The sequence below is a fragment of the Vipera berus genome (assembly GCF_964194415.1).
Source record: "Vipera berus genome assembly, chromosome: 9".
Classification (NCBI taxonomy): Eukaryota; Metazoa; Chordata; class Lepidosauria; order Squamata; family Viperidae; genus Vipera; species Vipera berus.
In genome coordinates this window covers 23318774-23390441 of record NC_138212.1, presented here as the reverse complement: position 1 = coordinate 23390441, position 71668 = coordinate 23318774, and the positions used below count along the sequence as shown (strand labels likewise).

Sequence of the window (71668 nt, the reverse complement as noted above, 5' to 3'; positions counted from 1 at the left end):
TGAACAACAAACAACGTCAGCAGCGTCTTACCTGGGCTAAAGAAAAACAGACCTGGTTTGTTGTTCAGTGGTCCAAAGTCCTCTTTTCTGATGAGAGCAACTTTTGCATCTCATTTGGAAACCAAGGACTCAGAGTCTGGAGGAAGAATGGAGAGGCACACACTGCAAGATGCTTGAAGTCCAGTGTGAAGTTTCCACAGTCTGTGTTGATTGGGGAGCCATGTCATCTGTTGGTGTTGGTCCACTGTGATTCATTAAGTCCAGGGTCAACGCAGCTGTCTACCAGGAGATTTTGGAGCACTTCATGCTTCCTTCTGCAGACGAGCTTTATGGGGATGCTGACTTCATTTTCCAGCAGGACTTTGCACCTGCCTACACTGCCAAAAGCACCAAAACCTGGTTCAATGACCATGGGATTACTGTGCTTGATTGGCCAGCAAACTCTCCTGACCTGAACCCCGTAGAGGTTTGCCAAGAGAAAGATGAGAGACATGAGACTGAACAATGCAGATCAGCTGAAGGCTGCTATTGAAGCATCCTGGTCTTCTATAACACCTCAGCAGTGCCACAGGCTGATAGCTTCCATGCCACGCCGCATTGAGGCAATAATTGCTGCAAAAGGGGCCCATACCAAGTACTGTGTACATATGCATGCTTATGCTTTTCAGAGGTCTGATATTGTTCTATGTACACTCCTTTGCATGTAATATTCTAATTTTCTGAGATTGTGGATTTGGGGTTTTCATGAACTATACGCCATAATCATCACAATTATGACAAATCACGGCTTGAACTATCTTGCTTTGCATGCAATGAGTCTATCTCATATATTAGTTTCCCACTTTTAAGTTGCATTACTGAAATAAATGAACTTTTGCACAATATTCTAATTTTTCGAGTTTCACCTGTATGTATTCTATATCATTAATTACCTTTTCCTTGCTTTCCCCCAATGCTTCTGCTAGTATTCCCGCCATTACATCTGCTAGGTTCTCTCCCTTTTCTTCTTCAGCATTTTGAAATCTTAAATAATAATCAGCTCTATCCATCTCTAAAGCGATGATCATTTTTTCTTGATTCCTGTCTGTTAATGTAAGTCGGTTATCAATCTCCTCTAGTCTCTTATCTGTTAATTCAATTCTTTCTTCAGCTTGTTGCAGTCTTTGTTCATTTTTCTCCATCGGTTCTTTGACCTCTTTTAGGTCCTCTTCTAGTTTGCCAATCCCTTCTTTGAAGTCTGTGTGTAGAGCCAGTATCATATTTTTCAATTCCATGTAAGATCTATCTTGCTGTGTTGTATTGTCCAGTGATTTCTGTGCCACCGGTCTCTGTGATATTACGGCAGCTGTTGCTGGGTGTGTGTCTTCTTCATTTTCTCCAGTAGTTTGTAATCCAAATGTCAATGGGGTATTATAATCCAAAAAAAAAAGAGTATGAAAATTTTCAGTGACAAGAAGAGGTGAGAACAAAGGGAAAAGGAAAGAAAAAGAGAAGGAAAAAGCCAAATATCCTGATATCTAAAAAAAAGGGGGGGGAGAAATTAATCCATACAGGTTATGCTCTTTGTTCGTTTCAGAATCTCCATGCCTTAGTCCAAAAGACGAGAAAATTTAAAATATGGTCTCCAAAGTGAAAAACAATCCACCATTCCCCAAACTAAAAAACACACTATAAACTTCTTATCAGTGAGTCCAGCAGCTGTCATTCAAGGTCACTTACTCTCCCTTATTTTTTTCCTAAGCTTCAAGAGTATTCTCAGCGGAGAAACTTGATTCATTGCCTTCTTTTGCCTTCCATTGTTGTCCGCCGCTACAGTTCTGGAAGAGGAGCAGTTTAAAAGTCCGCTCCCCCCCACTTCTCCACGGCTTCAAATTCTTCTTATTTTCCCCCTCACAATTCCCAGCATTTAAGTTTTCTCAATCGTCTCACCCAAACTTTCAAGATCTTCCAAGTGGCCACCCCAGCTTGTGATGGCTCGCTGTGCTGCCACCACGTGGCTGTTTTGGATAAATTACAATGTGGGCAGTCAGACCCTCCTACCCTATGATGTATTTCCTCTTCCCTCCCCTTTCTGGGATGGTCTTCCTCCTCCTTTCTCTCTGGAGAGAATCCCATTCTCCATTATTCAGCTAACATGTGACAACAGCAGACTTACACAGACGCTGGGAATATTACCATTTTCTGACCTTGGGAGATACCTTGGAAATATCTTGGAAATGCTGTACAAACATCATCTACATGCAATAAAGGTATTTCTATATGATAAAGGGTGTTTCCACGAGTTCAAACTATCTGAAGAGAGCTGTTAATGTTAAGGAAATCTGCTTATCTAGACCATAGACGTCTTATCAAGAGATTAATTAATGCACAATGGCTTGGATTCAGAATAGTCAGAAAATGATAATATTTCCAGCGACTGCACATCTGCTGTTGTCACATGTTAGCTGAATAATGGAGGATGGGATGTCTGCAATTCATATATGTGGATGTTTCTTAGGCAGGAAATGTAAAGCTTAGGCAGGAAATGTAATTGGAAGAAAAAAAATTCCTTGTATCTGCAATCTAAAGCATGCTTGTTTTTCTACAATCAAGTTTAAAACAGTTAGAAAATGTAATTTGAATACTTTCTGTCTGCTTCTAAAGTGTGCATGATTCTCTGCAACTAAAGCTCAATCAAAAAGTGCTTCTATAAACTGCATGCCTACAGTAAAAAAGAAAATGAGTAATTTGTTGTTCTCCAGCTGATTCTGCAAAGAGCAGAGCCTGTTGTCAGGATTGAGTTTGTGTGGATTGATTTTTCTTCCTGTTTTCCTGAGGAGACCACTCAAAAGGCTTGTTAAAATTTTACTGCCTCCTTGCTTGAAATGCGATGAATCTCTCCTCAGATCTGCCTCGAACGTTTCTAATTACAAAGAGAGACTGTGTTTGTAAGCTTGAGTTTTGTGAAATCAAGATGCAACATTAGAATTTCCTGTCTGTCTTCTCCAAAAAATTGCCTCCCACCTAAATTGTCTGAGAAAGTTCAGAGATTTACTGTTGCAAACAATTTGTTTCAGAGCTAAATCTTTACTCAAAGAGGAGAAAAGTTTTTTAGCTTGCTAACTCTTTGTTCTAAAGACTGATGAGAGAAGCCACAAGGAGCAATAAAACTATTAGTTGCCGGCTCATGACTAGTGGTCATAAGAAGGAACAATTTGTGACTTCCGGTGGCTACACCGTGCTGAATGGCAGCTTTTCCCTGGCCGCCCGCCCTGAGGCTTCGTTGGAGCCACGGAGACAGTGACAATCAGCTGTTCCGTGGCTTGTAAACTTCCCCTTCGGGAGAAGAGGGGGAGGTGAGTTTTCTCGGATAGTGGTAGAGCTCCCCAAGACCTCCCAGAATTATCTGGGGGTTGGAGGGTGAGAGCCCCCACGGAGTCCGAGGCTTTCTCCGAGTCCAGGATGCCTTTGCTCCGCGCAGGAGCAAAGCTAGACGCTGCATCCACATCTGTGGATTATAGTGATTTATGTGTGCCTTTAAAGCACACAGAGCTGACCAGGAGGAGTAAAGTTGCAAGTATTCAGAACTTTAACTCGAGGTGCTTTAATCTTCTCCATTTATAAATTAGACTTTGAAAAAAGAAAAAAAATGGCACCGAAATGTTTTTTCTTTTTAAAAGAATAAATTACGAGGATTTTGTTAAAATTTAAATAATATATTGGAATTTTTTCTCTTTTTTATTATTATTGCTATTAAGAGTTCATCTCCCTTTCTTTTTTGGATTTTTCCCCCCTTCCGGAGTGCAGAGGGAAAGTGAAAGTGATAAGAGAAAGTGATTTATAGCAAGTGAAAATGGCTTCAAGACGGCAGGCATTTCTTGTTGTTTCTAAAACCTCAATCTCTTCTCCTGTCATTCAGCCTACTGCAAAACCCAGATCCCCTCCACCAGCAGCACTTACACTTAAAGACCTGCAGGATGCTTTGAAATTGCAGGCACAAGAAATGACTTTACAAATAAAGGAAGAGGTAGCTGATCTTCTTGAACTTAAAAATAGAGAGATGAGAGAAGACATTTTGTTTGCATTTCAAGGGCTGGCTGCACATATTGAACGTTTAGATGACCGCGTGGATGAGGTTGTGGAAAATAGTGATAGACTTGAAAATAGAATTGCTAAAGCAGAAAATAAAATTGACAAAACTGAGGATGAGCTGATGATTTCACAATTTAAAGAAATGGAATTTGCTCTGAGAATCAGAGGGTTGAGAGAAAACCCCCGTGAGGACTTACTGGAAGAGGTGATTAAGGTCATTGCTCCCATCTTGGGATGGGATCCTAAGGAGTTATCAAGGGAGGTAGAAAAAATTTTCAGGGTCAATTCCTGGATTGCGAGGCAGAAGAATTTACCTAGAGATGTGGTGATTTATTTCTCTAAGAGGTCACTTCGAAATGAGATTATCCAGATTATCAACAGAAATTTCAAATTGCAGGTCAAGATATTATAATTTTGAAAGAAATACCTCCTAAGATGTTGAGAAAAAGGAAGGATTTTGGTTTTTTGTCTGATAAACTTAAAAAGTGACAAATTCAGTTCAGATGGGAGATCCCTATTGGAATAGTGGTGAATCATGCAGGGACACGATATAGGCTTAATACAATTGCTAAGGCAAAAGAATGTTATACTTATGTCCTGAAAGCAGGTTCACCACCATCTCCATTGCCTAAGAGAGTGGAAGAAGATAAACAACAAGTTTATCTTCATCAGCACAGTTTGTTGGAGAGGCACAATTGGTTGAACCTACTGAACAGAGTTTGATGTTAAAGGCTGATCCAAAAGACCAGAGAATGACACGTGTGGCGCATAAGCGGAGAGAAAAGGAACAACTGAAACAGAAGATGGATTCTGATACAAGGCCCTGTTATTACATAAAATGATATTGTTTGCCTACAAGAAACTCATATTTGTGCAAAAGATCAAAAATACTTGATGAATTCTCAGTTGGGACTTCATTTTATAGCATCTGCTCCAGATAAAAAGAGTGGAGTGGTTATCTACTTTAGAAGAGACTTATCTGCTACGTTAATTGAATCTGATCCACAGGGAAGATATGTTATTATTGAACTATTGTTACAAGGCAAGAAGATTCTCATTATTGGATTATATGCTCCTAATCAACAGCAAGGAAAGTTTTACAAGTTTTTACATGATAAACTAATTCAATTGGATTATAAATCTGTTATTTTGATGGGTGATTGGAATGGTGTTTTGGACTCAAATAAGGACAAGAAGAGGTCTTCTAAAAACTCTCCTATCTATTCTAGATTGCCTAAATGTTTTTTTGATTTGAAAGAAGACTTGGAACTACGAGATATCTGGTGGGAGGATAGAGATTTTACTTTCTTTTCGGACAGGCATCAATCGTTTTCTAGAATTGACTTTTTTTTAGTTACTGGTGATCTTACTTCCAGGGTCAAGAATGTCAAGATTTTTCCTAGAACATTATCGGATCATAGTCCTGTATGGATGGAATCAGGGCTTTTTTTGTCATAGAACGCTCAGAACGGAGTTCCGGCACCTTTTTTGGATGGAACCTTGTAGGGTAGGCAAGGCAGGTTGTATGACATGTGTGAGTTCCGGTACCTTTTTCTTTTACAAAAAAAGCACTGGATGGAATTATTTAGGGAAGATGGAATAAGAAGATCTTGGAGATTGAATGAACATTTATTTAGATATGATGTACTTTCAGAAAAATGTAAAGATTATTTAAAAGAGTTTTTTGTTCTGAATATGCATAAAGGAACACCGATTGAAATGGTTTGGGATGCCAGTATCCCAAATCCCAATCCATAATGGATTCAAAATAAAAGCTTTCTCCTTCAATTTAATCTCTTCTTCCAATTCTTTACGTTTTTGCATCTGCTTACGCCTATAACCATTGTTCATATGAATCAAAATCCCCCTCATATAAGCTTTACTGGCATCCCAAACCATTTCAATCGGTGTTCCTTTATGCATATTCAGAACAAAAAACTCTTTCAAATAATCTTTACATTTAGGATTTCAATAAATTTGTTGAAAGAGCAATTTAATATGTTAATGGGAGATCAGGTTGCAACTAATTTGAGATATGCGAAGCATAATACTTTTTGTAATGCAAATAAGCCTGGTAGGTGGTTAGCTTATCAATTAAGGAAAAAACAGAGGTTATGTACAATAGAGAAAATAGAATATAAGGGCAAAGAAACATATCAACAAAATTTGATCAAAAGGGGTTTTTTGGATTTTTATCAAAAGTTATATGCTAGTGAGAATGTACAAACTTTAGATATAGATAAATATTTACAGGAAGCTCTCAAAGGGAAGGGATGAATTGTTTAATTACTTCTGGAGAAATTATTTCAGTAATTAAACAGTTAAAAGAGTACAGTGTAACAGCAATTTATTATAAAACTTTACTTACAGAGTTGGTAGAATCTTTAAAGGAACTATTTAATAATATCCAGGCTGGAGGGGAGGTGCCTCCATCTTGGAGAAGGGCTTTTATATCGTTGATCCCAAAGGAGGATCAAGATCTTACTCAGCCTAAGAATTATAGACCTATATCACTTTTAAATACAGATTATAAGATTTTTGCAAAAATATTGGCAAATAGATTGTCAGTTTTGAAACAGATGGTTCATACAGATCAGTCTGGATTTATAACTGGAAGGTATATGAAATATAATGTAAGACAATTAGTTAACTTAATTGAGTATTTGGATAAGAATAACCAAGTCCCTGCGGCATTGATATTTTTGGATGCTGAAAAAGCTTTTGATCAATTGAATTGGCAATTTTTATTGAAAGTTGTGGAAAAGATGAACTTTGGGGATGAATTTCTGCAATCTATTAAGGCCATACAATCAGCGCAAATTATAATTAATGGGGGATTAACAGATGCATTTAAAATTGAAAAAGGTACAAGACAAGGGTGTCCTCTGTCACCATTATTGTTTGTTTTAACATTGGAGATTTTATTGATTAAAATTCGGGAATCAACTAAAAATCAGGGAATAAAAATAAAACAGAATGATTATAGATTAAGAGCGTTTGCAGATGACTTGGTTGTTACACTATCTCAACCGATTCAATCGGTTATAGATTTGATGGAAATTATAAAACAATATGGGAAAGTTTCGGGCTTTAAGGTGAATAATAATAAGACTAAAATATTATCTAAAAATATGACTATGGATGAGAAGGATACGTTAGTAAAATTGACAGGTTATGTGAAAAAGGTTAAATATTTGGGGGTATATTACAGCTTCTAATGTGAAATTATATAAGAATAATTATGAGACGTTATGGTTAAAAGTACAAAAGGATTTAAATAATAGGAAAAAATTACAATTATCTTTGTTGGGAAAAATTGCAGCTGTTAAAATGAATGTTTTACCAAAGTTTCTTTTTCTGTTTCAAATGATACCTATTTTGAAAAAAGATGCTAATTTGGATGAGTGGCAGAAGGGTATTAATAAATTTATCTGGGCGAGGAAAAAACCGAGAGTTAACAAGACTTAAGGAGGAGGACTTAAGGTGCCTAATTTGAAATTATATTATGATGCAGTGGTTTTAACATTGGTTAGTGATTGGCTTAATTTAACTAATAAAAGTATACTTTATCTTGAGGGATGGGATTTATTATATGGGTAGCATGCATATTTGATTTATGACAAAAAAATTTATAAGACTTTTAAATCTCACATTTTAAGAAGTGCTTTATTGCGTGTTTGGAAAAAGTATTATTATTAGTTAAATTATAAAATACCAATTTGGGGGATTCCTGGACACACAATAGAGGGGGGATCTATGGGTGTGAATTTGGATATGATTTCTTATAAGCAATTACTTAGATTGGAAGGGAGTGACTGGCAATTAAGGTCGCTAGTCGAGTTAAAACAAGAAAATATTGTACAGTCTTGGTTTCAGTATACTCAACTGCAAGCCAGGTGGAAGTTAGACCAGAAGGTTGGTTTGACGCTGATGGATGAAAATTAGGTAAAACAGATCAAAGATCAAACTCGAGTGCACATAAAGAGAATTTATAATGCTTTAATAGAATTGGACTCAGAAATGGAATTGGTGAAAGATTGCATGGTAAAGTGGGCTCAAAATATTCAAGAACCGATTCCATTGGATGTGTGGGAAGTAATTTTGGTTAGAAATGTAAAATTTAGTCAAGCCCAAAACTTAAGAGAAAATTTTTATAAAATGTTTTATAGATGGCATTTGGATCCTAAAAAGCTGTCTTGTATGTATTCTAATTTACAGCCTAAATGTTGGAGATGTGGTAGTTTGGATGCTACCTATTTTCATATTTGGTGGACTTGTAGAAATATAAAAGCTTTTTAGATTAAAATTTGGTGGAACATTCAAAAGATTTTTAAGACAAAGATAAAGTTTACTCCACAATTATTTTTATTGGGTGTTATTATAAATTGTGACACTAAAGAAATTAATTTGATGTTGAATTTGATAACAGCTGCGAGGTTATTGGTAGGGCAATATTGGAAGAAGGATTGTCTGCCTACTATAGGGGAGTGGACGCTTAAAGTGTCAAATCTAGTAGAAATGGCTAAGATTTCTGCTTACTTGAAAGATCATTCACAAGAGAGATACATTTCGGTTTGGAGAAGATGGATAGATTATATTCAGAAAAAATATGGGACTAAAAAGTTCCATTTAGCTTATGAGTAAATTTTAGATTGTTATTGTTATAATTTTAATTTTTTTTTAGAAGTTGGGTATCTTAGAGTGTTGGTAATTATGTTAAAGGCGGGTTAAAATGTATTATGTATTTGGTTTTTTTATATAGTTGATTAACGTTAGTTAGATTATGCTTACTATATATTTGTAACCCTGTAATCAGGTTTGGGAAGTGGGGGAGGGGGGTTAACGGGGGGGTTAGGAAGGGGATAATATTGTAACTTTTTATAAAACTTTTCAATAAAAAAAAAAAGGAACAATTTGCCTCACTTTGCAACCAAATTCAAGCTAGGGACAATAACAGGCTTGCATCCAAACAGCGACCTCTAGTGGTCAAGGGGTGAACTTCGTTGAAGTACTCACCTACAAAAGCAGCACCCCAGTGGCTGCTCAGCAAGTAAAAGGCTTGTCCTCAGGCACGTGTAGAGTGCCCCCTAGTGGTCAAAAGGTGAACTTTCCTGAAGTCCCTAACCACGCAGAAGTGCCACCCTAGTGGCCAAAAGGCAAACTTCCCTGGAGTCTCTGACCACACAGAAGGTCAAAGAGCGAAGGTGGTCAAAGAGCGAAGGTGGTCAAAGAGCGAAGTTCACCGAATTTAGTCAAAATACCTAGGAGGTTTTCTGTATCTGTCCTAGCCATGGCAGAGTGTCCCATTGATTCAGAAGAGCTGGTTCAACCAGACAATCCTGATTTGCACCAAGAAGTCGTAAGACCCAAGCGTACAATAAAACCAACCCAGAGAAAATTATGAGGCAACTAAAGATGAATTTTCCAGTGATCTGTCAGAGCTATGGGACAGAACTGCACACACCATGACAATTTTGCTCAGTCTTGATGGTAATCCTGCTGCATTAAGTGACTCTATAGATCGCCTATCTGCAGCTTATGAACATTACCAACAGCAGTATGCAAAATACATAGGTTTTTTTTTATTGAAAAGTTTTAAAATACATTTTATCTTTAACAATCCCCCCCTCCCCCTCCCCTACCTATCCCTCCCTACCCCTCCCCCCCTTTCCCCCCTCCCCCCCCGACTTCCCAGAGCTAAGTACAGGGTATAAAAACAAAAAAAAAACAATCATAAGCATCCATTTGCTACCAATAATAAATTCTTAAATCTATCACTCTCTAGCTCATATAAGATAACTACAAGCAATACTAATATTTCATATAGAAAAAGAAGAAAATAGAAAGGAAGACTTATTCAAATGCTAAATGAAACTTTTTAGTCCCATATTTGTTCTGGATATATTCAATCCATTTTTTCCACTCCATAATATAACGTTCTTGCGAATGATCTTTCAAATAAGCCGAGATCTTTGCCATTTCTGCCAGGTCAGAAACCTTTAAAGTCCATTCTTCTATAGTCGGCAGTTCCTCCTTCTTCCAATATTGACCTATTAAAAGTCTTGCTGCTGTAATTAAATTCAACATCAACTTAGTGTCCACAACAGTAGCGTCTGCAATTATACCCAACAAAAAGAATTGCGGACAAAACTTTATCCTTTGCTTGAAGATCTTCTGCATATTCCACCAAATTTTTATCCAAAAAGCCTTGACCTTTTTGCAGGTCCACCATATGTGAAAATATGTTGCATCTTCGCCACCACACCTCCAGCATTTTGGCTGATAATTCGGATACATACTTGCAAGCTTTTTAGGATCTAAATGCCATCTATAAAACATTTTATAAAAGTTCTCTCTTAGATTTTGAGCTTGTGTGAATTTTACATTCCTCACCCAGATCTTTTCCCACGTGTCCATTGTAATAACTTCTTGGATATTCTGGGCCCATTTTATCATACAATCTTTAACAAGTTCTGTTTCTGAGTCAATTTCTATCAATGCAAGATATATCCGTTTGATATGTGCTGGACCCTGATTTCTAATTTGCTTTATCAAATTTTCATCAGTCATTGCAAAACCAATTTTCTGATCTTCTTTCCACCTGGCCCGTAACTGAGTATATTGAAACCAGGTTTGAACAATCTTCTCATCTCGCAAGAGGTTGTATGGCTTCAAACACCAGACATTTCTTTCCAAGCTTAAAATCTCCTTATACGTAGTCACATCATGTTTGAAGCCAACATTTATGTTTTCTATTGCGTGCTTTGGGATTGCCCACAACGGCATCTTGTAATCTAACTTATGTTTATACTTCTTCCAAACTCTCAACAATGCCTGTCTTAAAATATGCACTTTAAACACATTATCTACCTTCTTATCATACAACAAATATGCATGCCAGCAAAAACTCTAACACATCAACTATATGCCTCACATTATTTTTCATTTGCCTACCACTAATAAACCCGGTTTGATCCCCATGAATCACCTGTTGCAGAACCCTCATCAATCTGTTAGCCAACACCTTAGCAAATATCTTATAATCTGTATTTAAAAGTGATATCGGTCTATAGTTTTTTACTTGAGTAGCATCTTGATCTTCCTTCGGAATCAAAGAGATAAAAGCAGTTCTCCAAGATGGAGGCACCTTTCCCCCTCTCTGAATTGTCTGAAACAATTCCTTTAACGGCTTTATCAACTCCATTTGTAAATTTTTGTAGTAAACCACAGTCAAACCATCCGTACCTGGCGCCTTATCCATCTTCAATTCCTTAATTGCTATAAAAATTTCTTCTTCTGTTATCAATTGATTAATCTCCTCTTTTTGTGCTTGCGTAAGAACCGGGATGCTAGCATTCTCCAAATATACATCAATATCTTTTTCATTAATCTTCTCCTTAGCATATAATTTAGAATAAAAATCCACAAAGGCTTCCTTAATAAGATCCTGTTGAAACACAACCTTTCCCTTATGTTCAATTTTATCTATATTAGAAGCCCTTTGCTTTTTCCTTAGTCTGTAAGCTAGCCATCTGCCTGGCTTGTTAGCATTGCAAAAAGTATTATGCCTGGCAAACCGCAAGTTGGTTGCCACTTGATCAGCCATCAATTTATCAAATTGTCCTTTTAATAGCTTAATAACCTCCTTAGTCTTCACATCCAATGGGTTCAAAATTAAGGCCTTTTCTTTTTCCCTAATTTCATTCTCCAATTCTTTCCTTCTGGCTTCCAAAGTACATCTGTATTTATTATTCATATATATCAACACCCCTCTCATGTAGGCCTTGCTAGCATCCCAAACCATGTCCATAGAGGTATCCTTATTCATATTAATTTCAAAAAAATCCTTCATCCGCTGTTTACATTCTTCCACATTTCTCTGATTTCTAAACAAATTCTCATTTACGCGCCACGAGCGCCTATCCCTATTGTCCTTATTAATCTCTAACCAAACTGGACTATGGTCCGAAATAGTTCTTGCACAGATCTTTACCTTCTTAATCCTAGAAAAAAAATCATTAGTCAGCAAAATAAAATCAATCCTGGGAAAAGATTGATGTCTGTCAGAAAAAAAAGTATAATCCTTTTCATATAAGTGTGTGTCACGCCAGATATCTCGCAGTTCCAAATCGTCCTTCATTTCAAAAAAAGATTTAGGCAATCTGGCATGACTCGGAACACGCTTAAAAGAACCAGCCTTATCCATCTGTGCATCCAAAACACCATTCCAGTCCCCCATAAAAATAAACGATTTGTAATCCAATTGAGTAAGCTTTGTATGAAGTGAACTAAAAAAATCAGCTTGTTGTTGATTAGGAGCATACAGTCCAACTAGAAGCGTTTTTTTACCTTCTAACAACAAATCTATCATAACATATCTTCCTTGCTTATCTGCTTCAATTAATTCCGCTGTTAGAGTACTTTTAACGTAGACAACCACTCCATTTTTCTTATTCATCGCAGAAGCAACAAATTGCGTGCCCAACCTTGAGTTCGATAAATACTTTTGGTCCATAACCCTAATATGCGTTTCTTGCAAACATATAACATCAATCTTAAATTGTTTTAAATATTGAAAAACTTTCTTTCTCTTCTGTGGTGAGTTTAATCCATTAACATTCCAAGTTAGAAATTTAGTCACCATGCGTGGCGCCCCGAAGCTTTTGGAGCACATCTTCAATAGCCCCTGTATTTTCTTTGGGCCGCGCTCCTCCCACAGCTTCACTATAAGTACGCTTTGAAAGTTCCATAAACTTCTGCTGGTCTTGCTCTTGTACTTGTCTTGCTCGTTTTAAAGCGGCCCGCGTCAACCTCTGCTCTCCAGCAGCAGCCGATGAAGCTATAATTTGATCCCCTCCAGCACCATTCTCCTCTGTCTGTCCACCTTCAGCCTCTTGAGGTTTTCCCTCTCCAGATCCCTTTGCAGCTTCCAGGAGTGATAGAGGGGTTGCTTTTAAAACATTGCTGTAGAAATCACGCGCCTGAGTCACAGTAACCAGACGATATCTTTTACCTTCATGCATCACCACCAATCCGACTGGAATCTCCCATCTGAACTTAATATCACGTTGCTTAAGTTCCTGTACGAGAAATGCAAAGTCTTTCCTTCTCCTTAAAATCTTTGGAGGAATCTCTTTTAGAACCAGAACTTCTTGCTCAGCAACCACAACTTTAGTATCATAAGCAGCTTGAATAACTTCATCTCTAGTTGCTCTCTTTGTAAAATAGACCACCACATCTCTAGGTAGCTTCCTCTGCCTTGCAATCCATGAATTTACACGAAAAACTTTATCCATACATCCCTCTATCTCAGATGCTGGCTGGCCCAATACTGCTTCCAGAGCCTCAGAAATCAGCTGCTTTAAGTCTTCTTTAGGATTCTCTTTTAAGCCCCTGATTCTAATAGCATACTGCATCTGATGGAACTGGACAAGACTCAATTCTCCGTCCATTTTATCCCTTAAATTTTCATTCTCCAGTACCTTTACTTCTAGTATAGAGTTCTTTTGACTAAGATCCTCCACTTTTTCGTCCAAACGTTGCACACATTCAGCCACGCTTTCCACTGTAGACAAAATGTCTACCCTCATTGCACTAAACTTCTCTTCCATCCTCTCCTCCATTACGTTAAACTTCTCTTCCATCCTCTCCTCCAATTTCTCCAATTTCTCCTCCAACTTTGCCATCTTATCACCCAGCATTTCTGACATTACCTGGGATTGCTTTGCAAAGGCATCTTGTAAGTCCTTAAGCGTCAATGCCACAGGAGGTACAGGAGGAAGCAAAGCTTGCAACGATGTCTGTTGCACCGGGGAAGTTCCCGCACTCCGAAGAACTTTAGAGGAAGATTTAGCCGCCATCTTTCCTCACTTTCACTTGTTGTGCACTTTCACTTTAAGTTTATAAAGTCCATTGAACTAGGGAGTAAGAATAAAAGTCCTCTTCACCTTAACCTCCTGTATTGCTCTGCCTGCTCCTTTTTACTCCAAAGTCTTTCCTTCTGGCAGGGGTGGTCGCAAACGCCTGGTTCTGCTCCAAAAATCCCGGAACATAGACGCTAAGCAGCTCGGAGCAACCCAGGCTACGGGGGAGCTCAATCCTTCAGCCGCCCAAGCTTTCAGCTCAGGCGGCCCCGGAGAACTCAACCCCTACCTGGGGCCTCACCCCCTCCTCTTCTCCCGAGGAGGGGGCTTCAATTCCACCTAAACAGCTGATCGGCGCTGTTTTAGGTGGAAAAACTCAGCTGCGAAGCGGACAGCCCGAAACGGCTATCTTCGGCGCCGCCCCGCCACCGGAAGTCTCTAAATACATAGGTTTTTTATATGACTCTAACGTAGATGATTCCTCAGCAGAACTAACCAAAATTGAGGACCTGAACCAGCAAAGAGATCTCCTAGTGCAAGATGCAAAGAATAAGGCAAAAATCCGTATTGCAGACCTGCAAGAGACCAGATCTCATAGGTCTACATCAAGTAGACGTACAGTATGCTCCGCTAGATCTTCTCGCTCCAGGGCTTCAACGATACATAACAAACTACTAGAGGCTCGTGCGCTTGTAGAAGAAAAGGACGCGCTTGCATCTTTCGCCAAGAAGGAAGCTGAAATAGAAGCTCAGAACAAAGCCCGTCGAGCAGAGGAGGAAGCCCAGAGAAAGACCCGCCGAGCAGAGGAGGAAGCCCGTCAAGCAGAGGAGGAAGCCCAGAGAAAGACCTGCCAAGCAGAGGAAAAAGCCCGTCAAGCAGAAGAGGAAGCCCAAATGAAAATTCTGCAAATAGACAAGGAGCGAGCAGCTGCCCGGGCAAAGGTCTATGAACAGGCAGCGAAGAAAGCATCGAGGTAGATTGTTCCATCCCAATAGAAGTGGAGGATCCGATGGAACGCACCAGTCAATACGTCTTAAAGCATAATGTTTGCAACGATGCAAACATCCACGATGCACACTGCCTACAAACATCACAGAGACCCCAGAACTGCAAAGGCCTGTACTCCTTCAGCACCACAACACAAGTGCATTCTCTGCACTTCCCACTCACCACTCAGAGACCACTGAACTGCAAGGGCCTATACTTCTTCAACAACACAGCACAGGTGCGTCAGCTGTGCTTCCTACTAACAGCATAGAAGTCCCGCGCCTGCCAAGGCCAGCACCTCTTCAATGCCCAGAAGCAGATACGTCAGCTGTGCTTCCTACAGACAGGTCAGCACCTCTTCAACGCCCAGAAGCAGGTGCGTTAACACTTCAAACTGCACCACCTCTTGCCAACGACGACATAACATCAAGGAGTGAGAGACCAGACCTTCCTGACTACACCAGACACACATCGAGGAGAGAGAGATCAAACCATTCTGACTACTCCAGACATACAACTCATCGAGAGCTCTTCACCAATAGCCTCTCAAGATTTGACGACACTCCAGAAAACTACAGATCCTGGAAAGCAACCTTCAAAGCTGTTGTTGATGATCTCAACCTTACCGCCAGAGAGGAACTCAATTTACTCGTAAAGTGGCTGGGGCCAGGATCTGTAGATCGTGTTAAAAGACTGAGATCAGTGCATGTTGACTCCCCAGACACAGGTCTCGCTGCTGCATGGGCACGGCTTGAACAAGCCTTCGGAAGCCCAGAAGCATTAGAGAAAGCTCTATTCAAAAAACTACAAAACTTTCCGAAGTTAGGCGACAACGACAATCACAAGCTCCAAGAACTAAGTGATCTCCTTATGGAGATAGAATCGGCAAAAGCAGACCCGCGTCTATCTGGTCTAGGCTTCTTGGACACCGCCCATGGTGTCAATCCAGTGGTGGCAAAACTGCCACACGACTTGCAACAGGAATGGAAACAGCAAGGTGCAGACTACAATACTACAGTGTTTCTTTCCCTCCATTCTCATATTCTGCTGGTTCATCAGCCACCAAACCTGGAGAAGAAACGATCCCAGCTTTGACATCAACGAATCCAGTGTGCCTGCTCCATCATCATCATCAAGATTCATCGGCAGACACACCTGGACAAGAAACAACCACAGTTTCAACCATCCTCAATCCAGTGTGCCTACTGCACCATCAACATCAAGGTATGACACCACACAGAAACTTACGTGGAGCTGTGTTTATAAACAAGACGGACATCTCACCTCCTGTACCCTACTCAACGAAGTGGGTCAGCTGGTGGAGATGAACATCCTAATCGTCAGTGTCCTATTCATAAAAAACCTCACCCTCTCAAGAAATGTCGTGAGCTTAGAGCCAAGACTATACAAGAGTGGAAAGAGGTTCTCCAAAAACTTGGAATATGCTACAGGTGCTGTGCTTCATATGACCATTTTGCTAAAAATTGTAAAGCCTTCATCAAGTGGTGGACCTAAATGGCTTGGGTCCGGGATATCTGAGGGAACACCTGCTGCCGGCATCAAGCTCCCTTCGTCCTGTGTGCTCCCACAGGGAGGGTCTTCTCAGGGTACCGCCGGTAAAAGATTGCCGGCGGACAATACCCAGGGCGAGGGCCTTCTCTGTGGGTGCGCCGGCCCTTTGGAACCAGCTACCTGTAGAGTTTAGGACTGCCCCTGACCTTCACTCATTCCGCCGGGACCTGAAGACCTGGCTCTTCGAGCTTTCTGGCCTGGATATTAACTGGGGTTTTAATTGTATTTTAATTGTTATTGGGGGTTTTAGTTTCAAGGTTTAATCATTTTAATTGTTTTTAATCTATGTAATTTGTTGTACTGTTTTAAAAAACCTTGTGAACCGCCCTGAGTCCTACGGGAGAAGGGTGGTATATAAGTTTAATAAAATAAAAATAAAATAAATAAGTGCACAGAATGTGGTAGCGACAAACACGATACAGCTATGCATCCTGCTCCACTTCTGGACAATCCACAGCAACCACCTGTATCCAACCCTGCTTCAAATTATGGCGGGGAGCATCAAAGTCACGCTCCAGTCACTAAGGTCTCATCTTAACTTCTATCCCCAAGTTACAGACCTTGTTCTGTTTAAGGACCAAGGACCTCAAGAATCGAAGGGCACCAAAATCTTTCATCAGACCATCGCAGAACTTGTCCTGCTTTTGCCCTTGAAGACTGAACTTGTTGCTTTCCTTGTTGAATCCTGACTTCAAGAAGAAAAGTGCCTTCAACTTGATCCAGACTATTGAGGCCTGAAAAGGCAATTGTTGTTATTGCAATATATATGCATGTTTTTTTTATCTTTCAGGTCTTGAACACAACAAGCAAAACCTCAGCCTGAAATGGCAGTTTTTATTATTGCACTATGTATGCATGTTTATTTCATTATCTCAGTTTTTATGTCCTATATGTATGCATGTTATTTCTTATATCTCTCAGGGTTCATGTCTTATATATCTTATGTTGAATTTTATGTCTTTCAGGTTTTATGCCTCATATGTATGCATATGAGGCATAAAACCTCAGGTTTTTATGTCTATCTCAGGTTAATTACTTATATCTCTCAGGTATTTATGACAACAAGCAAACCACACACGTGTATTTGCATTTGTATAACTACCGTTATATGGTTTATATGGTGGTATTATGTAATACCAGATGGGGAGTGTGCTGCCACCACGTGGCTGTTTTGGAGAAATTACAATGTGGGCAGTCAGACCCTCCTACCCTATGGTGTATTTCCTCTTCCCTCCCCTTTCCTCTTCCTCCTTTGTCTCTGGAGAGAATCCCATCCTCCATTATTCAGCTAACATGTGACAACAGCAGACTTACACAGACGCTGGGAATATTACCATTTTCTGACCTTGGAAGATACCTTGAAAATATCTTGGAAATGCTGTACAAACGTCATCTTAATCTACATGCAATAAAGGTATTTCTATATGATAAAGGGTGTTTCCACGAGTTCAAACTATCTGAAGAGAGCTGTTAATGTTAAGGAAATCTGCTTATCTAGACCATAGAGGTCTTATCAAGAGATTAATTAATGCACAATGGCTTGGATTCAGAATACTCGCAATGGCCCCCTGACAGCTGCTGGTCTGGGAAGCTTCCTTCGGCTCTCCAGGTTGCGATCCCTCCTGTGCTGCCAAACTGTGCCTCCCTTCTTCACCGTCCCTACAGGACGGCTCTGATCTGTCTGAGACAGACCCCCCAAACAGTTGAAAAGCGACAATCCTTCAGTAGCTCCCAAAGGATGTGTTGTCCCGCCGCGGCACTGGCCCCGCCCCCCATTATTGTGTGGTCTTCAAGGACAGGCCCATGTAGCATGCACTGCAGTAATCTAAACAGGAAGTGACCAAGGCACGAGTGACTATGAGCATGCTGGTCCAGGAAAGGGTATAATTGGTGCACCAGATGAATCTGTGCAAAGCCTCCCCCTGCCCCCAGCCATGACAAGCCATGAGTCTAGACCACTAAATTATTCACCATTCAAACTGGGGGAAGACCACCCCCTCCAGAGTTAATCATCTGATCCAGGGAGGCAGAAAACCCTAAAGCCTCTCCATTTGCCAGGATTTCTCCTTTACAGCCTCCAGGCATCATACAGCAACAACTATCTGACTAGAAGATATGTAATTGGGTATCGTTAACATACAGACAATAACAGACATCATACTGATGGATGACCCAATCCTACAACGGTCCTTTAATGAGAATTTCTCTGGTGTTTTTACTACCATTCAATGCTAATCTCTAATCTTCTTAACTGGAGTACATTTCTGTGCACAAATATTCCAGAAGGATTTGCTTGTATTTAGGTGGTTACATGACAGGGCAAGGTGACGGTACTGCCCCCCCTCCCTCCCCATAGCTTTCGAGATAGGTGTTTCCACATATACTCCCCAGAGATACAAGCCAAAAACAGTTATTAAGAGAGAGGAGTGAAAAGCTCTTACAAAAGAACTTTTCCATATCCCACCCTGGAAACTGGTGGGGGAAACTGTTGGAATAATAACCAGACTTCTCAATGCATGAATTCTACATTATGAAACTTTATTGCTGGCATGCTGGACTAGCTGGGTGTAATACAAAAATAGTCTCTATACAAATGTTCTTCGCTATTTTTTTACAATAGGAATTTTGTCTGTGGTGTCTCACCCAACATGACAACTCCCCAAACCAAACCAGCAGTTCACAACATCCCTTTCCTGGCCCTTACCACAACCCAGGGTCCTTTTCCATCTCTTTCCAATCAGCTTTTTATTGCAATAGATGGTGGAACACCCAACTTACATCAATGGAGTATTGCTATTTTTGTCAAGAGTGGGAGAAGGACCAGAACTTTCAGACATATTGTTAACTATCTTGGGGAAGAGGAAAAGAAAATAAAGGTAGGAAGGGGCAGAGCTGTGGAGGGATAAGTTAGCATTCCTAAGATTTGGGAGATGACTCCCCTGGCACAGCTTCCTGCTCCTCTCCTGGGAAGATTACCCCTCCTGGAGGGCAGAAAGCTGCTCCTTCCCCTGGCAACTTTGCTTACAACATTTCTATGGGAACATTAAACCTAGGGTGCAACGTAAAGCAGGCTAGGAGGTTGCGCTGCAGGTGAGGCCTCCAAGTGCTCCTTCCTGCAGAGGGAGCTTTCCCACAGGTCTATGTCTGTCTGTCCCCCATATCCATATTAGAAATGCTTCTCTCACACTTGAGAATCGTGTTTGGGACTCCCTTGCATAGGTCTCACCAGGAGAAGGGAAGGCTGTTTCCTGGAAGGGCTATGGAAAAGCAACTCAAAGGCTAAGCACACAACTTTTCATTTCAGTAAATGAAGGCTGCTGCTGCCCCTGACCTCTGCTCTCATCCCTGGGCAAAGCTGCTGGGAAAGGACCCTCCTTGATCCAAAAGGTGCTTTTTTTTCCTAGGAGGCAACTGGACTTTCTTGTTTTTTCTCTGAAGATGTTTCGCTTCTCATCCAAGAAGCTTCTTCAGCTGAGTGGATGGTGGGGAATAGAAGGATTTATATTCCTTGCAGACAGATGGTCATTTGCATCCTTTTAAAGAGTCGTTGGGACCATCTGGAGGTTTACCTGTGTCCTCAGGTACAGTGCAAATGGGTGTGGAGCCTTCTTGGCGGCAGGACGTTTTCTGCCCTGGGTCCCTTCACTGTTGAAGACAGGCACAGGGTGTTGGGGATGAATCTGTGTCTCTGAACCTCAAACTGAAGCACAAGAGCCTGTGTCTCAAAGAAAAAACAAGAAAGTCCAGTTGCCTCTTGGGGAAAAAACCACCTTTGGGACAACTGTGCCTAGATGACTGAGAATCTCCATAGACCCTGCTTGAAGGCCTAGATTCTACAGCTGCAGAGAGAAAAGATGGGTGTGTGTGTGTTGGGGTTGGGACGCTACCTAGTTCTTGAGGCAGGCTCCTATGCCATTTTCCAGAGACTGACCATGATAACTGCACCTGTGTCCTGTGTAGCAATTCCAAATGATAGGCTAAGCCTCATTTGGATTTCACCAAATCTCCAAACATTGTTGGACTGTATTTTTTTTCCTGTGCAAGTGTCAGAAATCTGCTTGTACTACTTCAATCAAGCAAACACACTCACACTTCTTTCTGCTGCTTGGTGAATGCGCCAAACAGTTTTTTTGTTCACCCCCAGGGAAGATGTCATGCCAAGACGTGATGGGCTTGCTCCAGTCTTCCAAAGGACAGCACATTGGAGAGCCAATGCTGCTGGAAAATGAATTGATGATGGATGAGAAAAGGAAACTGGAGACTCTGCAACGGAATCATCTCCACAGGACATGACGTATCTGGCAAGAAAGGCATCCAGTCCAAAAACCTCCCGTGGCTCAGGCATCACACAGCTGGATCCTAGCAAAGGACAACACCCTCCCCCCAACCTGTGCATGCAGGCAAGTGCTGTGACCAGAGACAAAGGTGAGAGTGTGCCAAGAGCATACGTGGAGGGGACTGAAGTGAGGTCTGTAGTGGGGGGAAGAGGTGGGGGATGGAGTAGAAAGAAGAGGGATGGGACAACTACCCTCTTTCACATTATCAAAATTTTATCCCTTCAAACATGCCTCCATGGTTAATGGGGCAAGAGATAAAAATCAGCAGAATCAATGCAACATTACTGCACTTTTCAAAAGCTACCATTTTAAAAAATCAAAACCAAAACAGAACACCCAGGAGATCCAAAATAATTAAGTGGCTTGGAGACCAGCTTCCAGAAAAGCTACATTTTAAACAGCTCTGGGCTGAAACTTCCCCTAGCTGGAATCTGCAACAAATTGTCTTGGTTCAACAAACTCAGAATAAAGATGAGACATTTGCAAGACCATAATCACACTGGGGTCCCAAATTAATGCTTGCACAAGGTAATTCAACCTGGGGCTTAAATAACAGAACCCAGAGTATTGAACAAAAATGGGTTTAAGAAAGAATTACCTTTTTGAAACCAAGGGTAAAGGACACTGGAGAAAAAAATGATTAAGCTTATTCAAACCGTATAGAGCGAAATGCAATCCACCTGCTTTCCAGTTTGTGTTAGGAAAGGAGCCAGCTGGGACAACTTTTGCCAAAACCACTCTACATTTCAGTCCAGAGAACAGGGTGGTTAAAAAAGGCAGAGAGGTAGATTTCAGAGTCATAAGTAAAAGCAGGCTACTGTCTACGATGAGAGTTCAAATCCACCGGTGCTGGTCCCAGCCAGGTGTCCTCTTGGGGCAACCCTGGCAAGCAAAAACCCTTCAGCACGCAGGGAAGACTGCTACATTGCTTGGCACCTAGGCCCAGCCCCAATTCTTGTGCCAGACTAGGCAGGTGGAGCATGACTTCCGCCTCCTGTGGGAGCTACTTCCGAAGGTAGCGCTGTGCGAGAATGGCGGCGTCCAGGGCGTTCATGGGCTGGGCATCGTGGCCAAGGCGTCTCACTGGAGGGACGCTGCCAAACTGCCGCTTTTGCAGGAAGTTCTTTGCCTCATGGAGCGTGTTCTTCTCCTCCGCTAGCAAGAGCTGCTGCCTCATGTAATTCTCAAACTCGTACTGCGAACACTCCTCGGTCACCTTTGCCTGCAGGGAGGACAAAGTCTATTGGAGGGCCAGAACTGTGTCCAGCCCTCCCTGCCTTTTGCCACCAGAAGACAAATGCTGTTGACCTGCGGCTTCCTGAATCCCAGCTTCATTAAGAGGAGGGCAGACACTCTGCAAGTAGCTTTCAGAAGACACCTGCTTATTCTCTTTGCACATGCATGCCCATGCATGCACGCAAGCACACATGCATGCACACATTTACACACTTACATGTTTCCATGCCACTGATTCCTTGGCAATAGAAAATGCCAGTGTCAGAACCCATTCCTATTTCATTTTTATCTATCCCCTCTGACCCAAAATCAAATCTCACCTTTCCCTGGGTTCTGCCATACTCCGAAGGGGGAGGGGGGATGTGCCAGGGGGGGGTTATTGCCTTTGCTTCCTCTTTCCGCTACAATGTAACCTTTTGCTTTCCTGCATTATATCTCTCTCTCTGAACTTTCTCTCCCTAAACCAGTGATGGCAAACCTTTTAGGGGCAACCCAAAGCCCACTTATGGATCGTCGGGTGCCGGGTGGGTGTGGTCTATTGGGTGGGTGTGGCCCATTGGGTGGGCGTGGTTACGGTGGTAACGGCAGACTGGGTGGGACTAAAAAGTTCAATCCATCAATTCCAACTTTGCAAGATCTTTTTTTCCCCACGAGAAGTTGAAATTGATTGAACTTTTTTTTTTGCACACGGCGGCGGAGGCCTAAAGCGAAAAGATTTTATAAAACGCAGCTGAAGGCCTAGGACTGGGGTGACAGTGCGCCTGCCCACAGAGAGGGCTCTGCGTGCCACCTGTGGCACACGTGCCATAGGTTCACCATCATGGCCCTAAACTGTCAGCTAGAACAAGGAATAAGGAATGTAACCTCCGTACCTGGTTTATTACTATGCTCTCAGAGGAAGGTGTGAAGAGTCGCCAGACCATCGCTGTGTGAACCGGAGATGGGCCGATCTCCCCTTTTCCCATGATGGACCTAACACCTGGGGATTGGCTGTTCCACACTGGCCGGACAAACTATGGGGTGGGGTCTTGCTTGGGGATACCTTAACGTACCATTCTACGCAGAAAATCTCAGATCCTGTCTATTATGCCTGCCATCAACTACTCTTAATAAAAGTTCCTATTGGAAGAAATTGTTTCCCAAGAGTTCTGCTTTCTTAAGATGTGGGATTGAAGTGGCACACACATTTACACACTTACATGTTTCCATGCCACTGATTCCCTGGCAGTAGAAAATGCCAGTTTGCACTGATGGCTTGTCAGACTAACAAAGGGAGAAGCCTATGAGATGAGTCAGGACAGCAAGAGATACAGAAATGTCACCAGCTCAGGCCAATCCTGAGCTAGATCATCCCATGCTTTCATCACTTTCCTTGCAGACACACATGCAGATAGATACATGGCACAGAGGGGGTCATAAGAGATTGGAAGAAGCTCCTGGAAAAAGCTCAGAACGAGACAGACCAGACCGTCTCATCAAGAGCTGCAACAGCAGTTGGGATGATGCTCAGTCTGAGACCCTACACAAGGCCTCTCTGGGCGGGGATGGCATATCTTACCTCATGCGCATGTTCTGGGTTGACCACCTGATCATCAACATCGGGCACTACCTGTAAGGGCCCACTGAGGGAGGACATGGACTGCCTGCAGGAGACAAAGGTTTGTTGATTAGCAGGGTGAAGGCTCCTGCTAGGAGCAGGCAGGATGTCACTGGACTCCGAAGTTTGGCCCAGCCCAGGGAGAGAATTTCCCAGCCAGCCCAGTGAGTGTCATAATGCACACCAGAGCACAGGGGAGCAAGTGCTCCCAAGGCATACCACAGCATAGGTTATTATCCTAGGCGCTTCTCTATCAGGCTGGGGGAGGGAGATCAAGTTTAGCATCTTTCAGTTCATACTGCAGAGCCGAGATGATGCCCTCACCAGAGCAACCCAAAGACTGGCAAAGAAGAGCTAAGAGGCCAGAAATGATCAAAGGCCAGTCAGTTTGACAACCATCATTTCTCCCATTTATGCTCCCCAACAACAAATGCATCTAGAACTGAATCTCCTTCAGCCACCTGGTTGGAGACCCCAGGAGGAGTTCTTCCAATTTTTTTAGTTGCGATCTCTGCAAAGGCAGCATCTCAAGTGAGGCTCTTGGTTAGAGGCAGAAAATGGCAGGAAAAGGCAAAACAAGGGAGCTGCCAACATGTGCTGTCAAACATGGAGAGTCCGGAAGCGCTGCAGAGGATTCCCTTTCAAACAGTCCACTTTGGACGGACGAAGGGCAACCCAATCCAATCCACCCTCCATCTGGCAAAGCTTGGGCTGGCATGCAGGGCAGAGCCACTCCAAACCACCTCTCCCCACACAGGGCAGCCCCTGCAGCCTTGCCCTCATATCCCCCTCCCCACTCACCAGGATGCAATTATGGAGCTGAGGGATTCGAGCACTTCCGAGGCTGTCAGGCGTTGCTGAGGGTCCAAGACCAGCAGCTTCCGGATCAAGCACACGGTGTTTTCGGACACCCGCCCATCCCTGCTGGAGAACAGTGAAGAAGAGCTAGAGGAATGGCAAGTGCCCGAACCCCCAGAGCCAGAAAGAATGGGCATTCAGAGAACGGGGGTGCATGGAGGATCAAGGGCTGCTTTCACTCACTCTGGGATGGTGTACTCAGCAGCCTTGATCTTGCGGAAGAGCTCTTGAGGGATGCTGTCGTAGAAGGGAAACTGTCCATAGAGCATGGTGAAGAGGACCACTCCCAGAGCCCACATGTCACTGGGCTTGCCACGGTATGGCCGACCTGCAGGCAGAGGAGGCACCCTAGCATGGTCCACTAAGAAGCAGGAGCTAAACCACCCAGCCAGTTGAGCTCACACTCTTTCTAGAGTAGAAGAAGGCCTCTCCCAAGCCACAAGTGTGCTGAGGCAGGGGGAGAACAAGTAAAGAAAGCCAGTGCTCTTCTTTCCCCCTCTCTCCCAGTCACAAAAAGCGGAACCTCTTTCCCATCCGCTAGTCCACCAGCCAGCCCAGAAAAAGAGGTTTTAGAGCAATTGTAGCTCTGTCTAGAGCAAGCTAGAAATAGGTCTGCTCTTCATTCTGGAAATCCACCCACTTCGACACCCAAAATGTGCTGTGCCTCCAGCATGAAAAGCCTCCAGTTTCAGAAAATGGAATAGAGGGGAGACAGCAGCATCACAAAGGAATGGAAGCCATTGGGGTACAGAAAGGGGCTGTTAGAGACATCCCTGAGAAAGGGATGCTACTTACCGCTGAGGACATCAGGACTAATGTAGGCAGGGCTGCCCCGCTGGTCCTTCAGCAGGTCATCTTCACTCACCAAATGCTTCCCAAGACAGAAGTTGGTGATCGTAATTCGGTGGGTCCTGAAGCAAAGACAGAATTAAAATGGAAGTGGAGAGAATTCAGAGGAGTGCAATGAAGGCGATATAAGACCCTGAAATGTGCCCTAGACTGAAGGAATGTATAATCTTCACACAGCAAAGATGTGATAGCTACGATCAGATATGTTAGCCACAAAGAAGATAGTTCCATGACCACCAAAACTAGGTCAGAAATTACCAATATAAGCTGTAGTTACCTAGATTTCATTTAAATATATGATAAGATGTGTACAACAGTGGAACAGTCTACCAATGGAGGTCATGGGTTTTGAGTCTCTGGAGTTTTTTAAGAGGCTGGGTAGCCAACTCTTTGTATACTGCAGAGGGTTGGAGCAGCTGATCCTTCTGGTCCCTTCCAACTCTACAATTCTATGATTTTATGAAAAGTAAGCAGAGTCCCAATCGAGGTCCACCCAGACAGCTTTCATGACCAATGGTACTAACTCACTGATTAGAACTGAATGCTACCAAATTCAAATAGCCTCCACTGGTAAGTATTGTATCTATGAATTAACTTATAAGACTTTGGAGAACTAGGTCTGCCCAAAAACTCTCCAAAAGATCTTTGGGCTTGATCCAGTCCTTCAGTCTTCAGTTCCCTGGGGGTGTTGAGAGCCTAGAGTGTAACAGGGTGCAGAAGAGAATCCTGGATGCTGCACTGGGGAAACAGGGGAGGCTAATATCGCCTGAGTCAGAAAATCACCATCATTGCTCGTACCTCAGGTAACAAACAGGGCATGTATCGATTGGTTTCTATTTCATACAGCTGGGTAAAAGTTGCCAGAATCCTCAGAACTTTAGAAAAGGAATAGTGTCAAATTGCTGTCACATAAATTCAGCACCTTTTCAAAAGGATTCTTTGAGAGATGGAATATCAATTTAATTCTGAATTAAAAGCAGAATTAAATCGGAAGACTTAATACAAGAACAAATATTTTGGTGTTCTATCTCAGTTAACATTAGCTTAAAACATCTTCATCAATGATCAGGATGAGGGAATAAATGGGGAACTCATCAAATTCGCAGACACCAAGCTGGCAGGAATAGCCAACACTCAGGAAGACAGGCTTAAGATACAAGAGGATCTGGGCAGACTTGAACACCGGGAGCTATCTAACAAAATGAAATTCAATGGTGAAAAAAGTAAGATTCTACATTTAGACAAGAAAAACCAAATACACAGGTATAGTTTAGGAGGTACCTTGCTCAATAGTAGTAACTGTGAGAGGGATCTCGGAGTCCTAGTGGACAATCACTTAAATAGGAGCCAGCCGTGTGTTGCAGCTGCCAAAAAGGCCAACACAGTCCTAGGCTGCATTAACAGAAGGATAGAATCAAGATCACGTGAAGTGTTAATACCATTTTTACAAGGCCTTGGTAAGGTCACACTTGGAGTAAGGCATCCAGTTTTGATCACCATGATGTAAAAAAGATGTTGAGACTCTAGAAAGGGTGCAGAGAAGAGCAACAAAGATGATCAGGGGACTGGAGGCTAAAACGGATAAGGAACGGTTGCTGGAATTGGGTATGTCTGGTTTAGTGAAGATGGTAGAGGACAAGAAGGCCTGGAGGAACGTTGTCCATGGGGTCGCGATGGGTCAAACACGACTTCACAGCTAACAACAACAAAAGTTTAATGAAGAGAAGGACAAGAGGTGACATGATAGCAGTGTTGCAATATCTCAGGGGTTGCCACAAAGAAGAGGGCGTCAAGCTATTCTCCAAAGCGCCCGAAAGCAGGACAAGAAACAATGGATGGAAACTAATCAAGGAGAGAAACAACCTAGAACTATTGAGAAATTTCCTGACAGTTAGAACAATTAATCAGTGGAACCACCTGCCTCCAGAAGCTGTGAATGCTCCAACACTGGAAGTTTTTAAGAAGAGACTGGACAGCCATTTGTCTGAAATGGTATAGGGTTTCCTGCTTGAGCAGGGGGTTGGCCTAGATGACCTCCAAGGTCCCTTCCAACTTTATTATTATTATTAAAATATTATTAAATTGAAAAAAGGAAAGAAACTTCCAACTCAGGCAAATACAGAATTAGGATGGATTTCATATAAAGCAGAGCAAGGGAAATTTGCTAAGCAATAGTTAATTTATTATTTTATATTCCCTTCTATCTACCACAGGAGGGGTTTTCAGAGCTACAGGATTTAAAACCAAAACAGCCATGATCACTGTAGAGAAAAGAGGATGGAGAAGGCAGCCAAACAATCAAATGCACCAAACCAAACTTCTGCAATCCAAGACTGTTTATGAATTCAGCCGCGAAGATGTTCCAAATTTTATGTGCTACCAGAAAGAGACCCTTTCCATGGAATCATACAGTTGGAAGAGATCTCAGGGACCAATCCAACCTTGTGCTCAATGCAGGATCCATTGCAGATTGCTGTCTAGCCTGTCTGAAGTCCTCCAGCAAAGGCCAACTGAGGGCTCTTTGCCATCAGGAAATTCCTCCTTTCCCGTGGGTCAATCCATTGGCTCTCCCAGCAGTAAGAGAAGAGGTCCAATCCCTCCTCTCTTTCCTTGCCTTTCAGATGTCAGAAGACATCTTTTGCAAGCTAAACATGGCCCATTGCTTTCATCATTCCTCAGAGGGTTTCCGTTCCCACCTTCATTTTGTCCATGTTGTTTTAGACTGTGGTGCCCAGACGCAGACTCAGGGTCCAGTTTTCTCAGGAGCCAACCCTTATCCAGATAAGTGCATAAAAGAAGTCATAATCAAGCTCAGAAGGAAGAAGCTTCAGGTTCCCTGATCTCAAACTACTTGACAACTCTAGAAGCTATCAGTTCTGGCCAGTATATTCAAATGTATGAGTCCTGGTCAAAAACTCAGCAGCTACTTTTTCCAAACAGTTTTCTCACAGAACACATTGCAGCTACTTGACCCGGACATGGGCAAAATATGGCTCAGAAAGGTGGGGTTAGAAAAAGCTGTAGGTGGCAGAAGCCAAAGTAAGTTTGCATGAGTATCTCTTTCTGAAGCTGGAACAAAGAGTATCCCTGGAGCTAAGAGCTTTTGGGCCCTGCTTCCCCACACAAGTGGTGAATTCCAACCTCCAAGTTCCAGCTTCTAACTTCCTCAAAGCTCTCAGAATGCCCATTCAGCCTCCTTTCCAAGGCCAGAGAGCTGCGTGCATTCAGGAATTTTCACTCTCTGGCTGGAGGCTGGACCAGTTCTTTCCACCCAGAGTCTTGAAAGAACTTTGGGGTGCTTTCCCCACGAGTAAATGAGAACAGGCCAGAGGGCTGCTGCTGAACCCTTAAAATGCTGCTTTTAGGAGGATGCACAAAAACTGCTGCCCAGACACATTCTTCAATCTGTCTAGGCATAATGAAGAGAGATGGGCAGCCTCTTGGATTTAGGCTCTGTGAAACACAACTAGCTAGCCTGGTCTTCCTTCTGGCTGGCAGACTAGCTACCCCAAGGGTAATCACAATATTATTTCTTGCTGTTAAGGAATAGTTTTGTGCCGTTCGTTTTATTGAACACACTTTTATTGGTCAGTGACTGAAATAATGTTTCTGCCTGTCTGCACCAAGGACAAGCTGCAGAGTAACTAGAGCAATGACAGTACCAACCTCCAATTTCTGACTGGGTTGCTGACTGACACATCTCCTCCTCACTCTTTTCCAGTACTACCAACTGCCCCTGATGGAAATGTCATCCATTCTTGGACCTTGCCCGCCAGAGAACAAAAAGAGGTGTGTGCAGGAGAAATGCCGTCTGTACGTGGCTGACCAGTTGAAACATTTCAGGAGGTCTCTGCAGAAGACCTGCCCTGCTACCCACTTCCCCAGCTGTGTGCAAAGGACAAGTGAAAACACTCTGGGAACCCTCGACAACCCCATGGCTGAGCAATTTGCAAAAGGAACACACCTTTTGTTTAGCACCATGTTCCCCAGTTTCAAGTCTCTGTGCACAATGTTCTTCTGCAAAAATAAAACAATCCTACAATTAGAACAACTGAGATTATTCTGCCCAATGCAGAAGATCCAAACTAAGCATGTGATTGAATCCCCCAAGAGAAGAGCCCTGCTCAGTTCTGGCTTTTGTTCTTTGGCTCCTGCCAAGGCAGACTCTCAGTAAAATTTAGGGTTGGTGCCCTGACCGCAACATTCTTCTAGCCGTGCAAGATTCTGGGGCTGGTGTGCACTACGTTACACGGCTGCTACCATACTGTGGAATAAGTGCAGAAACATGGTACCTTGTGCAAGGCTTCCACCACCCGCACAACATCATAGAAGATGACAATGGTCTCTCGTTCACTAAGCCGCTTCTCTTTGATGACATAGTGCTGGAGATTGATGAGATCAGCTGTCTTGTCACTGAAGTCATGGGCACAGAGGCAGTCCAACACTAAACAAATACGTTTCTTCATTTTTCGGACCATCCGATTGGACTCCAGTTCTTCCACCAGCTCACAGGTTCTGTCCTGCATAGTCCCAAATCACAGGGACCAGTGTTAATTGAGCAGGGAGAAACCCACCCTACCCATTGATTAGACACAAGCCCACTTTGGCTGCTTCCATGAGGGCTATAACTGTAGGTTTTGTACCAGTGTAAAATTGCTCTTTACAACCATAGATTTCTGAAAAGAGTGGGTGGGTGCAGAAATATTTTGTCTTACTGGAAGCGTACAGTTCTTCCCAGCAAGCATGCCCCAGACTTGCCAAAAGCTCCCTGAGGACATTCCCCGCCTTGCTTAGGCAATTGTGATTAAACTGGCACAGAGGGGCATTTGATTGCCAGAATCTCAGGCAGAGGACCTGAGACTGTGGCAGCTTCTGCAAGCAGCACATGACATCAAAACCATGATGTCCCCAAAACCAATTAACACGGGCTGCACCATTTGAAGGTTTAAGAAAACAGGCCTCTCAAGGCTCCACCATGTCAGTGCTGGGAAGCCAGCAAGCAATGGTGTTTAGAGAAGGGCTCCAACTTCTACCTGGAAAAGGCCATGATGATGGACCACCCCATCCTGATTGTGCAGGAGAGAGAGGAGGGAGAACTCTGTGTGCAGCAGCATTTTGCCCTGACGTTCCTCTTGGGTTTCTGTGCCATGGTCATTCTTGTCCTCCAAGGTGAGGATCTTTGTGAATGAAACAAAAGGAAAAGCAGCTCAATACAGTAACTTTTTTTCAGGAAAGTCAGAAAGCACCAGTCTCAAATGCAATCACAGAGCACCTCAGAATCCAAAGTTGACATCATAAATAAAGGAGGCCCAATTTCCCTTTATGATCGGGCTCAACACTCTTCCTGTTGCTGTGCCTGGAGGTTAGAGGACACATTTGGACATTAATGGTTCTAGGGCAGGTAACAGTTTTCACACCTTATTTTTATGACCCCTAGCCTCAGCAGCAGCAAGCGACTCAGAGAAGTGTAAGAAAGACTTGAGCCCTCTGGAAAAGCATCACCAGATAAAAGGGGCTGCTGTGGCTTTGGAGACTGGACAGCTGCAGAAGGCATCCCTCCTTGAAAGGGCTGCGCCTCACTTGATGAAAACCACCAATGTTTTGGTTATGTTGCCACCACTGCATACTGACTTTCCACAGAAGATTGACCAGGCCTTGCCTATCCCACTCCCTTCTTACAACAGTATTTAGAGGACCAGATTGTTGTAAAAGGCTTAGAGCGGGTTGTAAAGTACAGTTAGGCTTATATACCACCCCATAACACTTTACAGCACTCTCTGGGTGGTTTACAGTGTCAAAGCATTATTTGCATCTTGCCCTCAACAATCTGGTCCTCATTTTATCAACTTCAGAAGGTTGGAAGGCCAAGTCAACCTTAAGCCCCATTAGGATCTAACTCCTAGCTGGGGGCAGAGTTTGCCTGCAATACTGCATTCTAACCATTGCACCACCAGGGCTCCTCTTAATATTCGCTGCATTCAATCCCACCTTTACAGATTCTGCAGTTCAGCAGATCTTTAGGATTTAAACACTGTGTCTCTCTTACATGTCAGTTATTTCTGGGAAACTGCTTCTGTAAATTGTTTCTTACCTTCAGCTGATAAAAGTCATCTGTCCCATCCTTTCTTGCCAAGCATTGAACAATGCTAGGCACTGGGGAGTTGCCTAAACGTGGGCCTAGGAACATAAAAATAGAACATCTGCCGTGTTAGCCTATCCCCAGAAGCTCCCTCTCTGCTCAGCAAGATGTGTTTTTCTAAAGAAAAACAGAGATGGCCAAGAAGAAGCTGAAATGGTGATGGCCCTAATGTGTCCTTTCCAGCTCAGCTGTGGCCATCTACTCTGAAACTGAAGCCAGAAGTGTCACACAAAAGTGTAAACCCTGTAGCGTGTTGCCCTCTTTTCTGAGAAAGTGCAACCTTTTCTTGATGAGCCAGCTGCACTGGGGCACTAGGGACAATTATGACAGCAGTGACCACAACAGAAAGGGATTCAAAATCTTTATTCCCAAATGCTGAGATCAGAGACAGGATTGAGTCTCAGCTCCAATCCTTACACCATCTGGTGATGAAAAGAGGCTGAGATACCTTTCAGGAGTTCTGCAATGCTGTAACCTGGATGAATATATTGTCTGTCAAGGACCAGGAATCTCATCCTGTTTTATGACAGAACTCATTAGGCAAAGGAAATGTTCTGCATGTCTGATGATCTTACAGCACTGAATAGCTGGTTAGTTGCAGTACCCCTTGAGGCAAAAATCTCTTCTTACTCACCAAGAATGAAAGGCCCAGCTCTTTTGGTGTTACTGCTGGAAATCCCTGGGCAGAGGACCTTGGCTGATGTTTCCCCACCACCTCTATCAGAGGTTCGTCGCTTCATTCTGAGTTCTGGAAAGGAAAGGCAGACACTGCTTTAAGCTCAATTCTTTTCCTCAATGGAGCTTTCATATCATAACTACCTTTTTGTACCACACAGAAGCTCACAGATTTACACCCATTTCTTGCAATGGAACTTGTGGATGACTGGGGGGGGGGGAAGGGAAGAGTTACTGCCTAGGAAGCAATCAGAGAAGACAAGCAGGAGCCCCCAGTGGTTTAATGGTCAGAGAGAAAGGAAGGATCCACTACATGAGGTTTCCCTCATCTCACTGCATTCTAAGGATGATTTCAGCAAAGTGATTTTGAACTAATTCAGGCCTCTGGCACCCAGGACTGCCCACCCACAGCAGAAGCACCAAGAATAAGAGGGAAATAAGAGAGGTTCTCGCACTATTAAAGCCGTTTAATGGATGAACCCCTTCTTCTTTGGAGATTCCAGGTAGTCTCCTCTTATCAGCAGACTTGAAACAGCTATGGCTGATGCTGCTACAGCCAACAGAAATTGGGGAGAGCCACCCTAGTGGCAAGGGGCTGAAGGAATCTCCTCAAAGCGGGTGATACTCCAAGAAAGAGGGCCATGGAAAATCCAGTGTCCCTACCAAAGACTGTTCCAGTTTTCCTGTAGCTGGACACCAGGCCAAGCTGTCAAGAGTGGCTGCTGCCTGCCTTCTGCAATGAGAGAGTAGAGGGGGCTCTGAGAGGAAGCGAAACAGCATGGTCCATGGGAGCAAAGATGCCCTCAGGTAAATTCTCATACTTCTTTATCTCCCTGCTGTTTTACTTACATATTTTGTTTTTTCTCATGGACTTTTCTACTTCTTATGTCAAATTATTCTTAGCACTTCAAACAGCATCAAAAAGAAACAATTGCAGACACCCTTCAAATCTTTAACTATTTTACTGGGGAGAAATTTTACTGGGAAGTCAAGGTATGGTTTGGCTTTTAAGGAACACAGGGCAGCCTCATAAGCTAATTTGTCAGTCTAAGATGATTGGTGCACAAAAAGAATGTGTCCACATGTCCATGTTTGCCTGTGTATTTCTTCTAAGGACATCATTGTATCAGGCAGTGTCAAGTTTCCCTTCCTAGACTAACTGACCCCTAGTCAAGACACACTTGATATGTGCATACACACACACACACACACACACACAAAATCCTTAAGGGGAAAACAACTCAAGAAACATGGGAAACACTGAAAAATGCTATCATAAAAGCCCAGAAAAAGAAAAACAAGAAATTCATGAAGAAACCAGCATGCCTGCACAAAGATTCTTCTGACAAAATGGATGAGTACAAAAAATGGAAAAAAGGGACAAATAACTAAGGCTGATTATCAGCAGACAGCCAGAACATGCAAAGATGAAGTCAGGAAAGCAAAGGTTCAGAATGAACAAAGACGTACAACAGAAATCAAGGACAATAGAAAGTTTCTTTCAACATAGTAATAACAAGAAAATCAAATAAACTGTAGGTCCACTAAAGAGAGAAGGTGGCAAGGAAGTAACAGGCAGCAGGAAGAAAGCAATGCTGCTTAACTCATTCTTTACATCAGTCTTCACACAAAAATAAATTATAGCCCAACATACTAAAAAAACTACTGCAAAAGGCAAACCAAAAACAAAAATTAAATAAGCAAGAAAGTGGAAAGAGAACACCTATCCAGCCTTGACTAATATAAATCACCAGGACTTGATAGATTACATCCCAGAGTTCTGAAGGAACTGGTAAATGTTATCTTAGGACCATTGCATCATATCTTTAAAAAATCCTGGACCACCGGGGAAGTATCTGAGGATTGGAAAAGGGCTGATGTGATCCCCATCTTCAAGAAAGGGAAAAAAACAGACCCAGGAAACTATAGACCAGTGATGGCAAACCTTTTAGAGACCGAGTGCCCAAACTGCAACCCAAAACCCACTTATGTATTGTTAGGTGCCGGGTGGGTGTGGCCCAATGGGTGGGCGTGGCTGCAGTGGTAACGGCAGACTGGGTGGGACTAAAAAGTTCAATCAATTCCAACTTTGCGAGATCTTTTTTTCCCTGCGAGAAGTTGAAATTGATTGATTGATTGATTGAACCTGTTTTTTGCACATGCCGGCGGAGGTCTAAAGCAAAAAGGTTTTATAAAACCCAGCTGAAGGCCTAGGACTGGGGCGACAGCGTGCAGGCCCACAGAGAAGGCTCCTAACAGTGAGGACAATTACCCACTGGAACAGCTTGCCTGCAGAAATCGTGGATGCTCCATCACTGGAGGTTTTTAAGAAGAGACTGGACAGTCACTTATCTGAGATGGTATAGGTTCTCCTGCTTAAGCTGGACACTAGAAGACCTCCATAGTCTGGGGCTGGACACTAGAAGACCTCCATGGTCCCTTCCAGCTCTATTCTATTTTATTTATAACACCTCCAAGGTCATTTCCAACAGTTTCTCTTACCTGTGTTTCATTAATTTTGGAGAGAAACCAGACTGAAAGGAACCCTTCTACTCAAATTTATAAAAGACTTGCTCTCAGACATTGCTTGGCACAGAGAAGTCTCTGCATGCCACCTGTGGCACGCGTGCCAAAGGCTCACCAGCACGGCTATAGACTAATCAGTCCAACATCAATACCTGGGAAGATCCTGGAAAGATAACCAAAAAAACAAATCTGCGAACAAGTAGAAGCAAACAAAGTTATAACTAGTAGCCAGCACAGGTTTGTTAAAAACAGATCATGCCAAACCAATCTCATTTTATTCTTTGATAAAGTGACTAAATTAGTAGACCAGCGAAACACTGTGGACATAATATACTTAGATTTCAGTAAGGCATTTGACAAAGTAGACCACAACCTGCTGCTTGGTTAGCTAGAAAAAGGTGGGATAGACAACATCACCACCAGATGGATATGTAGCTGGCTGACAAACTGTACTCAACAAGTTATCCTCAATGGCACTACATCCACATGGAGAGAAGTAAGCAGTGGGATACCACAAGGCTCCGTCTTAGGCCCAGTACTCTTCAATATCTTCATCAATGACTTAGATGAGGGAATAGAAGGGGAACTCATCAAATTTGCAGATGACACTAAATTGGCAGGAATAGCCAACACCCCAGAAGACAAGTTCAGGATCCAAAAAGATCTTGACAAATTTGAACAATATGAAAACCAAAGTTTTATATTTAGGCAGGAAAAATCAATACTGCAATCAATTTTGGTCACATTACAAAAAAGATGTTGAGATTTTGGAAAAAGTTCAGAGAAGAGCAACTAAAATGACCAAAGGCCTGGAGACTAAAACATATGAAGAACGGCTGCAGGACTTGGGTTTGGCTATTCTAAAGAAAAGAAGAAACAGGGGAGACATAATAGCAGTATTCCAGTATTTGAGGGGCTGCCACAAAGAAGAGGGTATCAAACTTCTCCAAAGCACCAGAGGGCAGGACAAAAAACAATGGTTGGAAACTGACCAAAGAGAGAAGAAACCTGGAATTAAGGAGAAAGTTCCTAACAGTGAGGACAATTAACCAATGGAACAGCTTGCCTGCAGAAATCGTGGATGCTCCATCACTGGAGGTTTTTAAGAAGAGACTGGACAGTCACTTATCTGAGATGGTATAGGTTCTCCTGCTTGAGCAGGGGGCTGGACACTAGAAGACCTCCATGGTCCCTTCCAGCTCTATTCTATTTTATTTATAACACCTCCAAGGTCCTTTCCAACAGTTTTTCTTACCTGTGTTTCATTAATTTTGGAGAGAAACCAGACTGAAAGGAACCCTTCTACTCAAATTTATAAAAGACTTGCTCTCAGACATTGCTTGGCACAGATACCTCATCTCATAGAGGGAAGGTAGAGAGGAAGATTAGCATTTTTCTTATGCTTCAAGGATATTATGATCTCCAGATATAATACTCCAATAATCTGAGAGGTGCTCTCACCTCTCAGTCTATTGGAGAACAAGGAATATAGCTAGGCTATTGCTGTTTGGAATCTGCCAGTCTTCTATTTTGGAACTACCTGTTCTCTGTCCTGTAACCTCCTTAAGTAACACCAGCTGCCTGCAATCAGTGCAGGTTCGCATCCCACCAGGCTCAAGGTTGACTCAGCCTTCCATCCTTCCGAGGTAGGTAAAATGAGGACCCAGATTGTTGGGGGCAATTAAGCTGACTTTGTAATAATGCCGCTTGGGGGTGTGTGAAAGCCCTAATAAGCAGGCATATACATAGAATGAAGGCTACTGCTAAGCTTGTAAGCCGCCCTGAGTCTTCGGAGAAGGGCGGGATATAAATGGAATTAAAATAAAATAAAATAAAATAAACCACCAAGGCCTGACCAGTTGCCTGCTTCAAAAAAATAGCCCTCTGCTGCCCCAAGGGGCAGGTCAGTCACCTGAACCACTGACTGGAGGCACAGGCTTCTTCTGCACCCGGTGCTTGGTATCTCCATTTAGTGGCAGATTTAATGCCTCAGTATATTGGATGTTATTCTACAGCACCTCTTTTTAAAAGGCTGAGAGGTCTGGAGGGCTACTGCACTTGGAACTGACTATTCCAACCCAACCGATGGCCATTTCGGCTGGTCAGGCACATTAGAAGCTACAGCCACTGGTGTAAGTCGACCATCCCAACCACACAGGCACGGTATAGCTTCTCACTCTCATTCGCAAAGGCACGTTGACTGGGGCTGACAGCTCCAATGTGAGCTTCTGGTTTCACAATCAGCACTTCTAAATGGCTTTACAGTAAGGGAGGCACCGGGCCCCCGGAGCACAAGCCGGGCCTTTGCTCATTCGCTTGGCAAAGTTACAGACCTCTTAACTGATCTCAGGCATTTAATGTTCCTTGAGGGAATGCCAACGGCCAGGCCTGGAGGGTCGCCTCCTCCCGCAGACGGGCCTGTCCCAGGAGATCGTCCCAGGCGATCCCACCGTCGCTCCCCACGTCGTCCACAAAGCCGCAGCCCAAGCACCGCGGCGCGCAGAGGGCGAGGCGGGGCCTCCTTCGCTCGGAAAGGAGCCGCCCCCAAACGTCCGAGGTTCTTCGCGGCCCGGAGTGGCCGCTTCCCGAGGCAGCACCTCCGCCCCCCTCCGCGGCTCGGAAGATCGCGGGCCGCCGCAGCGGCTTCTCCCGCACAACCGCCGCCTCGGGAGCCCCGCGGGGCTCGCCGCGGTCCCTCTCCGGGCGAGTGCCAAACGCTTTCGCCGGCGGGAGGCGCCCGATGCGACGGAAGCCGGCCGCCGGGCTCCGGCTAGCGCCGCGCGGAAGCCGAGAATGAGCCCCTTGCCTCGCCGGGCCCCCGTGGCCGCGCCCTCTCACCCATCGCCGCTGCCGCCGCTGCCGCCGCCGCCTCCGGGCCCGGCCCCGCCGGCCCCGCTCGCCTGGCCGCCTCCCGCTCGGGCGCCCGCCTCGGCCCCTGCAGCGGACGTGACGCAGCAGACGTCAGGCGGCCGCCGGCCCCGCCCTCCGGATTGGCTGGGCTAGCAAGCACGTGGGCGCCCTCCCGCCCCCTTCGTCCCGGGGCTTCCGGCGCTGCGGTTGGGAAGTTCGGCCCGCGGGACCCCCGCGAAGAGGCGGCCTTGGCTTCGGCTTCTCCGCCTCTGGGCTGGTAACCGGGCTGGCTCAGGCAGCCCAGGCGACGTCCTCTGGCGGCGCCGTGCGGGACCGCCCGTCACGAGGCCTGCTAGGAAAATAGGAAGAAGAGCCTCCTCGCCCCAAGGCGGATCCTCGGTCCCAGCGGCGGAAAGGGGCCCGACCGTCGTTCTGAACTGATCCGGACCGTTTTGCTCGAGCGCCGGCCCGAGGGGCCCGGGTGTCAGTTGCTTCAAGTTCTGATTTTGTGACTGGACGGGAGAAATATTTAAAGTGTGGGACGTGATTTTAGGAAACGGGATCTGACTAGCTGAATCTAGCTGGGTTTTGTTCTAGCGGCCAGGTCTGTTTTTGGAGCAGGGGACCGTACATGCATCTACAAGGTGTATAACAGCCGGTGCAAGAAGGCCACGGTTTTGCTCCAATGCAGCAGCATAAGTGCAGAGTGCCCATTCATTTTTCCTTGGATTCATTAGTTTGCTCTGAAAGAAGAATTTAACACCTGCCCTTCCCATTTGCTTTACACCTTATTCGGAGGACAAATTTCCCTACAAGCTGCAATTCCAGTAATAAACCCTATGGCAGGGGTGTCAAACTCAATTTCATTGAGGGCCGCATTAGCATTGTGATTGCCTTGGGGGGGAGGGTGGGTGGGTATGGCCATGGTGGGTGTGGCCAGCTCTACATCGTTCGCATCAAGGGTGCCTATGGGGGCCTGGGCAGGAGTGGGACAGATCTGAGGGTCTCTGGCAGAAGGAGGGTCTCTGGACCAGGGCCAAGGCAGTGGGGGCCGTTCCCTCACTCTTTCCAGAATGGCTTCACGGGCCACATGAAACCACTTCACGGGCTGGATCCGGCCCCTGGGCCTTGTGTTTGACATGTCTGCCCTATGGCATGAACCCTATGAGCTTCAGAGACAATTTAGAAAGCACTGAGAGGCAAGTAACGTACATATTCGGAAAATGAGTGACATAGAAAAAAAACCCTGAAGGCAGGGAAAAGGAAAGGCAATATAGCTCATTTCAGCTTATGAATACCAATTCAATTTGCTATATGTCTCCACACGTTTGCACCCATTGCTCCTTTTCTCACTTCTCTCTTTTTAAGCTTCATCCCACCGTGGCTCTTGCTCTTCTCCTTCCTCAATCCTTCCCTTCTTTCCTCAGTCTGCTTTCTGATTTGATCCTCATTAATTCTATCTGACTCATCCGCTTCAACATATTTCTTCTTTCATGCAGATCACCCCTTTTGTGTTTCATTAATATTCACCAGCTATTTGTTCTTAACTCTGTCTTGTTTGACCACATGCCCTCCTTAGTAGTTCATTCCCACTAGTTCATGTTTCTTCTGACATACAATAATCTCATTTCCATTTAACAAAGTGGGTAAATGACCATCTTTTGCTTTTAACATTCAGACTACAGAGCACTGCATTTAACAATCTTTAGTAAATAAAAAGATGCTCAGATTTTTTTAATTCAGATTTTTCACTAGGTATAACCCACAAAAAAATTCCATTTTTCCTATCAAGCATAGCTGACTTGTTCTTGAATAACATTACAACATAGAACAACAGATATCCCAAAGGTGCCTTTTCACAAGGCAATTGGACTTTCTTGTTTTTTCCTTTGAAGACATTTCACTTGTCATCCAAGAAGCTTCAGCTCCGATTGGATGGTGGGGAGTGGAAGGATTTATTATACTGTGTCCTCAGGGTTACCTGAGTAGTGCAAATGGATGTGGAGCCTTCTTAGAACTGCTGAAAGGACTGTATTGTAGACTGGAGATAGTGTTGTATCCCTCCTCTGTTGAGAGAGGGCTGTTCAGTTTTGACATAGATGGCCTCTTTGACCCATCTTTCAAACCAGCGGTCCTCTCTGTGCAAAATGTGGACTTTGCTGTCTTCAGAACAGTGGCTTTTGTCTTTTAAATGCAGATGGACTGCTGAATCTTGTCCTGATGGCTTTGTAGGAGTACAAACCCAACAGGACAAGATTCAGCATCTATCTTCAGTCTACAGCACAGTCCTTTCAGCAGTTCCAAGAAGGCTCCACAGCCATTTGTACTACTCAGGTGACCCTGATAACACAGATAAACCTCCAGGTGCCTCAACAACTATAAAAGTATGCAAACGACCAGCTGTCTGCCAGGTATATAAATCCTTCCATTTCCCACCATCCAGTCAGAGTTGAAGAAGCTTCTTCGACTTCTTGTTGAAGTCCACAGGTCTTAAAATTTGCCAAGTTTGTAGACTCTTGATCTAGCTGGTTGGCCCTCTCTCTCTCTCTCTCTCACACACACACACACACCCACCAATCTCTTCCCTGTACCCTTAAAGACACAGTAATCAAGTGCAAAGCAAGAAAATAAACACAAACTCCGTTGTTTTTCTCTTTAAGCTGCGTCATGTGTCACAATGTTGCAATCTAAGACAGAAAGGCTCCAGCAATTGCAAAAAGCTTTAGTTAAAGCTTTTAACTAAAAGCCAGTTTACCTTCAAAGAAAACTTTCTAGAAGCCACAGACAATTTAAAGGGGCTAAAACTAATTACATTTGTTTAAAGGGATTAAGCCTTTCCTGTTTTCTTTTTCCCCTTCCCCCACCTAAACCATGTTCTTTTATAGCCTCTCCTCTCTTCCCCCCCCCCTTTTTTTTCTTCAGTTCACCTCGAGCTGCTTCTGGAAGCACCAATCAGCTGGAGCCCTGCCAGCTCCTGGGGCTTTTGCCTAGCCCAGACATTCCTGCAGCTGCAGCTGCCTCTTCCTCTCCTTCAGGCTTGGCTCGCTTAGGCTCATTCCCCTCCCCTGCTACACTTAGCTAGCAATCAAGTACCACCTGCCATGTGGCAAAGTACCACAAGTGGTATGTGTACCATGGGTTGAAAAGCCCTGTTTTAGTCCACCCCCCTCCTCCAGCAGGAGACCCTATCCCATTCCCAAATGGCTGTCCAATCTTTTCTTGAAAACCTCTAGTGAAAACCCACAGCTTCTGGAGGCAAGTTGTTCCACTGATTAATTGTTCTGTCAGGAAATTTTCTCTTAGTTCTAGGTTACTTCTCTCCTTGATTAGTTTCCATCCATTGTTTCTTGTGTTGCTTTGAAGTGCTTTGGAGAATAGGTTGACCTCCTTTTTTATGGCAGCCCCTCAACTATTGGAGCACTGTTATCCTGTCACCCTTGGTCCTCCTTTTCACTGGACTAGATGTTCCTGCAACCATTCTTCATATGTTTTAGCCTTCAAAGCCCCCCAAAGAATATTTTGTTCTTCTCTGCACTCTTTTTATGGTCCCAGCATCTTTTTTGCATTGTGACAGGAACTGAATGCAGAATTCCAAGTATGGTCTTACCAGTGCATATAAAGCAATGCTATTACTTCATGTGATCTTGATACTATTCCTCTGTTGCTGCAGCCTAGGATTGCATTGGCTTTTTTGGCAGCTGCAGCACATGGCTGGCTGCTGTTGAAGTGATTGTCCACGAAGACACCTAGATCCCTCTCACAGTCACTACTGTTGAACCAGGTACTACCTGTGCATTTGATTTTTCTTCCCTATGTTGTACTGAATTGCATTTTGTTGGATAGGGTCCAATGATAAGGTCTGACCTGGGGGAATCTGAAAAACAAAATGGATGCACATTATAGCTTGTTAACTTTTCCCTTGTGATAGAAGCAAATGAAAGGTCTTCAAAAATTTTAATATTGAAAGAGAAATTTAAAATTGAATATGCTGCAGTGGAAATTTACTAGGTGAATGGAGATGAGAACCAGGAAAGGAGAGCACAAAGAAAGGATGCTAAGTGAAACACGTAGGCAAAAATTAGCTGGGTCTTAAGAGTGGGAAAGGAAGAAGACAAGCTATCAATACATCCGTAAGAGAAGATAAGTAGCAAAACAGGAAAGAACCTATTTTTTCTAAAAGGTCATAAAAAGGGGGCTAGAAGTCCAGCAACTGCACATGTGCAATTAGTTGATTAATATTAACTGACACACCTTGCATAAATTATCTCCTAATTTTAATGTACATGGGATGTATGATTTAGTATGTAGCAGGAAATATGTAGGAGGTGGTCGGAAAGAGTGCAACCTCATGGTACCTCAACCAATGGGGAAAGAGGAGGGATGTGCGGCCGGGGCCAGGGATGTATATTTCATCTCCTACATGGAAGGTTCCCTGGGGAACTCATTTCTTGTCTGCCTGTTTTTTCTGACTTTCAGCTGCTTTAGTTAAAGCTTTCTTTGAGTTGCTCCAAACATGTTGGAATGAATCCACCCACTCAGTTAAGGTGCTGGAGGAGGGAGGCTCCTGTGGGCACTATGGCATTGGCAAGAACTCCACCTCTGTGGCTAATTTAAATGGAGTGAAAGTGATACTGCTGTATACTGCCTTGTTCTACGCTACCTCCGCAAATGGCAGAAGTACTGCTCAGTTCATTTGCTTGTAGATGACATAGCAATGCAGGTACTCTCTGTGACAGGCCACACTGTCCAATTAGTCTTCATGCACTTGTTATGAGAAGAAAGTTTCTATTGGCCAAAACCTGTCTCTGGTGACCTCGGCTCTCACACTGATAGGAACCACCTGTGGATACCAAACCTTCCCCCCTTCCCTCACAACTGTAGGCAAGCTAGAAGCAGCATGGCAGTCATAATGAAAAGAATCTTCATAGCTTGACATTTTATTTTTTTTGCCTATTTGGCTTGTATTCTTATTCTGTCTTCTACAGTAGTCCTTCTGATTGGTTGGACAATTTTTTCCTTTTACATAAAACAGGCAAAGAATGAATTAATAGAATAGAACAGAACAGAACAGAGATGGAAGGAACCTTGGAGGTCTTCTAGTCCAGCCCCCTGCTCAAGCAAGAGAACCTATACCATCACAGACAGGTGAATGTCTAGTCTCCTCTTAAAAATCTCCAGTGATGGAGCGCCCACGATTTCTGGAGGGAAGCTGTTCCACTGGTTGATTGTCCTCACTGTCAGGAAGTTTTTAATTCCAGGTTCCTTCTCTGATCAGTTTCCAATCATTGTTTCTCGTTCTTCCCTCTGGTGCTTTGGTGAACAACCTGGCCCCCTCTGCATTGTGGCAGCCCCTCAGATATTGGAACACTGCTATCATGTCTCCCCTATTTTTTCTTTTCTTTAGACTAGCCCAGGGGTCGGCAACCTGAAAAAGCAAAAGAGCCACTGGGAACCGGTTCCATCACACATAAAAAAAAGTGGGAGCTGCACGCGTGCATCCATGCACACGCATGCACATAAAACAAAATGTCCAAGTCACGCTGCTAGGATAGTCCAGAGGAAAATACAGTAAATGCGTTACGCACATGTTTGTTCAGTGAATCAAACCGTGAGACTAAAAAAATGAGAGGTCGTGGGAGCCGAACACCCACCCCCTCCCTTAAATGCCATGTTTAAAATATATGAAACCATTAGCAGAAGCGGAGTGGTGGGAAGATATTGTAATTGCAGGATTGGCGAATTTCCCTCTGTGTAAATTGGAACTAACGTAATGTTTCCCCCCCACTCCCCTTCTCCAACTTCGCCGTCTGAACAGACGGAAGGAACCGCACGGTTCAGGCAACGGTCTGATTCTCGCGGTACCTAAACCCCCCCACACCTCCTGTCCCGAGTTAAGCCAACATGCTTCATCTTGTAGCTGGGCTCTTTTAAGTTAGCAGATCACGTGTATCCCAAAGCGCGGCGAAGTAGATCCCAGCAGATTTGGGATAGGATTGAGGATGGGATGGTGGTAGGGGTTTTTATAAGAATCGCCGTTTCTCCCCCTCCCCCCCAGTAGACTCGCGGAAAGGATTTGAGGGGCTTATTCAACCCAGCAATGAGTTATTCGAAGCGGGAGCTGCATCGATCTCAGAGGAAGCGGAAGGGGAACAAGATTTGAGCCACCTGGCCGCTACGTGGGCAGCCGAAAAGGGGGGAAAAACTCGCTCTCTCTCCAGCGGGCCAGGGAGCGGCTGGTGGCGAGGACTCCACCAATGGAGAGAGGCCGCCAACCTGACTGTAATAATCCAAGAAGTGGCGCCTGAGGAGATTCCTCAAGCGGGCCGCAAGGCTATTGACACAAACTTTCTCAACGGTGTTTATAAGCGCTTCAGGCAGAGAAATCCCGGCGCCTGAAGCATTTTATATTCTCTCTTCCTTCCACTCTGCCCGGCCCCCACACACACCCTCCCAACGATTTCACCTTTTCTTATTTTTCCGTTTTTGTTAAATTAGCGATCCTTAGGACTGCTTAGGAAGTGAAGCATTGAGGTTTCCCCCTCGCCTCCCCACGTTTATGCTGCGTCTTGGGAAGAGCTGCTCTACCTCCTCTTCGGTTTAGCGCCGGTGTTTGATAGTCTTGCCCTCCCTTCCCCCCCCAAAAAGCCGTTAGCCAGTGCATAAAACAAAAACGTTTTGTTTTTTGCGCATGCGCATGCGCGTGCGTGGATACACGCGCGCGGTTCCACTTTTTTTTATGTGGACGCACCTGCATGCCAGCGGCGACGGGTCTCCGTGGTGACGGGCACTGGGTTGCGGCGCCGCCTTCAGCCCGGGCACCGCCGGAGCCACCCCCGGGACCTCCAAACTGCCGCCCGAACACCCGTTTGGAGACCTGCTAGTGCAGCACCAGCAGGTCTCCAAACGGGTGTTAGGGCGGAGGTGCGCACGCACCTCTCCAAAGGTTTGGAGAGCGCACGCAGCTCTCCAAACCTTTGGAGTGGTGCACGCGCACCTCCTCCCGTTCGGAGATGGCTCAAAGAGCCGCTTGCGGCTCCGGAGCCACGGGTTGCCGACCCGTGGACTAGCCAAATCCAAGTCCCATAGCCGTTCTTCATATGTTTTAGTCTCCAGGCCTTTGATCATCTTAGTTGCTCTTCTCTGAATTTTTTCCAAAGTCTCAACATCTTTTTTGTGATATGGTGACCAAAATTGGCTGCAGTATACCAGGGTTTTAAAAAGCTTTGCTTCTGTTTATACAACCCAGGATTGTGTTAGCTTTTTTGGTTGCTGCTGCACACTGCTGGCTCATAGTCAAGTGATCGTCCACTAGGACTCCAAGGTCCCTCTTACAGTTGCTGTTTTTAAGCCAGGTCTTGCCCAATCTGTATTTGTACCTTTGGTTTTTCCTGCCTAAGTGTAAGACTTTGCTTTTCTCCAAATTGAAACTCATTTTGTTGGATAGGCCCATTGTTCAAGTTTGTCAAGATCTTTTTGGATCCTGACTTTGTCTTCTAGGGTGTTGGCTACTCCTGCCAGTTTGGTGTCATCTGCAAATTTGATGAATACCCCTTCAATTCTGTCATCTATGTCATTGATGAAGATACTGAAGAGTACAGGGCCTAAGATGAAACCTTGTGGTACGCCACTGCTTTCTTTTCTCCATGTGGATGTAGTGCCATTGAAGACTACTTGTTGAGTACAGTTTGTTAGCCAGCTGCAGATCCATCTGGTGGTAATGTTGTCTATTCCACCTTTTCCTAGTTTATCAAGGAGTAGGTTGTGGTCTTAAGCAGTACCACTTTCTCTCTGCTACTCTCTGTTCTGCTACCCTCCTTGTCATCTTTTCCCATTAGTAGACTGAACATTTACTTGATTTTTTTCTTACAGTATTTATTTGTTGAAATAAATGTAAAATTATTTTGTTGCAAGTCTTAGTTCGTTCTGAGCCTTACCTTTCCTGACTTGGTCCTTGTAGATTCAGGCTACTTGCTGTTATTCTGTTTTAGTTATGTGTCCCTCTTTCTGTTTTTTTTATACACATCCTTTTTATCTTTCAGTTAACTCTGAAATCATACAGGTGAAACTCAAAAAATTAGAATATTGTGCAAAAGTTCATTTATTTCAGTAATGCAACTTAAAAGGGAAAACTAATATATGAGATAGACTCATTACATACAAAGCAAGATAGTTCAAACCGTGATTTGTCATAATTGTGATGATTATGGCGTACAGCTCATGAAAACTCCAAATCCACAATCTCAGAAAATTAGAATATTACATGCAATCAATAAAACAAGGAATGTATATAGAACAATATCGGACCTCTGGAAAGTATTTGAGAGGCTAAAGAGACTCTTTTCTGCGGAATGTACTCAAACACCCAGATCCCAACAAACCTTTTGTAATACAGGCAGATGCGAGCGACGTAGCAGTCGGAGCCGTATTACTACAGGAAAATGATGAGGGGGCGTTGCAACCTTGCACATATACATCCAGGAAACTTACAGAAACTGAACAACGATGGCCAATATGGGAGAAGGAAGCATTCTCATTAAGGTGGTCATTATTAACTTGGCGCCAATTTTTGGAAGGAAATAAAATACCTTTCCAGGTCTGGACTGACCACAAAAATTTAGAAGCAGTGAAAACGCCCAGGAAACTCACTCCTAAGCAAGCCCGCTGGTCCCAACACTTTCACCGATTCAATTTCACTCTCAAACACTTGCCGGGGGGGAAGAACTTCCTGGCAGACGCATTATCTCGCATGCCCCAATATAATAGCACACGGGTAACTGACTTTAAACCACTCGTACCAGAACAACAACTGGCAGCACCAGTCACCACCAGGGCACAAGTAAAAATGAAGCCGGAAGTGGATAGCCAAACCGGAATAGAATTCCGAAAGTCCTTGGAAGGGGACGAATGGTTCCAGAAAAATAGGCATGTGTGCACTATTAAAGATGGGTTACCTTGGGTGGGTGAGAAGCTATACATACCTGCCACCCAGAGGACCAATTTCTTGCAACTGTGCCATGATACAAAATCAGCAGGACATTTCGGGTTTGTAAAAACATTACACTTAACTAAAAGGCAATTTTGGTGGCCATCTATGAAAAAAGACATACAAAGCTATGTGAGCAGTTGTCAAATTTGCGCAATGGCCAAGAGGTTACAAGGGAAATCGCCAAGACTGTTACAACCGGTGGCGAATCCCTCAGCCCCATGGAAAGAAATAGCCATGGATTTTATTGTAGAACTACCAGAAAGCAACGGAAACACCATTGTCTGGACTGTCACTGATCTGTTCTCTAAACAAGTCCATTTCATACCTTGCCCAAAAATTCCAACTGCAAAAGCATTAGCAAAACATTTTGTACAGCATATTTACAGATTGCATGGGGCACCACAACACATCATATCTGACAGGGGGGTGCAATTTACCTCAGCATTTTGGAAGGAATTTTTATCTCTGTTAGGAACTACCCAAGGACTGACATCTAGTCATCATCCTCAGGGGAATGGCCAATTGGAACGGTCTAACGCAGTACTTGAGCAATATTTAAGATGTTATATAAGTTTCCAACAGTCGGACTGGTCGGACCTACTGCCTTTTGCAGAAGTGGCATATAACAACACAGGTTCACTCCAGCACAGGTTACACGCCTTTTCAAGTAGCCACAGGCCAGAGCTTCAACCCCATACTTGATCTAACCCCAAAAGAACCGGTAATTCCAGAACTAAAGGAATGGATTGCTCAGTTACAATACACCTGGCCTATTGTCAGAAAAGCGTTAACAGAGGCTAGATTAGCACACAAGACACAGGCAGACAAGAAAAGAACCGATCCCACACCGTTCAAGGTGGGAGAGATGGTATATCTGTCTACAAAATACCTTAAGTCTCTCCAACCCTGTAAAAAACTAGGACCAAAATACATTGGACCTTTTCCAATTAAAAGAATCATAAACCCAGTTACAGTTGAATTAGGACTACCTAAAAATCTTAGACGAATACACCCAATCTTTCACTGCAGTCTAATAAAGAGAGAACAACAATCTCCCCTACGAACAAAAATTCCACCACCACCACCTCCCATCATGGTGGAAGGGGAACAACATTTTGAGGTGAAAGAAATTCTAGATTCCAGGAAACATGGAACAACCCAATATTTAGCGGCTTGGAAACACCTCCCCTCCTCAGAAAATGAATGGGTCAGCAAATGCCACGTTAAAGCACCAAAGCTGCTTAAGAGATTTCATACAGAATATCCGAACAAACCGAATTAACATTTACATATGTTTTTTTTCTTTTTTTTTTCTTCCCTTACAGATGGACACATCTTTTTTCTAAGGAGAGCGGACTGTCAGAATCCATTTATATCATATTCATAAATGTATGTTTAAAACATTATTCCATGGATTCTGCCATCTCCCGAAGAGAAGAGAATGGATGTGTATTGAACCGGTATTAGGCATTTCAAAGGAAAGGAGAAGCCTTTTGAACTGGGGAAACAAAAGGGAGGGCTAGCATCTGGCTTGTGTCACGGAAGAGAGCAATAAACATGAAAGGTCCTAAGTTCCTTCTTCCCATGAGAGGGATGATACGAGATAAAGGATGGGGGACTGACCAAATGGGGCTAAGGGGGGTTAAACCGGGAACTCTATATAAGGGTTTAGTTCGTGGAATAATATTAAGTCCTTTCTCATTTCCTACAACCAAGCATGTCATAGTAAAGATTCTTTTTGGAATAGATTTGACTCCAAGAATTTTGTCTTCCTAAGACGTGGTTTGGGGTGGGTCCTGACACATGAAGTGCTCCAAAATCTCCTGGTAGACGGCTGCGTTGACCCTGGACTTAATGAAGCACAGTGGACCAACACCAACAGATGACATGGCTCCCCAATCAACGCAGACTGTGGAAACTTCACACTGGACTTCAAGCATCTTGCAGTGTGTGCCTCTCCATTCTTCCTCCAGACTCTGGGTCCTTGGTTTCCAAATGAGATGCAAAAGTTGCTCTCATCAGAAAAGAGGACTTTGGACCACTGAGCAACAAACCAGGTCTGTTTTTCTTTAGCCCAGGTAAGACGCTTCTGACGTTGTTTGTTGTTCAGGAGTGGCTTGACAAGAGGAATATGACATTTGAAGCCCATGTCCAGGATCCGTCTCTGTGTGGTGGCTCTTGATGCACTGACTCCAGCCTCAGTCCACTCCTTGTGAAAGTCCCCAACACTTTTGAATGGCCTTTTCCTGACAATCCTCTCCAGGCTGTGGTCATCCCTGCTGCTTGTGCAACTTTTTCTTCCACACTTTTCCCTTCCACATAACTTTCTATTAATGTGCTTTGATACAGCACTTTGGGAACATCCAACTTCTTTTGCAATTACCTTTTGAGGCTTTCCCTCCTTATGGAGGGTGTCAATGATGGTTTTCTGCACAACTGTCAGGTCAGCAGTGCAATGCCAGAACCTGGGCAAGTTAATATCATTCAAAGATTAGATGACCTAAAAGAGGCACTGACAGTAACTCAATCTTCAGCACAGCCTCTATTTAATTTGGCTCCACTAATTGCACATCCTTGTGACAATATATTTAATCAACAATCTGCCTTTACCTCAATAGTAAAAAAAGGTACTGTCACACAATCTTACAGTGGGGTAATTGCACTGACTGACCCAGCCTCCAAGAAACAACTGAAAGACAAAGGGCTTCATCACACAGTGCCCCCTAAGCCGACAAACACTAAGGATATAATCCAGCTTCCATCCTCATTTGATTTAGAAGTTCCCACAACATCTTTTCACAAGATGAATCCTCAGCTACGCACCTCCAAAAATGGACATAAATCTACATTTATAGACTTAAGCCAGAGTACCTGCCCATTTGAAAAAAAATCATTCTTGGAGCAAGGGCAGAGGCACACTGGCAACAGAGAGCAACAACAGGTTCTGCAGCCCACAAGGAAAAATATCGAACCTCACAACAACTGTGTTTATATGGGAAGCATAGATGATATCAACCTGGCTCCAATGTAAAGTTGACATCCAGCATTTTTACCATCTAGCCAACCAACCAAGCCAGACCACCTTGCCTCCGAGAACCCCAAACAGATTTATTTTATTTATTTTATTTTATTACATTTATATATGACCTGGAACGTAGCTGGCTGGAAAGGGATGGTTGATAGTGGACTAATGAGTTTTCTCTTTAGATTTGATGTAATAGCCTTTCAAGAAACCTGGTTAACCGAAGTGGACAAACCAGTACAACTGCCAGGCTTTCAGGGATGGGCCTTCCCAGCCCAAAAAACAAAGAACAAAGGGACACCCTCTGGTGGGCTATGCATTCTTATAAAGCAAGAGTTGCAATGGCAGGGGGAAAAAACTATACAACAAAGATAAGTATCCGTACTTCCTAGCTGTCAAATTTGAATATGAACAGTTTGAGTTAATACTGGTAAATGTGTATATTCCTCCAAGCACATCCCGGCACTATAACTCTGAATACTAGATGGGCTTGGAAGTTATCCTAGAAGATATATCTGTACTGTACCCTCAGTCCATAGTGGTATTACTAGGAGATCTGAACGTTAGTCTGGGTCCCTCTTTGTATGAACTCGCCCAGAAGAAGGGAGTCCCAGGGGAGTTCTTTGATAACCATCCTCAGTGGCTCTCGAGAGACTGCAAAATTATTGCCGCTGGCCTGCTCCTAGTCTCCTTAATTTTTAAGGGTAATCTTCAAATTTTGGGAGGTAAGGATAAGAATTACACATACCCTTTATACATACCACTCGGCCAATTCAAGCAGCATACTGGATCTCTTGTGTGTCTAGAGATAAAGTTGATCTCTTTTCAGAGGTCACAGTAAACCTTAGCGACAGTAGCGACCATCAGCCTGTAAGTGTGATATTGCCAATGTGAGAGAGGCAGTCCCTTCCACACTGAGGGCAGATACATCTGTCCCCTGTCCAGCCCCCAGATTTCGCTGGTTCCGGGACTGCCTCTGTGCCTGCCACACAAGTGTCTCTTCGAATTGGAGAAGGCCATGCTGCGTCTTTAGCCTCCAAGCTGAGCGATCAGAGGTCAAGGTTTCCCAGCTGTTAATGTCCATTCCCAAGGTCATTAGATCCCTCTTGCAGATATCCTTATATCGCAACTCTGGTCTCCCTCTGGGGCACTTTCCCTGCACTAGTTTTCCATACAGGAGATCTTTCGGAATCCAGATCATTCTCACAACATGCCCAAGCCAGCGTAGATGTCGCTGTTTCAATAGTGTATACATGTTAGAAATTCCAGCACATTCCAGGACTGCGCTATTTGGAACTTTGTCATGCTAGGTGATGCCAAAAATACGTCGGAGACAGCACATATGAAAGGTGTTTAACTTTCTCTCCTGCTGTGTGTAAAGGGTCCAAGACTCACTGCAGTACAAGAGTGTGCTCAGGACGCAGGCTATATAGACAGAACATTTTTGTATGTTCTGTCAGCTTCCTATTAAGCCATACTCTTTTTGTAAGTCTGGAAAATGTGGTGGCCGCTTTACCAATACGTTTATTCAGCTCAGTATCTAAAGAGAGAGTGTCGGAGATGGTTGAGCTGAGGCACACAAAGGTACACACTAAAGCAATATTAAAGGTAAAGGTAAAGGTTCCCCCGCACATGCGTGCTAGTCGTTTCCGACTCTAGGGGCCGGTGCTCATCTCCGTTTCAAAGCCGAAGAGCCAGCGCTTGTCCGAGGACGTCTCCGTGGTCATGTGGCCGGCATGACTAGACGCCAAAGGCGCACGGAACGCTGTTACCTTCCCACCGTAGTGGTCCCTATTTTTCTACTTGCATTTTGACGTGCTTTCGAACTGCTAGGTTGGCAGAAGCTGGGACGAGTAACAGGCGCTCACTCTGTTACGCGGCACTCGGGATTCGACCCGCCAAACTGCCGACCTTCCGATCGACAAGCTCAGCGTCCTAACCCACTGAGCCACCGCGTCCCTCTAAAAGCAATATTAGAATGCCTTAAAACAGAGAATGCTACTAAGTGGGCTAGAACAATCCAGTCATCTACTACTGACTGGATGTCAGCCTTCAATGCATTCTCCAATCTCTGTAATATACTGAAGAAACACCTAACAGCTAAACCTGCTACAAAAAGAGCCCAAGTTGCCAGCGACTGAAAAAGAAATTGAAGGCAGCCATGAGGCTTGCCCAGAGGAATCCTACTGCTCATATACAAGCTAAGATGCTGCACACAAGAAGGGAATATTAAAAAAAAACTATAACATTAAAGAAAAAAGGTTTTGCCATTTCAATCTGGTCAGAACTCGAGTTGGCTGCCAGAAGTCATAACTCAGTAATATTTTGGCACTCTGTAGCAGGTATCCTGAAGGAACGGAGATTTGCGTTGGACATACCAATCTCTGCAAAGCTTGTTTGCTCCCACTGAACCAGTAGAGAAACTGTCTTTAAACAGTGATTTAGTAAACCCTAGAACTCCCTCCCCCACTTGGCCACCAGTCTCAGAAAAGGAGATACAGTCCATCATTAAAAACTTAAAGAGCAATAAAGCTCCAGGTGAGGATTTTTTACCAGCAGAATTATTGAAGAAATTTCCCAATTGGTGCAGCCCTGTATTGGCAGGTCTTTTTACACACATAAATAACACCTGCCATATACCAGATGGGTGGAAGATGGCAATAGTTGTCCCCATATATAAAAAAGGGAATAAAAAGGATCCTAGTAATTACAGGCCCATCAGCCTGATTGACATTGCAGCCAAAATATATGCCAGGTACCTTTTGAACAGAATTGAAATCTGGGTAGAGGAAAACAATATCCTCACAGAAGAACAAGCAGGTTTTAGACAAAGCAGATCTACCATTGATAACTGCTTTGTCTTGAACCATCTAATTGCCAAATATGCCTATAAGAAGAGACCCCTGCTTGCTGCTTTCAAATCCTTACAGCAGGATTTGATATGGTACATAGAGAAGTGTTGTTGTTAGTTGCGAAGTCATGTCTGATCCATCACGACCCCATGGACAACATTCCTCCAGGCCTTCCTGTCCTCTACCATCTTCTGGAATCCATGTAGGCTCACGCCTACTGCTTCAGTGACCATCCAGCCATCTTATTCTCTGTCATCCCCTTCTTCTCTTGCCCTCAACCTTTCCCAGCATTAGGCTCTTCTCCAGTGAGTCCTTCCTTCTCATTAGGTGGCCAAAGTATTTGAGTTTCATCTTTAGGATCTGGCCTTCTAAACAGCAGTCAGGGTTGATCTCCTCTAGGACTGACTGGTTTGATCACCTTGCAGTCCAAGGGACTCACAGGAGTCTTCTCCAGCACCATAGTTCAAAGGCCTCAATTCTTTGGCGCTCAGCCTTTCTTATGGTCCAACTTTCACAGCCATACATTGCAACTGGAAAGACCATAGCCTTGACATACGCACTTTTGTTGGCAGGGTGATGTCACTGCTTTTTAGTGTGCTGTCTAGATTTGCCATGGCTTTCCTCCCAAGAAGCAAGCGTCTTTTAATTTCTTGGCTGCAGTCCCCATCTGCGGTGATCTTGGAGCCCAGAAAAATAAAATCTGTCACTACCTCCATTTCTTTCCCATCTATTTGCCAGGAACTGAGAGGGCCAGATGCCATGATCTTGGTTTTCTTAATGTTTAGTTTCAACCCAAATTTTGCACTCTCCTTCTTCACTCGCAACAAGAGGCTCTTTAGTTCCTCTTCACTTTCTGCCATTAGAGTGATATCATCTGCATATCTTAGGTTGTTGATATTTCTCCCAGCAATCAACTCTCTTTTTCTCTGCCTGTGCTTTGTATGCTTGCCTAGCTTCATCTAAAGCTTTCCTGACGATTGGCCAGGTGCTTTGCAATTGTGCCATCCATTCTTTCAGCAATGGGATTTCCGGTTTGGTTGGGATTAGTTCTGGCATAAGGTTGAAGCTTTGACTAGTGGCTATTTGAAAAGGAGTGTAGCCTGTGCTAGAGTGGACTGTGTTATTGTAAGCAACTTCTGCAAAAGGGAGTAGATCCGTCCAATTTGATTGCTGGAAATTAATAAAGCATCTTAAGTATTGCTCAAGTACAGAGTTCCCACGTTCCGATTGACCGTTCCCCTGAGGATGATGACTAGATGTCAGTCCCTGAGTAATTCCTAAGAGGGATAAAAATTCCTTCCAAAACTTTGACATAAATTGCACGTAAATTGAGCGTTGAGGTGCTCCATGCAGTCTGTAAATGTGCTGCACGAATAGTTTTGCTAAGTGTCAGAATCCATTTATATCACATTTCATAAATGTATGGTTAGAATATTGTGCTTATTCTCGGGATTCTGCCATCTCTCCAAGTGGGGGGGAGAGGATGGTTATTCAGATTCCAGTAGGCTGTTTTCAAAGACCAGGAAAGCTTTTGATCTGGGGGGGAACAGGGGGGGAGAGAGAGATCTGGGTTGCATCTCTATTTGGAACTGAAAGGAAGAAAGCAATAACAATAAACACAAGGACATTTCCCTTTCCCACGAAAGGGCCTGACACCTAAGTAAATGATGTGAGCCTGACCAAATGGATTTGAGGGGAGGGGGTTGAAACGAGAATGCTTTATATAGTATTGAAATGTAACTCAATGTCAGATCCCGTCTCGTATTGCCACAACCGATCTCATCCTAGTAAACTTTTCCTTTTGGACAAACTTGGATCCAGGAGTTCTTATTTCCTAAGATGTGGATTGGGTTGGGTCCTGACAGTAGACGGGATCTGCTATAAGAATCATCCTGGAAGGGAAAACCTTACCGGGGGACTTTGCACTAAATACTATGTCTGGTGATGAAGCAAGAGAGGAGGGAAGCCCCACGGAGAGGGAGTCTTCCCCCCGAATGGAATCCCAGAGACGATGGGAAGCTGAAGCGGCATATTTCCCTGGGGAAGAAGCGGTGGAGCAGCACGACTGAAAACCCCGGTGGTCGATGGGTATTGGAAGGAAAAGTGAGTGGGAAAAGGCATCGGGAGAAGTGACCCTGAGATGGAGCGACCACCAACCAGAATGGAAGCAAGAGATGGAGAGCTCCCTGCACACCAGTGAGGAGGAGCATATTCTGGGAAAAGCTATTGACCTGATGAAAGCAACCCTGAGCTCACTAAGGGAGGAGAGAGCTGAAAACTGCAACCGAGGCAGCGCCTGGGGTCGCAACGGGAGAGGTAATGGAGGGGATCCAGCACCTGAAACCCTGGGGCCGTCCAATGAAACAGAAATCGCTGCCTCAGCAGTACATACCCCCCCCAAGAACCACAGACGGGGACCAGGATGAGGAGCGATACCGGCCACGGCGCAGACAACGCTCCAGCCAAAGACTCATTCCCCTGGAAGTCAAATTCAAGGGGGAGCCATCACGACTGGGATTCTTCCTAACCCAAGTCCTCAGCTATATGGAAGAATACGGACGGGATATCCCCAGTGACAAAACACACATCCAAATTGTGCAATCCGCCCTGGACGGATCAGCTGCAGACTGGGTGGTGAACCTGCACGACTCCAACGCCCCAGAACTCAACGATTTCAACTGATTCATGTCATCTTTGAGGCAGTGGTTGGAGGATCCTTTGGCTGACCGTAAGGCCCGGGACAGAATCAAAATAGTGAGGCAGGGCAGGCGAGCGGTGGCCGAATATACCCAAGAATTCCAAGCCATTGCCAGCAAGCTGAACTGGCCAGAAGATATCCTCCTTAGCCACTTCAAAGACGGTCTAAACTACGACCTGTATGACGCTTGCCTGCCTCAAGGAGACCCACCCCATCTCGACTGGTACATCCTGGCGGAGGAAGTGGAAATAGACCTACTGAAGAGACACCGCAGAGGAAAACCATGGGGCCGCCTGCCACCCGAGCAAACACGTGAGGGGGGAAAACCACCAGCCACAGCCAAAAAATCAACGGGTTGTTTCAACTGCGGGAGAGAGGGCCACCGCGCCGCAGAATGTCATTCAAAAGCCCCCCCACGAAAACCAGAGATATCATCCTCCAAGAAGCCGGGGAAGTCCCAAGGCAACACAAAAGAATCTTCCATGAAGGGGACAGAGGCTGTAGAATCCACAATTCCTGCCAGGAACTGGGATTGGACTCCAGCCTGCACTGCAGGGACGGTGGACAACTCAGAAGACAGCTCAGAGGGAGAACCATTGTTAAGTGGACCCCTTCCACCCATACTTAAGACAGTGGCTATATTAGCTTCCTATATGCCTGAAGCAGGCAAAATAAAAGCTCTGATAGACTCTGGTTGCATCTGCTGCCTTATCAGCCCAACGCTGGTGGAGAGATTGAGCATCCCAGTGAGGAGGCTAAAACAACCAATCTCTTTTAGTCAATTAGATGGGTCAATAGCAGGGGGGGACCAGCCACCCTAGCCACTTTACCAATCCACCTATCACTGGGGTCCCATGAGGAGGACATAACGTTTATAGTGGCCCCAGGCATGGAATGCCCAATGATTCTAGGACTGAAATGGCTGAAGAAATGGAACCCCGGGATAAACTGGAGGACAGCAGAACTCAATTTTCCAAAGGGGGGGGGCAGAAGAACCTAGACTCCAAAAGCACTCCCCCAACCCGGAGGGAAGAGACAGCAGCAGTGGGGGAAGAGAAGAAGTTCCCAGAGATACCAGAGGAATACAGGGACCTTGCTGAGGTTTTCAGTGAAGAGCGGGCAGATGATCTTCCCCACCCACCCTCCCTCCACAGATTGTGCTATAGAATTCAAACCCGGGGCAAAACTCCCAAAGCCCAGGATGTATGCCATGAGCCCAAAGGAAACAGCGGAGATGGAAAGATTCATAAAGAAAAACTTAGAAAGAGGATTTATTGAGCCTACCAAAAGGAAGGATTTTCACTAAACTAGACCTGAGGGAAGCATATTACCGCATTAGGATTAAGGAAAGAGATGAATGGAAGACTGCATTCAACCCATTGGGTTGCTACCAGTTCAAAGTACTGCCATTTGGACTACAAGGGGCCCCTGCAGTATTCATGCAATTAATTAATGACGTGCTAAGGGAGCACCTTTATAAGGGGTTTACCTGGATGATATCCTTATCTTCACTGAGACCAAAGAGGAACACATCAACCTAGTCAGAGCAGTCCTGAAAAAGTTGCGAGCTGCCCACCTATATGCTAAACTATCAAAATGTGAATTCCACAAGGAAAGAATAGACTATCTGGGGTATCGCATAGAAATGGACCCTGAAAAAGTCAGGGCAGTATTAGAATGGGCATTTTTGAATTTTTTTTATCCCTCTTAGGAACCACCCAAGGACTGTCATCTAGTCACCACCCTCAAACAGACGGGGCTTCTTAACGACTTAACTCTGTACTTGAACAATATTTAAGATGTTTTAATTTTCAGCAGTCCAATTGGATGGACCCTACTGCCTTTCTCAGAAGTAGCATATAATAATGCAGTCCACTCAAGCACAGGTTACACTCCTTTTCAAGTAGCTACAGGCCAGAGTTTCAACCCAATACCAGAACTAACCCCAAAAGAACCGGTCATTCCTGAACTGAAGGAATGGGTTGCTCAATTACAAAATACCTGGCCAATCGTTAGGAAAGCGTTGGAAGATGCCAGAAAAGCATACAAGACACAGGCAGACCAAAAAAAAAAACCCGATCCCACACCATTCAGGGTAGGAGAGATGGTATATTTATCCACAAAGTACCTGAAATCACTCCAACTATGTAAAAAACTAGGATTAAAATATATTGGACCTTTTCCAATTAAAAGAATCATAAACCCAGTAACAGTTGAATTAGAACGACCCAAAAATCTTAGACGAATACACCCAACCTTCCACTGCAGTCTATTAAAGAGAGAACAACAATCACCACTACGAGCAAAAATCCCACCACCACCACCCCCCATCATGGTGGAAGGAGAACAACATTTTGAAGTGAAAGAAATCTTAGATTCCAGAAAACACCATGGAACGATACAATATTTAGTGGCATGGAAACACCTCCCCTCCTCAGAAAATGAGTGGGTTAACAAACTTCATGTTTATTTACTTATTTTATTTTATTGAATTTCTATACCGCCCTTCTCCCGAAGGACTCAGGGCGGTGTACAGGGCAATAAAAGCATTACATACAAAGGTTAAAATAAAATTAAATTAATTAAGCCCTAACAATAAATAATTAAAAATACCCCAACCCCTTAAACCAGGCCGGCTTGTTCAAATAAATAGGTTTTCAGATCACGGCAGAAAGAGCGAAGGTCGGGAGCCATCTGGAGCTCAACCGGTAATTGATTCCAAAGGGCTGGCGCGCCCACAGAGAATGCTCTCCCCCTGGGGGCCGCAAACCGACACTCTCAGACGGCACCCTGAGGAGGCCCTCTCTGTGGGAGCGCACAGGACGAAGGGAAGATGACGCCGACAGCAGGTGCTCCCGTAAGTAATCTGGACCCATGCCATTTAGGGCTTTATAGGTAATCACCAGCACCTTGAATCTCACCTGGAGGGCAAGTGGAAGACAATGCAGCTTGCGAAGAAGAGGTGTTACATGGTGTTACATCAGGAGACCCCCATCACAACTCGCGCGGCCGCATTTTGCACCAGCTGAAGCCTCCGAGTGGTCCTCAAGGGCAGCCCCATGTACAGAGCATTGCAGTAGTCTATACAAGAGGTCACGAGTGCATGAGTGACTGTACGCAGGGCATCCCGGTCCAGATAGGGTCGCAACTGGTGCACCAGGCGAACCTGGGCAAAAGCCCTCCTGGTCACAGCTCCTACATGGTCTTCCAAACTGAGCTGTGAATCCAGGAGGACACCCAAGTTGCGAGCCCTATCTACGGGGGGTAACACCTCACCCCCCATGGTTAAAGATGGAATGGACTGAATTTCCCGAGATGCTGGAACGTACAACCACTCGGTCTTGTCGGGATTGAGCCGAAGCCTGTTCCTCCCCATCCAGACCTGAACCGCCTCTACGCAACGGGACATCACATCGAGGGCATCACTGGGGTGGTTTGGGGTAGAGATGAAAAGCTGGGTACTGATGATACCCCACTCCAAAACCACGAATGATCTAACCCAGCGGCTTCATATAGATGTTGAACAGGAGAGGCAAGAGGACCGACCCCTGAGGAACTCCACAAACGAGAGGCCTCGAGGCCGACCTCTGCCCTCCTGTCAGCACCGACTGCGAACGTCCCAGGAGGTAGGAGGAGAACCACTGAAAAACAGTGCCCCCCACTCCCAACCCCCTGAGACGCTGCAGTAAGATACCATGGTCGATGGTATCGAAAGCCGCTGAGAGGTCTAATAGGACTAGGACAGAGGAACATCCCCTGTCCCGAGCCCGCCAGAGATCATTCACCAGCACGACCAATGCCGTCTCCATGCTGTACCCGGGCCTAAAGCCCGATTGGTACGGGTCCAGATAATCTGCATCCTCCAGGAACAGAGGGAGCTGATGCACCACCACGCTCTCAACAACCTTCGCAAGAAAGCGAAGGTTGGAGACCGGACGATAGTTATTCAAAATAGCCGGGTCCAGGGCAGGCTTCTTGAGGAGGGGCCTCACCACCGCCTCCTTCAAGGCGGCAGGAAAGCTACCCTCACTCAAAGAAGCAGTTATCACTGCCTGGAGCCAGCCTCGTGTCCCCTCCCGAGCCGCATAGACCAGCCAGGAGGGGCACGGGTCCAATAAACACATGGTGGAGCTCAGCTTCCACATGATCCTGTCCACATCCTCTGGAGTCACAGGGTCGAACTCTTCCCAGATAACATCACCAAGACCGCTTGTGTCACCTCCGTCAGACTCTGCCAGTCGGAGTCCAAACCGGCCCGAATCCCAGCGATTTTGTCCACCAGATGTTGGCTAAACTCCTCGGCATGACCCTGCAAGGGCTCCTCCCTCACCTCCTGATTAAGGAGGGAGCGGGTCACCCTGAACAGGGTGGCTGGGCGATTATCTGCGGACGCGATGTGGGCAGCAAAGTAATTAGACTTTGCCGCCCTCATCGCCGCGAGATAAGACCTCATAGAGGACCTTAGTCGCAATCAGTCAGATTCAGACCGGCTGGATCTCCAACAGCTCTCTAGGCCCCGTCTCCAACGCTTCATCTCCCGGAGCTCAACGGAAAACCATGGAGCCCACTGGGATCTGCACCGGGTCAGGGGCCGCATGGGTAGAACGCGGTCGAGTGCCTCCGTGGCTGCCCTTTCCCAGGCTTCCACCAAGGCATCGGCCAGGCTGTGAGCGAAGGTGGCAGGCAGGGACCCATGCGCCACCTGAAACCACTCAGGGTCCATTAGGCGCCTGGGGCGGAACCATCTTGTTGGTTCCGTGGCCCAGCGATGGGGGGTGGCGAAACGGAAGGCCAGCCACAGGAGATGATGATCGGTCCATGACAGGGGCATAATAATTGGAGAACCCCCACCCAGATCATCTAACCACCGTCCAGATAGAAAAACAAAATCGAGCGTGTGACCCCCCCATGAGGGCTGCTGCTACGCGACTGGGTGAAAGGTACACCAGCAGCAAGCCCAACTGAGCCCTAGGGCCACATCTCAGGAGGAGTGACTCACACCCGGATATCTGGACAACGGTGGCCTCCCACGGACATAAGGTCTCCCTCACAACCACCACCACACCCCGGCCCCTACCCTGAGCCCGAGGCCGGTGGAGCACCCGGAAGCCTGGAGGGCAGAGTTCAGTCAGAGGGACACCACCCTCTGGGCCCAACCAGGTCTCTGTAATGCAAGCCAGGTCCGCATGCTCCTCCTCAACCAAATCTCGGATGAGAGGAGCCTTATTAACTACGGACCTGGCATTACAATACACAAGCCTAAGCTCAGGTGGCTGCTCACCCTCGTTCCCGAAACCACGGGTTGAAACCAGAGAGTCAGAGCACATCACCGCTTGGAGACAGCGGGGACGCACTCCCGGATGTTGATACAGCCCTCTGTACAATCGCCTGCTGCCATTCCCAGACGTGGGGATAGAAAATCCCACACCCCACTCCGGGGCCCCTGAGGCCCCATCCCACCGCGATCTGTCCCGAGCCTGGACTGAGCAGCGGTTGGTGGACACCCCCCAAAATCCAACCAAAACCACAATCCCTCCCCCTCCCTAACCTTTTAAAATGTTTTGATAAAAAACAAACCAGGAGCCTCTTATTAGATTTATACCGGAGGCTCCTATCCCTGCCCAACCATCTCTCAGGGTCCCAACAATTGGGCCCGTCATCAAGAGGAGAAGTAGAGAAAAAGGGGGGGTCGCACCCAGGAAGGGGGGGGCACCCCTGAGAGCGAATAAGTCCGTGCTGGTGTAATATAGGCGAGCCATAATTGTCCATGCAAGTCCAGCAAAGGCAGTTCCATGATCGATAAGGAGGATCTAAAGCCAGAAGGTAGATAGATATCCAGTCCACCAAACCAGCTCCACTGCCACTCGAGCTGGGTAACCTCCGAAACAGGTCGGCCACCGCCCTCTCACGACGGTCACAGGCCTGATCAGGGAAGCGGCATGGAATACACGTCCAGGGTAAGGCATACCCCCCATAGATCTCTCACCTCTGGGGGGGTAGCAGATGGTACATCTGAGCCACTCTCTCACAGTGACTCAACACCCGGGTCCTTCTGAGTCCTTTGGGGTCACGGAAGACAGAGGAATTAGGCAGCTATTGACCAAAGGCATAAAAGCCTGCTGAATAACATAATAGAAAGATGTCCCGGCTGCAAAAGTTCTTCTCCGTATCAGGAAAGGGTCAGGCAACAAGTGGGTCCAACACCGGCCGGCGGAATACCAACAGACTCGAGTCCAGCACACCCCACCATACCAAAGGAGCCATAGAACCATAGCTCCAAGATGCAGTTGGCAGGCCAATGTTAGCCTAAACAGGCCAACACTCAGCCCGCCAAACCATGCATCCATGGTTACATTAGGGCAAGTGGGGGAAAAAACTAAAATCCCCATGAACTTGGTCTAGCTAGCCTCACGGTACACGGGCGACACGAAGGTGACCTGTGCCGCCCAATGGTCAGCAACACGAACCGCCAGCACTCCAACTCTGGGCCGTGGGTCCCCACGTCGGAACGGCCGCAGCACTCCAGCTCACCTCCCCGCCAGCTGCTCCAGACGTTGCTGCCGTTCTTCCGCCATTCCGCCATTCCAAGTGCCGTTCTAAGCCGCTGCTCCATCAGCTCCGAGAATCAGCTAGTCGGAGCCTTGCAAGCCGCAGCTCTTCCGGGCTCTTCCGGGTTCAACCGAGGCCCTTCCGAAGGTCGCCGGAACTCACAGGGCCCAATTCCAGGTACGGAGGACTATGCCGCTACAAAAAGCAGCATCGACAGCCATCTGTCCATCCGTCCTGGCCCCAACACAGAGGGCAAAAGCACCTCTGTAGGACTCCCAGGGTCACCAAAATAGCTGGAACTCCTCTCGGAGCTCAGCCGAGCACGTCCGCCATCTTGGGCATGCACAGGTTAAAGCACCAAAGTGCTTTAGAGATTTCATACAGAATATCCGAACAAACCGGGCTAACATTTATATGTTTTCTTTTCCCTGCAGATGGACCCATCTTTTTTCTGAGAGGAGAGCTAGAAATCCATTTATATCACATTTCATAAATGTATGGTTAGAATATTGTGCTTATTCTGGGGATTCTGCCATCTCTCCGAGGGGGGGAGAGGATGGTTATTCAGATTGCAGTAGGCTGTTTTCAAAGACCAGGAAAGCTTTTGATCTGGGGGGAACAGGGGGAGAGAAAGAGATCTGGGTTGGATCTCCATTTGGAACTGAAAGGAAGAAAGCAATAACAATAAACACAAGGACATTTCCCTTTCCCACGAAAGGGCCTGACACCTAAGTAAATGATGTGAGCCTGACCAAATGGATTTGAGGTGAGGGAGTTGAAACGGGAATGCTTTATATAGTATTGAAATGTAATTCAATGTCAGATCCCGTCTCGTATTGCCACAACCAATCTCATCCTAGTAAACTTTTCCTTTTGGACAAACTTGGATCCAGGAGTTCTTATTTCCTAAGATGTGGATTGGGGTGGGTCCTGACACTAAGGTTTTTGTGGTGGGAATCTTTTGGCATGGGATAAAGTGCACCTGTTTAGAAAACAGATCTGTAACTCCCCCAAATGACACTGTTCCCATTGCTTTCTGGTAATTCCACTATAAAGTCCATGGCTATTTCTTTCCAGGGGGCTGAGGGGTTCGCCACTGGTTGTAACAGTCCGGGCGACTTTCCCTGCAGCCTCTTAGCCATCGCGCACGTTTGGCAACTGGCCATGTAATTTTCTATGTCCTTTTTCATGGATGGCCACCAAAATTGTCTTTTAGTTAAATGTAAAAGTTTTACAAACCCAAAATGTCCTGCTGATTTTGTATCATGGCACAACTACATGAAATTGATCCTCTAGGTGGCCGGTATGTATAACTTCTCACCCACCCAGGGTAGTCCGTCTTTGATTGTGCACATGTCTATTTTTCTGGAACTATTCATCACTTTCCAAAGACTTTCGGAATTCAATTCCAGTTTGGGTATCCACCTGTGGCTTTATTTTAGCTTGGGCTCTGGTGATTACTGGTGCTGCCAGTTGTTGTTTGGGCATAAGTGGTTTAGAGTCAGTGGGGCATGCGAGATAATGCATCCGCTAGGGTAACTGGTACCCCCCTGCTATGGACCCAAAGGAGACAGGTTGCTTTAGTCTCCTCACCGAATGCCCAAGTTCCCCACTAGCATCAGGCTAATGAGGCAGCAGGTGCAGCCAGAGTCTATTAAGGCTTTCACTTTGACAGCTTCGGGCATGGAGGGGGCTAATATAGTCATTGTCTTGAGGATTGGTGGAATGGATCCACTTACCAGGGTTTCACCCTTCGAGCTGTCCTCCGAGGTGTCCACCGCCCCTGCGATATAGGCTGGAGTTCTTTCCCATTCCTTGGCAGGGGTTTGGGATTCTACAGCCTCTATCCCCCTCATACAGGTCGTAGTTTAGCCCATCTTTGAAATGGCTAAGGAGGATGTCTTCCGGCCAGTTCAGCTTGTTGGCAATGGCCCGGAATTCTTGTGTATATTCAGCCACCGGCCGTCTGCTCTGCCTCACCATTTTCATTCTCTCCCGGCCTTATGATCAACCAAGGGGTCCTCAAATCGCCTCCTCAAGGATGGCAGGAACTGCATGAAGTCATTGAGTTCAGGGGCATTGGAGTCATGCAGGGTCACCACCCAGTCTGCAGCTGGTCCGTCCAGGGTGGATTGCACGATGCGGATACGGGCTTTGTCTCTGGGGATTTCCCGTCCATATTCTTCCATATAACTGAGGACCTGAGTTAGGAAAAACCCCAAGCGTGGCGGCTCCCCCCTGAATTTCACTACCAGAGGTAGGAGTCTTTGAATAGATCAGTGCCTACGCCGCTGGCAGTATTGCCCCCTTATCCTGATCCCCATCTGTGGATCGGCGGGCGGTGGGTGCTGCTGAGGTGGTAGCTCTGGGTTCAGTGGACACGCCTGGTGCTACAGGTTCTGGATCCCCCCCCCCATCTCTCCAGCTGCAGCTCCAGGCGCTGGTGCGGCTGTGGAACTCAGGTTTCTCCTCCCTTAGGGAGCCAAGGGTTTTTTCATCAGGTCAATAGCTTTCTCTAGGATCCAGTCTGCATGTGCTGCATAACTCCTGTCTTCTCCGCTGACGTGCAGGAAACTCTCAATCTCTCGCTTCCATGGTGGTTGGTGGCCGCCCCGTCCCAGGGTCACTTTCCTTGATGCCTTTTCCCACTTGCTTTTCCTTCCAATGCCCATTGACCACCGCAGTTTGTGGTTGCGCATCTTCCCACCTCTTCCCCGGAGGAATATGATGCTTCAGCTTCCAATAGTTGGTGGGATTTCGGTCAGGGGGAAAGTTCCCTTTCTATGGGGCTTCCCTCCTTCCCTGCCTCGTCATTAGACATTGTATTTTTTGCAAAGTCCCCCAGTAAGGTTCTTCCTTCCAGGTTGACTCTTAATGCAGATCCTGTCTAATGTCAGAACCCACTTCAATCCACATCTTAAGAAAGCAGAACTCTTGGAGACAAGGTTGTCCAAGCAGGGACTTTTACTAAGAAATAGAAGATAGCGGGCATAATAGACAGGATCTGAGAAATCCCTTCACAGATCGATATTTTTAAATGTCCCCAAGCAAGCCCCACCCCACATTTCGTTCGGTCAGTTCTGGATCAGCCAAGTTCCAGGTGGCAAGCCCCTCATGGGTAGAAGAGAGACATCAGTCCATTCGTAGCAGGATCATTTCCACCCCTCACATTCCATCCAGAGAAACAAACCAGATTCCGGAAGGTTTCATTCCTCCCCTTTCCACCACCTTTCATAGTTGCCCGTAAGATGGGAGAGAATGTCTAGTGAGAGAGTAATTGATCTTATTGTGATCAATTACAGAATAAATTACGGCAGGCGGAATAAACAAAAGGTTACATTTGAGGAAGTGAAAGCAATAAAAACCTATACTTGTTCTCTCTCCTCGGGAATGGCAGAATCCAGGTGGTGGTGGTGGTGAGATTTGGGTTTGCACAGAAAAGATAGTTAGAAATGAAATATAAATGGATTCTGACAATCTTTCTAATGTCATCAGCTCCAAGCTTCCTGGCTCTAGTTTTTCTGAAAGGATGATTAGATCTGCATTTCTATAGACCTGGTTTCTGCTTGGGGCAGAGAGACTGGGGGGGGGGGTTTCCTGCCTTTTAAGGTCCTTTGGGAAAATATAATATTCTACCTTTTTAATGTTTCCCAAAGTATTTTTTTTCTCTGAGGGGAAATGCTGTCTTCTTATACCTCTGCTGCACTAGGACTCCTGGATGGCTCTGACATTTGAACCAGGTACCACCTTATCTGTATCTGTGCATTTGGTTTTCCATTCTTGTGGAGAGGAAAGAGCCCCTCCCTTGGGGATTCTTCCAGCCGGGACGCAAAGACATAACTGAATTGAAGCAGAGCTGCCGGAAAGAAGTCTTTTAATGGCAAGAAACTGAGGTGAGTGACATTCAGCAAAGTTTTTTGGTTAGCTAGAAAGAGTGGTCTCCAAATGTGTTTCTTTATACCTTCCCAGGATTTTCAAAATTGTCAATTTTGATTAGTTGAATTTCAAACATTCCTGATTTGTGGAGCAGTGTCTATTGATGGGCTAGTTTCTTTATCCAATCTTGTTTAGAAAAAAGGTTAAAAATTAATCCCTGTCTCAGGAAAGAATCTGATGTGTTTCATTAATTTTATGTATTTTTCTGTTTCTGTTCTAATCCTGTGGGTCTTAATTGCCGGTAGCAGGTCCTGCATTCCTGTGATTAAGCTTATCTTCAGTGTTTGTTCAAGTGGATACTTTGTAGCTGTTTGTTTGCACTTGGGTTAGACTGAGGCTGTGGGTTCTGAAAATGAGCTAGACAGTGTTTCTTTTAATTAAATCACGAGTCCTTTTTAAATTAATTCTTTTTTGGGGGAGGGCTTATTTCTACTTTGGAAAGATTTAAACTGTTGTGATTAAACTTTCTTCCTGCCTCCAGATTTCTTCTTCTATCTGGGGGTGGTGGTGTCTTCCTTCATTTCTAACAGCAGAACCTTTTCTCACCGCTGAACTGCAGTTTGTTGGATATGACCTCGCTTTAGAAATCATTGACCAGACTTCCCATCGCTTCCTATTTCTCTCAGTCTTCGGGCAGCCCCATCCTGCACATAACCTGGAAGGGAGATTTCAGACAGACCACTAGCAATTAAACGGCGCCATGCACAACGCGAACAACCTCGTCCGCCATCGACTGAGATGGGCCGGACAACCGTGAAACCGCCTCTGTGGGGATGATGAAGGCGGGAAGCGCCTCTTCCGGGGCCGAATCTCCGTCCAGGATTCGGCCCCTCCACGCAGCCGGGCCAATGGCATCGCTCCCACTCGAGCCGACGAACTCGCCGGCCAATAGGATCGCGGATTTGGAGGCGAGGCCTCGCCGTGCAGGGGGCCTGGCGCGTTTTCGCCCCTTAGATCCGGGTCGCCGTCGGTCGGCCTTCCGAGCCGGGGCGGTGCCGGGATGCGGGTCCCGGGGTCTTCCGGCTGAGCCGCGTCCCGGGCCGCCATGGAGATCAGCCACTCGGTGAAGGAGCGCACCATCGCGGAGAACAGCCTGGTGCTGTTGCTGCAGGGCCTGCACAGCCGCGTCACCACCGTGGAGCTGCGCGACGAGAGCGTGGCCGTGGGCCGCATCGTCAACGTAGACGCCTTCATGAACGTCCGCCTGGGCGAGGCCACCTTCACCGACCGCCACGGCTGCGCCTGCCGGCTGCAGGACCTCTTCATCACCGGCAGGAACGTCCGTTACGTCCACATCCCAGACGAGGTGGACATCCGGGCCACGATCGAGCAGCAGCTGCAGCTCATCCACCGCGTCCGCACCTTCGGCGACCGAGGCAAGGGCAGGACCGAGTTCCTTCGGCCGAAGCCAGCGGGCAAGTGACCTGTCCGGTGGCAGTCGGACACGCGGAGAGCCGGTGCTGGAAACCTGCTTGCTTCAGGAGAAATGTGCCCGAGAAGACGTATCGCTCTCTTGGGAAATCCGTGGCTGCTTCCCTGCTCGGTGTGACCAAGCAGCTCCCAGGCCGGTTCAAAGGGGAATCGGAGGGTGACGTTCCTTTGTCAGAATATAAACCACCGTCTTCCAATAAGAACATTATCTTCAAAGGCTTTTCTGTTAATATTCTCTCCCCACCCTGAACTGCTTTTCCCCCCCTCAAGAATAAACTCATAAGCTTTAAAATTCAGACTGCCTGTTGAAGCAGGGAGGTGTTGGACATTTTTTTAAAGGTTTATTAATTTTCTAATTTTACATCCAAATGTTTAGGAAGCGGCATGGTGATTGGATAATCAGTAGTCCAATAACAAGATCTTTTGTACATGTCTCAGGTTACATCATCAAAAATTCCCTTTATTTCCCTTAATTACTATCACATTCAAGTTAGTACATTTCTAATTATAACACGATCAGTTAAGACATTTATCAATATATTTTTATTTATACATACCCGTGTCCTGTTTTTAAATTTTACCTATTTCAATTACAGTGTTCCAATTTAGCCTCTAAAATCCATAATACTTAGATTTTGGGTAACCCAAATTTCCTTTATTCCATTACATAGTAGTTGTCATATCCAAAATACACATATTGCTTACTTAAATACATTCGTATTTTATTTCAGATATATTCTATTTCTCATCCTAGTACCTCATCACTTAACTAATAAAGTATCCTTTATTGTATGAATCCCACTTCTGTATTATAATTCAAGACTATATTCTAATAGCTAATTTTCATTTCACTTGTAAATCTAGATCCTAAATATTAAATCAATATCTTTTAAAGTCTCCCCTTAGCCTATTAAGTGAAGTTTTAGGCTCTTCTATTATAAATCAAAAAATCCCATTTTTTAAGTCTGACTCTGGCTTTCTTTTTGTGCCAAGCAGGCTTCCATACCAGCACCTTTAAATCCTGAAGTGGATCTCCCTTCATTCCTACATGTTATTTGAGTCAAGGGAAGACCCTGAAAAGGTTGAAAGTTGTCCTGGAGGGGCAACCACTGTGAGGAGGACCTCTGACTGATCGTGGAGGGGCGGCAACCCCTCCATTTGATCCAGAGTAGCTCCTCTGGACCAACGAAGAAACAGCTGATCACTAAGCTGTTACCAGTCGAATGCCAAAATCACCACCAAGCACAACGAAAGCAATGCAGAGGGATTGGGTGAGACCTTACCTTTCTTATATCCCCAACTACTTTGCTGTGGGAGCATTTTGAAAATTTCTTCCCCCCTTTGGAATCGCATTTGCCGACCTGGGGAATTAAAGCTTTGAAAAGAAAAGAATAACTAAACTAAATAAGTAAATAATTGGACTTGCATCTCTTGGATATTTGGGGTCCCAAAAAGTTCCTATTTCTACAGGGGCCTATTACCCTATCTACTTGTTAAGCTGGAAATTTTTTTAAAAAAACTGGATAAAAGCCTAATTTGAATTTGGAAAAAGACTTTACATGCTATCAGGAATATTGTGTGGTGAAGCCTGGTATAGCAAGTGAATTTTTTTTGACTGTGAGACCTGCTTACAGACTAGATTTGTCCTTGGTACTATCTAAAAAAGATAAGAACTTGAAACAGCTGGTGGTGAAAACAACTTCTAGGAATAGTGGAGGTGAACATTTACTGACTTCTATCAAAAATAGTCTCCACTAAAGAACTATCTGTAAACACCTTATCTGTAAATACTACCGACAACTTATGGGGTAGTAAGTTGAAACCGGAAGAAGACCAGACTGAACTGACGACAAATATACTAAACCAAACATGGAGATTTGAACTATTAGGGCAACAATTCAATGAATACAAAGGAGCCAGTTCCTTTGAAAAATTGACAACTGGATGGTCTCCTAATGGAGGAAAACCGGGTGGTGAAGAGAACACTCTCCCCACACATCCGCCGGCACAGTGATCGCAAACCAGAAGCCGTGGCGGACGTCTTTTCATCCCCCCCCCCGTATGGTGGATGCCTTTGGATTACAGTAATTTCTAATCAGTCAGAAATGAAAACTGATTTTGTGGCTAATGGGTTGGATTTTCTGGAGTTTTTTGTATTTGTTCGTTCTGATTACAAAATAAGCAAAGGTTGGTAAGCAATGTCCCTTTTTTATCTGTGGAAAACCCAGACACACAAAAATGAAACAGCCCAGAATTCCAGGGTCAGTTCTTCACATTACTTCCCTTTATGGTCCCTGGCCTGTAAAAAACTACTTAAAAATAATGAGGCTCTGTCAACAAAACCATGCCTTGTTCCTGTGTATTTGAAGGCTGGATTTATGCAACACACTAGTTCTAGCAAAAATGGATTGTAGTGGGTGATAGTAATAAGTATGTTATAGGAATATTAATACTATTAGGCCATAATTTGATTTTGTTGGAACGTTATATTTTGTCAACCCGAGTTAGGCTTTGTTGCATTGTGTCTGTTAAACCATAGCGTGTCCTCTGGTAGTAGGTTGTTGCTTGCAAACTGTGTGTCAGAACCTACTCCAATCCACATCTTAGGAAAGAAAAAACTCTTGGAGACAAGATTGTCCAAGCAGGAACTTTTACTAAGACATGGATGACAGAGGATAGACAGGATCTAAAAACTATCTCACAGATCCGGTATTTTTAACACGTCCCCGAGCAAAACCCCACCCCTCAGTCCATTTGGTCAGTCCTGGATCAGTGAAGGCTCAGGTGTCAAACCCCTCGTGGGAAAGGGAGAACCCTCAGTCCATTTGCCACAATTACTTCCTTCCCTTCACATTACATCCGGAGATACAAGCCAGAATTACCCCCACCACCTTTCTTGTTTGTTCGTAAATCAGAGAGGGAGAGGATTCCTTTCATCGGCAAGAGCCAGAATGCTCCCCACCCACTTTCTTAGTTGTTCATAATTCAGAGGGAGAGGGTTCCTTTCATCGGTCTTATTGCAATGGCCAACAGGCCGGCTGAATAAACAAAAAGTTACATCTAAGGGATAGAGATGGGACAATAAACTCCCCTGTCTTCTCTTTCCTCCTTGGGAATGGCAGAATCCAGTCGGGGGTGGAGGTGAGATTTGGGTTTGCATAGAGAGGGAGTTAGAAATGAAATATAAATGGATTCTGACACTGTGAGTCTTGTTGAAGCCTGCTTGATTTAGAACTGCCTGCAAATGTGCCTAAGTGTCCCTGCAAAGGGGTTGATGGATAAGCATAGGTTGCAGATGGCTGCAACACGTACACTTCCCCAATCCCAGCTGCACATTATGCAGAGGTGTGCATCCTGAATGCTGATTGGCTGATCCAATTTCCTGTTTTTTGCTATTTGAGCGTCCCCTAGCCCGAAGGATACATTTGCAGAAATATAAATGGAACTATGCCCAAATGACAGGTGTACCATATATGTTCCCTGATGTGCAGTACTGGAGATGTCTAATCTAGGCTTGAATTATGTCCCATCTTCCCACCATTGCTGCTTTATAGTTTCTGTTTTGGGACCAGCTACCTGGGCCTTGTAGGTCTTTTTTCAGTAAATGGAGAATCTTGGTTGTTTTTCATGCCAGAAATCATAAAGTTGGAAGGAACTTTAGAATGCATTTTGTCCACATTCTACCTTAGTGCAGATTCCACTAGTGCTGGTTTAGAGTGTCATTTGCTATGATCTAGACTTTCTCCTCTTAATACACCCCAAAACAGCAATTAATTGATTGAATGAATGACATTGTTTCACATTGCTGACTCAAAGTTGTGGATTCTGTTTCAGATGGTGTACTGTCAAGCCAGGTCTCCCTGTTCAATACCCGACGGACATTTTTCTGACCGTGATGCAGATAGATTTTTATCTTGGTTTTTTTTAATATATATATTTATTAATTTTTTTATAGTCACAAGTGCTTTATATTTTATCAGCCACATATTGTCTGGGTTCTAACATTTAACTTACTAATACATGTTAAATTCCTTTCTACCTCGTTTTTCTAGCCATTGATAAAAGGTATCCCTTGTTCTAAAACACATGTCAAACTCGTGACATCACATGACATGGCGCAATGTATCGGGACAGTTTCACCATTGCCGGCAATGGGGTGGGCATGGCATCCACGTGATGCGTCCAGCTGGCAGTTTGACCCCCCCATTCTAAAATAAACTTTATCTTTTTTTCTCTTTCATTTCCAATGTCAATCTCTCCACTTCTCCACAATCTATTTTTTTTAATTAACCCTTCATTGGTAAATCTTCATTTTTCCATTGTTGAGCAAATGCAATTCTTGCTGCAGTTAATATATGTAAAAGTACATATATACACTTTTTCTTATAATTTCCTACAATTATGCCTAACACAAATAGTTCCGGCTTAAAATCCATATGGTTTTTAGTCATTTTCTCTAACCATGTGTTTATTCTTAACCAGAATCTTTTGGCTTCAGAGCAGGGCTTTTCAACCTTTTCACCCATTGTACCACTTTTAGGCTAAGGCAATATCTGAGTACCATCAGTTGCCAAGGTATCAAAAACTTAACAAAAAAAGGAAAAAAATGATAAACTACAGGTAGTCCTCAACTT

The 71668-nt window shown here is 44.9% G+C and overlaps 3 protein-coding genes and 1 long non-coding RNA gene across 5 annotated transcripts in view; 2 read left to right on the top strand and 2 right to left on the bottom strand.

The window, feature by feature from the left end:
• Window positions 1-949, bottom strand: part of EVA1B (eva-1 homolog B) — a 13596-nt gene extending 12647 nt beyond the window's left edge. The window contains exon 1 of the mRNA XM_081334745.1: window positions 933-949. The gene's annotated coding sequence lies outside the window, so the exon portion shown is untranslated. The remainder of the gene's footprint in view (window positions 1-932) is intronic.
• An 18065-nt stretch (window positions 950-19014) lies between these two features.
• STK40 (serine/threonine kinase 40) lies at window positions 19015-37634 on the bottom strand. 2 transcript variants are annotated; one of them, XM_081334808.1, is made up of 11 exons: window positions 37549-37634; window positions 32144-32257; window positions 31462-31547; window positions 30404-30547; window positions 29663-29890; window positions 29335-29387; window positions 25317-25432; window positions 24705-24849; window positions 24465-24587; window positions 23625-23709; window positions 19015-22052 (listed from the first exon to the last, which is right to left on the bottom strand). In XM_081334808.1, exons 1-11 carry the CDS (start codon window positions 37550-37552, stop codon window positions 21834-21836), a joined length of 1317 nt encoding a protein of 438 aa, XP_081190934.1. In that variant the 5' UTR covers window positions 37553-37634; the 3' UTR covers window positions 19015-21833. The 2 variants fall into 2 exon arrangements, with proteins under 2 accessions (XP_081190934.1, XP_081190935.1); XM_081334809.1 differs by having other exon boundaries at window positions 24465-24584.
• Window positions 37635-41158: 3524 nt separating this feature from the next.
• Window positions 41159-48264, top strand: LOC308671987. Its single transcript, XR_014027325.1, has 3 exons — window positions 41159-41341; window positions 42593-42705; window positions 47872-48264. It is a non-coding gene; the product is annotated as an uncharacterized lncRNA (long non-coding RNA).
• An 18234-nt stretch (window positions 48265-66498) lies between these two features.
• Window positions 66499-68197, top strand: LSM10 (LSM10, U7 small nuclear RNA associated). The gene has a single exon (XM_081335427.1). It carries the CDS (start codon window positions 66649-66651, stop codon window positions 67024-67026), a length of 378 nt encoding a protein of 125 aa, XP_081191553.1. The 5' UTR covers window positions 66499-66648; the 3' UTR covers window positions 67027-68197.
• Window positions 68198-71668: the final 3471 nt, after the last annotated feature.

Coding starts and splice junctions, on each gene's coding strand:
- STK40 (XM_081334808.1), bottom strand. Junction 30,548..31,461: donor ATGACTTTTATCAGCTGAAG/GTAAGAAACAAT, acceptor TCATTCACAAAG/ATCCTCACCTTGGAGGACAA. Junction 29,388..29,662: donor TGGTGGAAGCCTTGCACAAG/GTACCATGTTTC, acceptor TTATTTTTGCAG/AAGAACATTGTGCACAGAGA.
- LSM10 (XM_081335427.1), top strand. CDS start 66,649: ATGGAGATCAGCCACTCGGTGAAGGAGCGCACCATCGCGGAGAACAGC.